The sequence below is a fragment of the Cryptomeria japonica genome, chromosome 8 (genome assembly GCF_030272615.1).
Source record: "Cryptomeria japonica chromosome 8, Sugi_1.0, whole genome shotgun sequence".
In the NCBI taxonomy this organism is placed as follows: domain Eukaryota; kingdom Viridiplantae; phylum Streptophyta; class Pinopsida; order Cupressales; family Cupressaceae; genus Cryptomeria; species Cryptomeria japonica.
Genome location: NC_081412.1, coordinates 563,628,399 through 563,700,487, shown reverse-complemented (window position 1 = coordinate 563,700,487; position 72,089 = coordinate 563,628,399).

Here is a 72,089-nt window from a genome sequence, read left to right as displayed (position 1 = left end):
GTATCAACATTGATCTTATGCAAAAAGTCAATTCTACAAACATTAAGGCTAGAACCATTTTCCACTAATGTTTTACTTATCGTACTATCATTTATGATAATCATAATCATTAAGGGATCATATTATTGTTGAATTTTACCAGAAAACAACTCATCTTGTGTAAACATAATCTGAGCCTTAGGTGATGTAATAGAGTGAATCAAAGAAGCCATATTATTGGATGTCACTGCGAGTGGGAAATTCAATGTTTTCAAGGCATCTTGTAACATTCCATAATGAGTTGAGGAAGTTTAAAGAAAATCCCAAAGAGATATCTTGGTAGGAGTAGGTTTAATTTGTTCAACAAGATCATATTCCTTACGAAGGGTTTGTGAAATACAAGGTGCTTGAGGAAGACTAAGTTGAGGATTAGGTAGAGGAGTTGAAACAAACAGAGGAGGGTTAGCTTTCCTATTGTTTCACGTTTTATAAGTATGGGAAATTGCATTATAACTCTCCTTAGTTATTTTTCTAGCATAGCTATAAGGACTCTTAGTGGGATTCCTTCCTTGAATCGTAATCATAGGTTTGTTTGGAGTGCTAAAGGAATCGTGACCATATCCACCTTGAACCATGAAAAGAGGTTGATTAGGAAGAGGTGAATTTTGAGAAGGTAAAGCACCTTGGACAACAAAAAGTGGTTTTCTATGTTCATTCACATTGATCATATTGATTAACCTTTTAGATGCATTATTCTTGTTTGAAACTTTATGCAAAGACATAAAGTCATCAATGACATCATCCAATAAATCATGATCATAGTGATTGAAAGGATTATCCTTGGACTCAAAAGGAGACATAAAATCATAAAGGGAATCATGGGAATCAACTATGTTTCTATATCTATTGGAGGAGTTAATAAGAATGTACCCATGAGAGGAATCATCCAACTTATCTTTCTCATCACCACAAAATGACATAGTAACAAGGTTGATTATTTTTTGGCAAAATGAGGGTTTAGAAGGCTTAGGGTTCAAAAAATCATCTAGAGACTCATCTAATTCATCTTTACTAAACTCATAATCAACAAAATTTCATACATCATAAAAAGCATGAACATCTTGTAAATAGAAATCTGACATTTTGAAATGAAAATTGGATGAAACTTAAATACACAATGCAAAGAAAATGAAAGAAACCTATCTCTTTTTGTTTTGAAAGAAAATTAAATAAACTAGATCTAAATCTAACAATTCAATGCAATTAAACTGAAATTATATTCACATCAGGTTCACCAAAGATGTGTAGGCGAAAAAGTGAGACTAAGTATGGAAACCCTAATCCCACTATCATACACACTCATAGAATACAAAAGAGCCTAGGGAGGTAATGCACATCAGCTACTTCTTATGAGAAAGAGAGAGTCATGGATTACCTCTTAGATTTTCTATTCCTTTGTTGTAAATGACAGAGAATAATGATGGAAAATAGAATCTAACCTAGAAAGAAAATAAGCAAGTCAATCCTAATCTAAGAATGCAGATCAAAGAGCAACTGATGCACTACTGAAAAGTATAGGTCAGAAGGCAAAACCAGAGGTGTACCTATGTCTGAAATCTGAGTAGAAATGTTTGGGATAAGGATGCCATGTCAGTGTCCCAATTCTGCAATTCTCAAGCTCCAAATGACAAGAGGGATTCTGAGATCTGTAAGGTGTTGTTTTGCCAAGTCCTACTGACAAAGGGAAAGACTATGGTGCTATGCCACTATCCTAGGAAATACCAAGGCACCATGCCCCTGTTCTTAATACATTTTTACACTTCTTAGACTTCTAAGTGGTTTTGATCCTTGTTCCAGATTTGCAATTGCTTTTGGATTCCTGTTTTCGCACTTGCAACTGAAAAGGGAAGGTTTGGGGTGGCTATATAGGGTTTTGCCTTAGTCAAATCCCTATGTTGGTGATTTCCACCTCCACGAATAGCTGATAATATACTGAAAATGTGTGTGCTAGAACCTTGTGTATATGAAAGATCCTATAAATGAAAGTAAACAACCTAGAGCAACCCTGAAGAGGAAACCCTAATTGCTTATAATTGACAAAGCAAATGCTCTAAATCCACAATGCAAAATGATCTAAAGCATGAATGTGAATCAAAATAAATCTTATGCAAAGGCATGAAAACAACATGAAACCATACCCAACCCCAAGGGAGAGGTACAAGCCAATCATCAGTCGGTGATCTCCTATTGTTCTTCTACATCTTCAAAATCCCCCAATTGATAAAATGATGCTTGATGAATGATTTATGGATTAATGTTGCATGTTGTTTAATACTTCAAAGATCTACTCTTTCGCTACAAAGAAGGCTCTAATACTCCAAAAACCTGCCCTTAGATTCTTAGAAGAAGCCCCCTTCAAATGAAGAAAGAGAGCTCTTAAATATGAAACCATAGATATTAATTTCATGTTTAGGCCGACCTACGATTTAAATTTCCGACTAAGATTTTGGGGTTAAGCATTATCATATCATAGGATTGTGCTCTCGAAATTTTAGGAAAAAAGTCATGGACCATGTGCATTTCTACCAGGGTTCGACCAACTTTTCACCAAATTTTTGTGTTGTTAGATATGATGATATTAGAGTGCTTCCCAAAGTTAAAGTTGATTTCAAGATGTCTTGATATGCGAAATTGGGCCCAAACGGTCAAAATAAGACATAATTAGGGTTTATCATTAAATGATTCATTGGAGGAATAAAATGAAAAGGGGCATGCTTAGGGTAAAGGGCCCAACTTTGTAATGTGTAAAGTGATGAGACATAACCATAGATTTAAGTAAGTTAATTAATTAAATGCTTAAAGGGGAATGAGAAATGCAAGATGAAAAACACACTAAGGCAGGTGCTAACCTAAGTGTGAAATTGTACCACCCTACAAGGGTGTACAATTTACGACACTACACCATTGCTTCATTCATGTGTAGAGAAGTGATTAACTAAGACAATCTACTTATTTTATTGATGCAGCTATATGTGAATGCATAAAATACATGCTATGAAAATGGTGAATATGATGTTCTTGAAAATAAACTATATGCAATGTAGTGCTTTTAAGAAAATGAAATGCAAATGCAATCTAATCTAACCATAATCAATGGGTTTTATGAATCCCACATCCCACATTTTCTGTAACTCCAGTTCTTAATGCAATCTATGGATGCATCTTATCGCAATTTTTCATGTATGGATTGATTCCTAGAAACAATGATAGATGATGGAGCACTAATTCTGAATCCCGTTTTGGCATATCTGTAGACACCTAAAATTGTTTTATCTAATTAAATAAATAGTTTTATTTGTTTAATTATTTTATCTTAATTCTTCTATTAATTAAATAAATTGATTCATTAATCCTCTTCTAAGTTTTTCCTCATTTATAAAAATACTTTTATTTATTTAAATTATCCCGCTTCCTCTATTAATTAAATAAATCTTTATTTATTTAATTAAATCACTAGCTTTTTCCTCTATGACACATGTCATTCATCTCTTTACTCTTCTCTTACCTACCCCCTCTATCATTCAATTATTTCCTCTACCTACCCTTTAATCCTAGCCGACCATTTATCGTTTACACCTCTCAATCTTATCCCTCCATTTCCTACAATGTTCTCTATATAAGAGGATGCCCTCTTCCTTTCCTAACCCTAATTAGTGTGTCTAATAAATCTTATGCAATCATGCCTTTTTGTGATCAAGCTATCAACCAAAATCCGTTCTTTGTTGAGCTCTTGTGCACACATAAAATCTGAGAGCAATAATATCAAACAAGATCAATGGAGATAGGAGACAATGGAGATTAAAACCCTACTTGACATGTGAATGGTATATCTTGTTTTTTTATTGTTCATTTGCATGATCTTGGGTATCTTCATTTGTGTATGGTGGATGCTTTTCATTGTTAGGCTAGGGTTTTTGTGGTTGAATATTTGTTAGTGTTTCAATATTATTATTTTCATCATCTATTTTCACCATATAGATTTTGGAACACCCGATGGGACTCTTGTCCCTTTTATTTCATATCTAGAAATCACATCTGGGTTGTTTAATGTCATGTTTTTGATGTATTTTCGTGTCTAGGTTTCGTATTATCTCATTTTTGTTTTGCAGTGTTGTTTTTCTATTTTGTAGTCTAGGATTTTTCATAAATCTCTATTGCGGAGATTTTTGGCTCCTTGTTTAGAAATCATGTCTGTGTAATCTTTTTTTTGTGTCTCCACTTTTTTTTTTGTTTTGAATGTCTAGGTTCCTAAAATCACATCTTGGTTCCATGTTTCTGCATCTACATCATCTTTCTGCATTTAGGTCTGGTATAGCCACGTTTGTGTTTTCAGTTTTCATTTTGCTTCATTTTAGGCTTTTCAGATTTTGGTTTTACCCTAACCTGTTTTGTATGGATTAACAAATTCTATGTGGAAAGGAGAAGACATTTTGTTGAAGACCCTTATTTCACAAACTCATTTGGTATTTCTAAAAATTTACCTAACATGTGTGCTTACAGGAGGGGTATCATTTCAAAACTACTAACATGTTTGGTGTAGGGCCTTTGGCAAAGATTTGATTTTTGAAATTCCTCTCTTTGTCTTCTTTAGTCTAGCATACACTTCAATCGATTCTCTAAAATTAACAAGTGTCTTTTGTGTCTTAAGCAATAGGTTTTCTTTTTAAACCTTTTAGAGGGCCTACCTCCCAAGTAGCCCATAAGGCCAAGTGAGAGGGAGTGACCCAAGTGGTAATGGGCTAAAGCCAAACTCTTCCAAGCCACTATAAATAAAACTTTTTGTGATGAAAGTTGCAAGAAACAGGTGTTACATGCTACTATAACGGTGTTATGACTCCCCGTTAACCCTATAGAGAGAAACCTCTATAGGTTGGGAAGCCTTCCATTTAATAGGGTGTAACACACTACTAATTATAGCCACCAGAATGGATGCCCTTAATAGACACCCTTTTGTGTTTGAAAGTAAAAACCTTCTAGTTGTTTATACAAGAGGTTGGATCTCTGATGTCATCTCACATTCTTATGGTTCTTAGTAGAGATACAAAGTTCGCCATAGGGAGTTTTCAAGGGGACTGGTACTTGGCTAGCCTGGAGAACTAAGTGTCATGGAGGGGAGCCAGTGGGGTCAAGTATCTAAGTATCCACTTTGAATAAGCATAGTTGGGAAACCAAGTGAGATCCAACAACTATTATCTTGGCCAGCCTTAGGATTCATACTTGTTTTCATTATCAAAGAATCAATCAAACATTTTCAAAGAAACATTGTGTCTACCATGTTTTCCAACTATATGAAAAACAAACAAGGACATTTAAAAATCAATATCACACTTGAAATTAAAACTCTTTATCATTTTTGGACAAAAATACCTTCAGACATTGGGTCTTCACTATTTTGCTATTTTTTCTTTCCACTAAAAGTTGAAACATTGAGATTTGATCACATTCAACAACTTCACAATTGGAAAAAATTACAACATTTTTAAAACTACATCTATGTCAGATTAAATCACATCTACGTTGGGAAATCGTGTTTGTGCAGAGCAGAATCACGTCTAGGTATTAGAGAAATATACTGTCACATTTACCATGAAAAATGTAAAATCACATTTGTGTTGTCAGAAACTGCATTTCTGTTGGATTTTCATGTCTATGAATCTCAAGCTAAAATAATTATCATTATCACCAAAAATCGTGTCTTTGTTTACTATAACAGCATCTAGGATCAGAAATCAAGTCTGATTTTAGTAAAACTGCGTCTATGTTCACTGCTGAGAAATTACAGAAAAATTGTCAAGAACAAAAGGGCTTAAGTTTTTACATTCAAAGAGCTTCTAAAGATGCTTCCGATAGGGCTTCATTTTTTAGTCAACTTGTCTTGATCGCACATAGTCAATCATTTTCTTTTACTTGCATTTCCCTCATACATATTTTCCAAATTTGAGTCAAAAGGTTACTTTGCTTGTCCTCATCACACTTTGCAAACATACTACAACACAACACTAGATGATTCCCATATCATGATCTATCATCTTAGGGTCTCATTTGGTCTTCTTGAGTCAAGGTCAACTTACCTCATTAAGAGATCCATCATCTCTTTTGAAGCCATACCTTATTCAAAAAACATACATACTTTGGTCTTACACTCTTGGACATTACAAGTTTACCCTAGATTCATCTACACTTCATACACCTCTTGGTCTTCCATAGTCTTTGTATTTTCATCTTACCTTTTATTTTGGTCAAGGCTTTAGTCCATGGTTGAAACCCATTCAAAAAGGTTTAGAAGGAAAGTCGAATAAGTTCTAAGGTCTTTAAACATGACTACCTATGAGTTTGATTGAGACAAATTTTACAATCTATTTGATAATCGCAGTAATATACCAGACAATGACAATGAGAACAATAATGGAAATGATGATGACAATGACAATGCATCTGTGGATTCTGTAGAGGTTGAGGAAACTATCATGGATCCGGGTGAACTCACAATACTGGTTCCCATTTTTTGACCAACTTTGACACTTAGATGGACATTTTGCAAAAAACCTTCACTTTCCAACACCTATAACTGTTAAATCATTAAGAATTTGGAGATGATGTAAACTAGTGATTTGTAACATCCTTTTTGTAGATTCTAAATATATTTTTTTCAAATTTTTTTGAATAAAATTTTATTTCTTTTTCCATCTCCCTCAAAAGTAGTTTTTTACAGGAAACAACATTATTTAAGAGTGATGTGCATCCCGAAACATATAATTTTTTTTCTATAAATGATAAAAACTTATCTATTTTAAATTTTGGTTTGTAACATCAATACCCAGGGCATGCAGTTGGTTTGATAGTGATATGTTGAATATTTTTTATTTTATTAAGTTTTGAAGTCCGACTAATTATAATTTAGATATAGGTGTACGTTTGAACACATAACTTGCTCTATATATATCAAAATTAGGTTTTATTTTTTTTGTTAGAAATAAGACATCAATACCTAGGGCATAGATATTTTTCATAATTTTTTTGAATTAGTTTTCTATTTTTCCCAATGCATTGAACAAAGAAGTTCATGTTCGGTGAAAAACCTACATTCATAAAAAATAAAATAAAAATATATTAATAAACTGAAATATATTAAAAATTATACTATTTGGAAAGCTTATAATAAGGACTAAATCCTCAAGAAAACAAAACTTCTAAATGAATTCGTTTGACCCCTCAAAAGCTAATGTAAAATTGGTTTTTTATCAACATTTGATAGATGCAAAGGAGACTCCATTGCAAGTATGATTTAGAAGTAGAGAGGTTCTATCCAAGAAATTTTGATCTAAGAGCCTTTGATCTAACTCTCTTCAATTAATTACTTCAAATGGGACCTCTTAAAGCTTAAATAATTATATTTTCCAAAAAATGTATGATTTCAGCAAAAATCAGGATGTACCAAAAAATGGGAACCAACTTTGTGAGTTCACCCATCCCTATTTTAACAAATTGGTTCAAGAGATCATGAAAAGGGATAGACAATACTTCTTCCAAGTCGTGGCACAAAGTAGAACATGATTACCCCAAGTTTTTGATATGTCAAAAATTTTGGAGGATGATCCAAATCAAGAAAATCAAGCTAATACAAGGCTTAGGAGGCCTAGTAGTGGTGGTCATAGAAGGCAATGTCTCGTGCCTCAATCACCTTCCTCCCTATTTCAAAAACCTAAAATTCCAAACACATACACTCATTCTCATGCTAGTTATGATATAACCTCTCATGAACAACCCCGTAATCATACCTGAAGGTCTAACACTAATATGCATACCCAACAATATGCCAATACTCATGATCATGCTAAAGGATACAATTCTACACAAGGACATATTAAAAACATTGACACGAGAAGCTTTTGTGTCAGATTTAGGGACATCACTCAAGATCAATCTTATGAAATCCCCTACACTCATGGACATGATATGCATGACCAAAATAAACACAATACATCCTATCACAATACTTTACCCGATGGTACTTACACGCAGTATCGTTATAAACCCACTTCATATGAGCACATTTACGACCAGTATCACCCTTATATGCAATATATCCCTCCTCCTCCTCTTGGTGGCTTGGGCATGGGACTTAGTCAAAGACATAGATCTCCACCCAAGAATGACTTGCAACAACAAATCAAGGATTTGCAAAAGAAAATGGTAGACATGAATACACCAAAGCAACAGTACATAAGCTGAATTTACAATACTGGTTCCCACTTTTTGACTAACTTTGACACTTAGATGAACATTTTGAAAAAACCCTTCACTTTCTAACACCTATAACTTTTAAACCATTAAGAAATTGAAGATAATGTAAACTAGTGATTTGTAACATCTTGTTTGTAGATTCTAAATATATTTTTTTCAATTTTTTTTAAATAAAATTTTATTGATTTTTCCATCTCCCTCAAAAAGTAGTTTTTTACAACAAACAACTTTTTTAAGAGTGATGTGCATACCGAAACGCATAATTGTTTTCCTATAAATGATTAAAACTTAATTCTTTTGAATTTTGGTTTGTAACATCAATACCCAGGGCATGCAATGTGTTTGATAGTGATATGTTGAATATTTTTCATTTTATTGTTTTCAAGTCCAACTAATTATAATTTAGATATAGGTGTACATTTGAACATATTACTTGTTCTATATGGGTTAGTGTAGGATCATGGGGGGCCAAAAAGTGGCGATGTGAAAAAAATAGCCTTCTCCACTCACCTAAAAATGCGAAAATCCATGTTGACTTTTTGCTTGGCCTGGGTGTCACTACACCTTGGCATGGCAATTACTTAAGCAAATCAGATATTGGATAAAATAAAATATCCGATTTTTATTTGTAATTTTAAAATAAAAAATATATTGTATAATATATAATGTAATATTATATATTATATATTATATAATATATAATATATTATTATATTAAATTATATATTATATAATACATAATATATAATATAATATTAGATTATTAAATATTATATTATATTATATTATATTATATTATATTATATATTATATTATATATTATATTATTATATTATATAATATAATATTATATAATATATATAATGGAATAATATATGATATAATTATATAATATTATATTATAATATAATAATATAATAATATAATATATAATATAAAAATCTAATATTTGGTGTTTTGCCCAAAAATTGCTAAAAAATAGATTGAAGGGTAAGGTTTTTATTGTTTTCAATCATTTTCATTCAATTTTTGTATTTTTTTTTTAATGTTTATTTGATTTTTCATTGAAAATATGGTTTTTTTCACGAAAACTAGGTTTTTTTAAATCAAATATAAAATTGTTTAAATTTGTTAACTAAATTCAATTGTTTACACTCAATTAGGTAAAAAATGGGGGATAACAATGAAAGTATTGATCAATCACAACCAAAACCTCCTTTGCCAAACGCCCCCTCAATTCAGGATTTGATTGCACAAAATTTGAATGACTTGAGGGGGATTGTAGATGTATATCATAGGATCTCTCGTCTAAACCCAATGTTTGATCCTCTCACATCGATCATAAAGAGCATGGAAACCATGACTAAAGAGCACAATGCTGCCCTTTTGTGGCGAGATTCTATGAGGGAGCAATATGCGGATGGCTTGTCATATAAGGAGATCAAGGATCTCGAGATATCGAAAGCCGATATCACCTCATTGTTTGTGAATCTCCGAACTGGTCAACCCGTAGACACCCCAAAAATAAAACTTTCTATTAAATGGTGCACAAATGATGGTATTGTGAAAAACTTTTGGGATCATTTGTGGATGGTTTTTGACAAGCCACCCAACAACAATCTTGATGTCCCCTTCTACTTCATAAAAAATTGTATGTTGAGTTTGTTTTACGCAAACATGTGAACTACTTTGACATCCAACCTTTCCAAGGTGTGGGTTTAGGTATGCCCCAAAATAGACCTGGGTCAATTAGAGTATTCTAGGGCCCATATGTCCCCCCTCCTCCTATTGATCCCCCACCTCCAGTCCAGCATTCAGATATCATTTGTGAGGCTGCTTCACATACCATATCAGCTATTCACTCTTTGAGTAGCCTTTTGGTTTCTCAGGCTGGGTTAGTAGCTCAGCCTACTTTTGATGGTAGCGGTGCATCCAGTTGTGCTGACACATCATCCTCAGCTGCACACATATACATGCCCCATAGTTGTGTCATGTGTGGGCACATATGCTTGGGTCTAGCTGGACAGCCCATTGGTCCTCCTATGGAGAGTGTAGATTATGAGGTGGATGAGATGCATGATGCACCAGATGTTATGACACAATCTGGAGGATACCCTAGGGAGTCCTTGCATGCTAGAGGCGAGGAGGCACTGTCATCATACATTTATGTAGTGGTAAGATTTGTATTTTCATAGTTCATGCTATATTTTAAATAAATATTTATAATCTAGATAATATTAAGTACTAATTTTTATTTACATGGTCTATTTAACTGTTGATGACTAAGGAGGAGTTGAGACAGATTCAGGAGGTCACCTTGTCAGCCATTTCATTTGGCCTTGATAGCTTGACGGTACATATATTATTACACCTAGTCATTTGTATTTTATTGTACATACATGCTCATCATTTATATTGGTATTAATTAGATTATGTAGTAACTTGCATGTATATCTTATTTTACTCTTGTAGGGTACAAGCAACACGAGTGCAGGGCAGTGTGATTAGGATCTGGTAGTGCAGTTAGAGACAAGGGAAAGGTAATTGAATGCAAATATGATTCAATGAATAGTTTAAATAACTTATAGTGATTATACACGTCTCGACATAGATTGATAGTTTCGTATACATGTTGTGTATATGTACAGAGAATTATTGGCTTCACATCCTTGATGACTATGCCTAGTATACCTGAAGATGAAGAAGAAGAAGAAGAAGAAGAAGAGATGCCTCAAGTAGATGTGTGTTTATTTTATTTTGTGTTTAATAGATATAATTTGTTATTATCAGTGACAATTATATGCTAACTTGTATCAATGTCATGTTTCTAAACATATGTAGGTTGTGTATGAAAATATTGAAAACATACCTCCTCTACCAAAGACATACATCAAGAGTCTTGCAAAACCAAAAAGAAAATGTGGAAATGAGATAAACATAAATAGTTCAATTATAGTTCATTTTTATGTTAACTTTTCGAATGTGAATTATATAATATAACTAATATTAATCGTGGTTTGTTTTTCTTGTGCAGGATCCTTCAGAGTCGAGTAGTACGGCAAAGAGGATCAATTTTGATGATCCACCAGTAGCTTAGGATGTTATAGATAGTTTTGGGATGCTTACATGTCTAGTTGGCATGTATATTTTGTATATGGACATACATTCACGTATTTAGACATACATTTTGTTTGAGTTTGCATTTATGCCATATTTGTGTATGGACATACATTTGTAATCATTTGACATTTTTATATATACAGAAGTTGATATTCGATCATATAAATTGTTTCTCATTTATGCATGGTGTTATCATGGAAATATTTAATCTTAATTCCAATAATTAACAATGGTTAATAATGGTTATTTAATGAACAATATAATTCATTTCATTTCAACATAAGTGTTGTTTGTATAATGAACAATACAATTCATTTAATAAACAATATAGTACAATTCGTTTAATGAAAAATACTTGATACAATTCATTATTACCCTATGCATTCTCCTATTTTGTCCCCCCACTCAGTTGAATGCTCAGGGTCATACCCTACCGTTGTCATCCCTTGAGCGCCCTAAGTGCTAAAATTGTAAAACTTTGATGAGCCCTAACTCAGAATCCATGGCACCTGCAAACAATTAGTTTGAACCTATGAGGCCATGAGAGAGGTCCCTACAAAAGCCTCTCTCGGTTTTTCAAGTTTCCCTACGGTTTTATTAGGGCATCAGTCTCATTCATTCGAATGTTGTCTTGTGGCCAATTTCTCATTCTTCTCATCACGATGAAAAATTGTCAGCTCTGACATGTCTAGTTAGGCATTATTACTCTATGCATGCTCCTGTTCCCCCCCCCCCCACTTGGTCGAACGCTCGGGGTCATACCCTACCGGTGTCATCCCTTGAGCGCCCTAAGTGCTAAAAATTGTCAAACTTTGATAGGCCCTAATTTGGAATCTGTGGCACCTGTGAATGATCTATTTGAACCTACGGGGAAACAAGAGGGGTCCCTACAAAAGCCTATCTTGGTTTTTCAAGTTCCCCTATGGTTTTATTAGGGCAGCAATTTTTCAGTTGGCGAAAAAATCGTCAGTCTCATTCATTCAAATGTTGTCTGGTGGCCCAATTTGTCATTTTGCTCATCGCGATGATGAACCATTGGCTCTAACATGTCTAGTTAGGCAATATTACCCTATGCATGCTCCTATTTTTTCCCCCCACTCGGTCGAGCACTTGGGGTCACACCCTACCGGCATCGTCCCGTGAGCGTCCTAAGTGCTAAAAATTATCAAAATTTGATAAGGCCTAACTCAGAATCCATGGCACCTATGAATGATCCGTTTGAACCTATGAGGCCATGAGAGTGGTCCGTACAAAATTCTATCTTGGTTTTTCAATTTTCCCTATGGTTTTATTAGGGCAGCAATTTTCTGGTTGGCGAAAAAATTGTCAGTCTCATTCATTCAAATGTTGTCTCATGGCCAATTTCTTGTTCTGCTCATTGCAATGATGAACCATTAGATTCAACATGTCTAGTTAGGCATTATTACCCTATGCATGCTCCTATTTTACTCGCCCACTCGGTCGAACGCTCAGGGTCATACCCTACCGGCGTCGTCCCTTGAGTGCCCTATGTGCTAAAAATTGTCAAACTTTGATAGGCCCTAACTCAGAATCTGTGGCACTTGCAAATAATCTATTTGAACCTATGAGGCCATGAGAGGGGTCCCTACAAAAGCCTATCTCAGTTTTTCAATTTTCCCTACGGTTTTATTAGGGCACCAATTTTTCAGTTGGCAAAAAAATCGTTAGTCTCATTCATTCAAATGTTGTCTCGTAGCCAATTTTTCATTATGCTCATTGTGATGACAAACCATTGGCTCTGACATGTCTAGTTAGGAATTATTACCCTATCCATGCTCCTATTTTTCCCCCCCACTCGGTCAAACACTTGGGGTCATACCCTACCGACGTCATCCCTTGAGCACCCTAAGTGCTAAAAATTGTCAAAATTTGAAAGGCCCTAACTTGGAATTAGTGGCACCTAAAAACAATCCATTTGAAGCTATAGGACCATGAGAGGGGTCCCTACAAAAGCCTATCTTGTTTTTTCAAGTTTCCCTACGGTTTTATTAGGGTAGTAATTTTTCGGTTGGAAAAAAAATTGTCACTCTCATTCATTCAAATGTTGTCTCATGGCCAATTTCTCATTCTGCTCATCGTGATGACAAACTGTTGGCTGTGACATGTCCAGTTAGGCATTATTACCCTATGCATGCTCCTATTTTTCCCCCCATTTAGTCGAACGCTCGGGGTCATACCCTACCGACATCGTCCCTTGAGCACCCTAAGTGCTACAAATTGTCAAACTTTGACAAGCCCTATCTCGGAATCTGTGGCACCTATGAACGATCCATTTGAACCTACGGGGCCACGAGAGGGTCCCTACAAAATCCTATCTAGGAATCCATGGCCCTATCTTGTTCAATGAAAAATATAGATAAACAAGCATTACACTGTAGACACATAATGATCATCAATATTTCAATGTATTGTATACACATAATTACCATTACACTTGCATGTGACATCCATGAAGGGATATGCAAACATGATTTTTTTTCATTATCAATACAACTACACCAATGTACTCATGTGCAAATACATTGTATATCATCAATATAACAAAACCAATTTTCTCATGGACATTGTATATCATCATAACAATGTTACATCAATTCACATCCATATACAAATACAACATCCCACTTCATCTGCATTAGACATTCTCATGTCCTAAGAGAAAAGCTTACATACAACAATGGCTGCATATAAATGAAGACCAAAATAAATAACCTTTTTATGCGGAATGAATGTGCTACAAGAAATAAATTATAACACTTAATACAAATTAGTTTGTCAAATTATAAATAGATCATTTCAAACATTTTTAAGAAGTACAAGATTGTATAATTACGAAACTTACCAGTTTCTCTACAAAGTATACAAGCATAACTTTCAACAAAGACACATGTTGATTAAATCCCTTCTCACTACATTTCTTTGCATGTTTGAAGATGATGGTAGATATGGTCATTTCTAAATAGCAATATATTCACTTGACTTAATGTTTATGCACAAAATTTAATCTCATTAATGCACAAAGGAATATGTACCATCACCAAGAAAGGGTCTTGTCAACGGTGAATGATCTAGCTTGAACCTGTATTTTTAAGAATTGTTAGTCTACACATAAAATGCATGGATGAACATAAAGGCTTTATGATAATCACTTCAACTGAAATGCATGATAATAAATGAAAAGGTGGGATTATATACCATAAAAAATACATCCCTTCAAATTATATCAACAAAACCCACTATGTTGACACAAAAAGCATAATGTGATATATTGTATATCATCAAGAAAGACCTGCATGAGCATAAAAGTTTTATGATAATTATATCATCAAAAATTGTCAAATAGTGTTCTCTAGTAACAAAAATTGTAAAGCTCATCAAATGCATGATAATAAGTCATGTTGCAAAAATGCGTCCCTTCTGATTATATTATCTACCCGCTATGTGCATGCAAAAACTGTGTTGCTAAAAAAAATCGTTCATTAATAGACCTGCATTTTGAACACATCCTTAATATGCACGTAACAAATGGTCATTGTTTGAAATGAAATGCATGATAAAAAAAATAAGGCACCATTAAAGACCTACTACTCAAGTATTCCTGAAGGGTCATCTCTTTGCTTAAGAGTATCCAGTATTGCTTTATGATCAATAGTAGTCACTGTCCATAGCTCTTTGGTCTTCGGTTTTGCTTGATGCTTCAACAACTTGACATTTGTAGCTATAATAAGGTATAAATACATTATAATGGTTTTGTGTCTCTCATAGTCTTGAAATGCAGGTATGTCATTCTTTCTAATCATGTATGTTTGCAACCAAGTTCCCACAACAACAACTGAACCTGTAGGATATGTGAACCCGTCATCATCTGTCACTAGTCATGTTAGCTTTTGTTTTCCCTGTACACATCATGCCAACCAATATTGTAATCTCTCTTCATTCCCTTGCAGTGCAACAACTACAAAAACATGTCCTAGCTATACAAGATCTGATAGACAGTCATACTCAAGTGAACTTTCCATGTCATCGTTTGACAAGGATATTGTTTGAGATAAAGTAGTTAGATATTTAGGAACCCATGTATCAACCCACTCACTTGAGTCGGACTAATCCTAATCATACTGAACACAACTCTGACAAAAACAAGCTAACGCTCGTGTCGAAATGGTCCATGTACTTGCATCTAAGTTGAGAAATGAATGCATCTTTGAAGAATCTTTAATTGTTTGACAATCCAATCTATCTCCCACTATGCCCTCCTCAACCAACCAAAAGAATTTGGTCACTGCTAAATCAAGAGTACCTCCATGTGACAATGCTAAACTACACCAATTAACAATAGAACGTGCACTAGAGAAATTTGCACTTGAAATCCTCAATTTCTCCTTAACTAGAGGTCTCTTCAAACATGCACTTTCTCCATCATGCTCCCCCTTCCCATTCCTTGCCTAAAAAAAACACCAAATATGACGTATATGCCTCTCTACATGCATTCTACTCAACAAATAAAACATACGGGAATTCTTGAATTGACCCATACAGTTATCTGACCATACGATATATTGATCCATTGCAATATCTTTCTTATGCAAGAACTCAAAAAAAAATTTGAAAGAATGTTGCACATACTTGGAGGAGTGTGATCTATCATCACTCATATAAAATGATACTCCTTGATTATCTTCCTATCCTCTTTTTTACTATCAAGAGCATGTCTATATGTAATGTGAACAAAAATATCAATCTCGATTGAATTGTAGTACTGAGACTGTACCTCATTTTGTGGTTGCAATGTATAGTTCTCTACAAAATCAACCACTGATACAATAGTGCCAATCAGGAAAGAGTTCTTACACATCCTGAACTATTGATCCAACCACTAAGACCTATGGGTGTGCCTTGCATACTTGTAGAAAATATTTTCCTTAAAATCCAAAATAAAATCAGCAATACTCACTTCTCTTGAGACTAATTTGTATCTAGAACCTTCACCTCCACTCTTCAAAGTATATTTCACTATCTCATATCTTTTTTTCTCAACATAATTCTTTCCAAACTCGTGTTCACTGCCCTCATGAAAACATGAAACAAACTTTGACAACCCACCACATTTTGAGCACTTCTCATTCAAACAATCATTTTTATAGAAATAGCAGCCATCATCTCTAGGGCATAAAAATAGATCTTGCAAGTCTCTTGATGATCTCGGAAATAGCATTGTACCACACTCCTACAACATCTCATTAGTATGCATCGTAGAATGAATATGACATAAAAGTTCATGGTACATTGAAAACTCCACATGGTACTTGCAACAACAAGTATTGTGAGTCTTAAGAGGAACACAATAAAATGGTTTCAAAGATTCAAAAGCCCTTTGTGATATTTGGAAAGTTGGATGTACTTCACAAAAAAATTGTAGAATATTGTTTGGCTTGATTCCAAGAAATGTTTGGGATGTGGTGTGCGATCTTGATTGTCGATTCTTAATTTCAAAATGTCCTTTACATTGGGTGACACTCTAGAATTAGATTGCCAAAATTGTTGAATCTCCTCCTTCACATTGTCAGTCAACTTTCTATCAACACGTGGAAGCCTCCCACCAAAATCCCATGTATCTTGTTGAAGTGTATCATCAAGTCTATGTCTTTGTGCAAGTGTTCTATCCAAAGTTTTACGGTTTATGTTAAAATCAACACAAGTTTGTCTCATTTGATGAGCCTTCCTCAATTGATGGCTTACTAAGGAGGTTGTAATCACTCTTTGAGCATCTTTCTTATCTCTTTCTTTGGTATTCTTTACAATAGAATTGAGAGCCTCAAATAGATTTTTGGAAATAATAGCATTTCTCTCCATCTTCTTGTTCATATGAATCTTCAATTTGTTTAGCAATGGTCTCATCTTTATCATCTTTATCATCTTTATCAATTGAACAAAGAATTGGCATTGCTCATTCAATGTCTTATTGCTAAAATTTTGGTCAAAAAATTGTGTAGCCCACAACCGTACGGTTCTTGTTGACCTCTTGCCTTCAAGATTCACAATAATGTTCTCATCGATTTCAAATAACCATTTTGGGGTTCTTGAAGGTCTTGGATTTGGAATTTGTCTTTCATCCATGAGAGGGTCTTCATTTCTAAAGTAATTAGGTGTTACATATAGTTCAATTGTTTGAGCAATTCCACGTTCAATGTCAAATTTTTCCATATTTTCACCTCCTATGTCAAAATTTTCCACATGTTGAGCATTTTCATTATCACTTTCAACATTTTCAACATTTTAAAAATTTTAGTTTCAAAATCTAAATTTTCATTTTCAATAACTTGTGACACATATTCAAATTAAATTTCCTCTTCACTTGAAGTAACATTAGCAATATTTAACATACCTTGTCTTCTCCTCCTATGACCTTCTCTATCTCTTTCTCTATACACTTCAATTTGGTCATTTGAAAGTTTTCTTTTGCATTTAGACTTCTGACGACTACTACTCCCCATTTACATCCACAAAGATTCTCCTAATTGATTGACAATGTAAGATTTGACTTTAAGAATCTCTCAAAAACACAAATTTGTCTCTACCTATCTAAAAACCTATGATCGTCGATAGAAAATAGAATATGCAGACTACGGGTTGTTGGAATCCACAAAATGGCCCACAAGGCTCTTTTTATTTACAAAAATCAGATATCCAAGTTTATCAGATATCCAATTTTAATGTATAAATTTGTGGTCCCAAAATTTTTTCCCTTTGCCACCTTTTTTTAACTATTGCCACATTAATGGTAGTGGTAGAAATTGGATATCCGATAAAATCTGATTTCCAATTTTATTAGTCATATTTATGAAAGAGAGAGAGAGAGAGAGAGAGAGAGATGGGCTCTATTGTGTCGTTATGGGTCATAAGGGGTCCTATAGTGCCCATAGGGGTCATATGGTGTCCTACAACCCCTTAGGACACCATATGACCTCTTAAGGCACCATATTGGGTCGTTATGGGTCCTATGGTGTCCTAAGGGGTCATATTATGTCCTATGACCCCTTTGGACACCATATGACCCCTTAAGACACCAAATTGTGTTGTTATGAGTCATATTATGTCCTAATGGGTCATATTGTGTCATATGACCCTTTTAAGACATCATATGACCCCTTAGGACACAATATGACCCCTTATGACACCATATTGGGTCGTTATGGGTCCTATGGTGTCATGGGACACCATATGACCCATATGACCCATAAGTAGTTATGGGATGCCATATGACCCCTTAAGAGACCAAATTGTGTCGTTATGGGTCATATTGTGTCCTAAGGGGTCATGGGATAACATATGACCCATTAGGACACAATATGACCCCTAATGATACCATATGGTGTCATAAGGGGTCCTATGGTGTCCATAGGGGTCATATGGTGTACCATGGCCCCTTAGGACACCATATGACCCCTATGGACACCATATGACCCCTTATGACACCATATAGTGTCGTTAGGGGTCATATGGTGTCGTAAGAGGTCATGGGACACAATATGACCCCTTAAGACACCGAACTATCTTGTTATGGGTCATATTGTGTCCTAAGGGGTCATGCGACAATGTATGACCCCTTAGGACACCATATGACCCGTACCGATACCATATTATGTCATAAGGAGTCATATGGTGTCCATAGGGGTCATATGGTGTCCTAGGACACCATATGACCCCTTAACACACCAAATTGTGTTGGTATGGGTCATATTATGTCCTAAGGGGTTGTAGGAAACCATATGACCCCTTAGGACGCTATATGATCCCTAACGACACCATATTATGTCGTAAGGGGTCATATGGTGTCCATAAGGGTCATATGGTGTCCTAGGACACCATATTTTGTTGTTAGGGGTCATATGGTGTCCTAAGGGGTCATAAGTGGTCATGGAACACCATAGGACCCCTTAAGACACCAAATTGTGTTGGTGTGGGTCATATTGTGTCCTAAGGGGTCGTAGGACACAATATGACCCCTTAGGATACCATAAGACCCAAACTCACCCAATATGGTATCAGAAGGGGTCATATTATGTCCTAAGGTGTCATATGATGTCTTAAAGGGGTCATATGACAAAATATGACCCATTAGGACACCATAGGAGCCATAATAACCCAATGTGGTCTCTTAAGGGGTCATATGGTGTCCTAAGAGGTGGTAGGACACCATATGAGCCCTATGGATACCATAGGACCCCTTATGACACCATATGGTATCTTTAGGGGTCATATGGTGTCCTAAGCAGTCGTAGCACATAATATGACCCCTTAAGACACCATAGGACCCATAACAACCCAATATGGTGTTATAACAGGTCGTATGGTGTTCTAAGGGGTCTTAAGGGTTCATGGGATACCATATGACCCCTAAGGACAACATACGACCCCTCATGACACCATATAGTGTCATTAGGGGTCATATGGTGTCCATAGGGGGCATACTATGTCATAAGGAGTCCTTTGGTGTCATAAGGGGTCCAATAGTGTCCATAGGGGTCATATGGTGTCCTATAACCCCTCAGGACACCATATGACCCCTTAAGACACAATATTGGGTCATTATGGGTCCTATGGTGTCCTAATGGGTCATATTGTGTGATATGACCCCTTTAAGACATCATATGACCCCTTAGAACACAATATGACCCCTTATGAGACAATATTGGGTCACTTTGAGTCCTATGGTGTCCTAAGGGGTTGTATTGTGTCCTACGACCCCTTAGGACACCATATGACCCATAATGACACAATTGGGTGTCTTAAGGGGTCATATGGTGTCCTAGGACACTATATGACCCCTATGGACACCATATTACCCCTAATGAGACCATATGGAGTCATGAGGGGTTGTATGCTATCCTTAGGTGTCGTATGGTCTCCCATTAACCCTTACGACTCCTTAAGACACCATACAACCTATTATGACACCATATTGGGTTGTTATGGGTCCTATGGTATACTAAGGGGTCATATTGTGTCCTATGACCCCTTAGGACACCATATGACCCCTAACAACACCATATGGTGTCATAAGGGGTCTTATGGTGTCCATAGGGGTCATATGGTGTCCTACAACCCCTTAGAATACCATATGACCCCTTAAGACACCATATTTTGTCATTATGGGTCATATTGTGTCCTAAGGAGTCATATTGTATCATATGACCCCTTTAAGACATCATATGACCCCTTAGGACACAATATGACCCCTTATGACACCATATTGGGTCGCTTTTGTCCTATGACCCCTTAGGACACAATAGGACCAAAAGCGACCCAATATGGTGTCATAAGGGGTAATATTGTGTCCTAAGGGGTCATATGATGTCTTAAAGGGCTCATATGATACAATATGACCCATTAGGATACAATGTGACCCATAACAACCAAATATGGTGTCATAAGCGGTCATATTTTGTCCATAGGGCTCATATCATGTCCTAGGACCCCTTAGGACACCATATGACCCCTTAAGACATGAAATTGGGTCGTTATGGGTCATATTGTGTCCTAGTAGGTCATATTGTGTCATATGATCCTTTAAGACTTCATATGACCCCTTAGGACACAATAGACCCCTTATGACACAATATTGTTTCGCTTTCGATCCTATGGTGTCCTAAGGGGTCATATTGTGTCCTACGACCCCTCAGGACACCATATGGCCCATAACAACACAATTTGGTGTCTTTAGGGGTAATATGGTGTCCTAAGACACCATATGACCCTTATGGACACCATATGATCCCTAACGACCCCATATGTTGTCATAAGGGTTCGTATGTTGTCCTTATGGGTCATATGGTGTCCCATGAACCCTTATGACCCCTTAGCACACCATACGACCTGTCATGACACCATATTGGGTCTTTATGGGTCCTATGGTGTCCTAAGGGGTCATATTATATCCTATGACCCCTTAGGACACCATATGACCCCTAACGACACCATATGCTATCATAAGGGTTCCTATGGTGTCCATAGGGGTCATATGGTGTCCTACAACTCCTTAGGACACCATATGACCCCTTAAGACACCATATTGGGCTGTTATGGGTCCTATGGTGTCCTAAGGGGTCATATTGTGTCCTACGACCCCTTAGGACACCATATGACCCCTTAAGAGACCAAATTGTGTCGTTATGAGTCATATTATGTCCTAGTGGGTCATATTGTATCATATGACCCTTTTAAGACATCATATGACCCCTTAGGACATAATATGACCCCTTATGACACCATACTGGGTCGTTATGGGTCCTATGGTGTCCTAAGGGGTCATATTATGTCCTGCGACCCCTTAGGACACCATATAACCCATAATGATACAATTTGGTGTCTTAATCTCTCTTTCTCTCTCTCTCCCCTATTCTCTCTCTCTGACTCTCTCTCTGCTAATCTCTTTATCTCTCTCTCCCTTCCCCTCTCTCTCTCTCCCTCCCCCCCTAATCTCTCTCTCTCTCTCTCCCCACACTACCCCTCTCCCTCTCCCTCTCCCTAATATCATATCCTAATTTATTTATAAATTAATATATTAATAAACATTAGATTAATTATGTGCAAATTTAGTTAGTGAATTTACTTATTAAAATCGGATATCCGATTTGTGTTGTAAAATTTTCAAATTTCAAATTTCGACTCAGGAATGCTTTGGGATTTGGCTTGGAAGTGACAAGCCTAGAAAGTCAACTGAAAAAATGTGTTTTTCAGTATTCCTTGATTTTCCAGACTTTACATTGGTGGCTGACAACTTTTTTTGTAGCCAAAATTGATAAAATGAAAAGGATTTTTTCAGGACGTTCTCAATTTTCCAACAATATAAGGCTTGTCTTATTTCGACTTAAATAAATAATTATTATTTATTTTCTAATTGAATTCTGAAAAATAGTCCTGATTGATAGACTAATTGAAAAACACTCATAACTTTCAAATGATATAACAATTTTTGAATCCGAAACATGCATCACATCCTATGCTTCATCTAATATAGGGAAATTTTTTTTTTTTTAAAATTTCATAAGGTTTTGACCAAGTTAAGGAGGTCAAACATAGGAGTTTCTGAATTTTTTAAAAGCTATATTAAAAAAATCATAAATAATTATTTACTTTATAAAAAATTATAAACAAATATGTGTCACATCTGGACATGAGTCTATTACTTATATTATAAATATTATAAAAAAATATTATGATTTGATTGTGATTTGGGTGGTCAGACATACATCTACTTCTTATCTTTTTTCCTGAAATTTTAGTACCGCTACATTGAAATTTGAAATTTTCATCAAATAGGATTTTTTTTTCCAAAAAACAAGTAGTAGCTTAGAAAATGCATTAAATTTTCTATAGATTCTCTTTGTACATATTTCAAAAATAATGTTCACAAATTATTCAAATTTTCATGTCAAGTTGCATGACTCTGATTTTCTGAAATTTTATTGCCACTTAAGGGCCTATTTTGGCACACCATGATCCTGCACATACCCATATATATCAAAATTCAATATTTTTTTGGTTTTTTAGAAAGAAGACATCAATACCTAGTGCATTGATATTTTTTTTGAATTTTTTTGAATTAGTTTTCTATTTTTCCCAATGCATTGAGAAAATAAGTTCATGTTTTGTTGAAAACCTACATTCATAAGAAATAAAATAAAAATATATTAATGAAATTAAATATATTAAAAATTATAATATTTGGAAAGCTTATAATAAGGTTTAAATACTTTTAAAAATAAAACTTCAAAATGAATTCATTTGACCCCCCAAAAGCTAATGTAAAACTGTTTTTTTATCAGTATTTGATAGATGCAAAGGAGACTTCATTGCAAGTATGATTTAGAAGTAGAGAGGTTCTATCTAAGAAATTTTGATCTAAGAGCCTTTGATCTAACTCTCTTCAATTAATTACTTCAAATGGGACCTCCTAAAGATTAAATCATTATATTTTCTAAAAAATGTATGATTTTAGTAAAAATCAGGATGTACCAAAAAGTGGGAACCAACATTGTGAGTTCGCCCCATAATGAAAGATATATGTCCTTACCCATTTGATAGAAGCATTCCAATGCCTCCATTTCCTCCACATTTTATGACACCAAAATTTTACAAGTATAGAGGCAAAGGGGATCCTAAGGCACACATAAGAGAATTTTTCACGGCTTGCTTTGAGGTAGCAGGAGAAGAAACATACTTGATGACATTATTCCCACAAAAGCTTAGGTGGAAAAGCTTTGGAATGGGTCTCCCAACTTCCACCTGGAATCAAATCATGCAATTATCTAGTAGAGGCTTTTATACAACACTTTTCATACAACATTGAGACAAATGTGTCACTTTCTACCTTGTGTAACACTAAACAAAAAGATGGGGAGTCTTTTTCAAATTTCCTACAAAGGTGGAGAAACTTAGCTAGTAGATGTTCTTGTGAGATTCCACAGAAACAAATAGTAGAAATTTTCACTCAGAATGTTAATAAAGACATTAGGTATGACTTGATAAAATCTTTTTTGTCCACTTTCAAAGAGGTCATTGAGAAAGGATTAGCGACAGAAAAAGTCCTTATTGAGAAATGCATTATCAAGATTTATAAAAAAAATAAAGATGAATCAAAATGGAAAGACAAACCCCATTTTTGGAACAAGAATAAGAATATAGTGAGTGATGGGGTTGTCGATGCAAACATGATGAAACTAAGAGAACTTTCCCTAGTGCAAGTTCTTCTAAAGAAAACAATCAAGTGAATGCTTAAAGATCGTCAAAGCCTCCAAGAAAGTGCATGTCATTGGGAGAACTGATTGAAACAACATTCAAGAAGTTAGTGGGAAACAATCTTATAAAAATTCCAGATAATCCACCATATGAGCCTGTAGCATCCTAAAATTGCGACACTTGCAATTTCGACTGCATTTTGGTCTTCATGATGGCGATGCAACACGCAACCTGAATGGAGACCCCGAAACCTGATTATGACACTGAAAACTGCATTTTTCAAGCACCCTGGCCTGAACCTCCTTGCACCTTGCTGTCCCGGGAGGTGGGACCAGAGCGCCCAGTGCCCTGGTCCTTCAGGACCAGGGCGCCCAGCGCCCTGGTCCCTGGGCCTATTTTGGGCCCGGTCTCCTAAGGGGTCTCGGGTCTTTTTGTTTGCAAATTGGAAATTACATTCCCTGGTCGGCCTAAGGTCGGGAAAATCAGTCTATTAATCCTAATTGGCAAGTATATAAACTACATTTTTCTCTCTCATTTGGCATGAAGAGGATATGTGTACAAAGCGTGGAAACTATACTCAAGCATTCAAGCATTCAAACATTCAAGCATTCATTCCAAGTCTCCATTCAAGGCTAAGTGTTGCATTCAAGACAAGGATTCAACCATTGAAGAGGAGATCACTTACTACATACTACATACAACATACTACAACAACATACAACATCTATACCTTCGCACATAAGGATACAAACATCCTTAGAACAAGGTATTAGTACTTGTTTTACAGTCATTTACATTTACAGCACTTGCTCATTTCTTGGTTAATTCCAAAACCGGGGTTTGACCTAAAGGCAAACCCCTAATCCCTAACCCCCCAATCGTCTTCGCTTTTCTGTGTGTAGGTTGCAGGTACGCGGCTGAAATTGAAGATCTGGAATCCTTGTGCAGAGACAAACAGATCCCCCTTCGTTTCGGGGATTTTTCGGAGGACCGTGGCGCTCGGGCGCCATCGTCCTGACAACTTTTGCTCAAATTTGTAGGACAGTGCCGTATCGACATTTTACTGCTGATTCCAGGTCCGCAGCTTCATACTGTATCCCTATCTCAGTTTATAAGCGAATCTTTGTCACTTTCTATGCATTCCTAGCTTAATTCTTCTATCAACATTCTTTACAAAAGAGGGTAGCCTTGCTGTCTTAACCCCTTGAAACACATTTAGCATCCAATCTTGCCTTGTGTGGGATTGGATCTTGTGGGTTTCAACCCCTCTTTTGAATGTAAAGTCTCTCCCCTAAGTGAAAACCATCAACCCTAGTGAATCTCCCTTCTCTCTCCTTGGAGTTGGAAGAGGGGAGAGCAACTAGGGTTCGATCACGATTTTCCGCTTTACATTTTGGTCAACCCGACGTGAACATCCTTTCTGATTATTCATAGTTAGATCTGAAAATTGGATTCCTTGATTACATTTCCATGTTTGATCTTTTGCAAAATTTTAGAGGTTAATTGCATAAAAACCCTAAATTTTCTTTTTAGTAATTGAACTTGCGAAATGTCTAAATGTTAATGCTTGTTTTAGATCTGCCCTTCTATTACAAATTATCAATTCATATTTGTGCTTTAATTTTGAAAATTAAGTGGTTAAGTGTTAAAACCCTAATTTTTGAAACCCTCTTGATTCAACCTTTGTTCGACAATTTCACTGATCAAAACATCTCCAAATCAGCTGTAACTTTGGATTCCGCACTAAAATCACAATATCTTTCATCCCTGAAAATTTGGAAAAAAGTTGCGAGGACCGTGTGCACTCCGAGCGCCATCGTCCCCGACATTTTTTTCAAAATTTTGGGAGCGAGATCTTACTGTATTTTCCTACTAAAATCCAAAATTTTGGCTGATTTTATCAAATCTAACACTTTCAAAATTACAGTCAAAGTTGTTCTTGTGATTGCTTGGATTAAGGCTTCTAAACATTCAAAAATCATTGAAACTGAAATTTTGTGTCAAAATTGTGTTCTTACTGTCCTAAATCTAAAAAGTGTGTTTGCATTCATTCAAAATTTTAGTGCTTTATTCAAATTCTTACAATTTGTGACTTTTGAAATTAAGTGCTTAATTACAACAACTTTAATTTCCGCTTTCAAAATTGAATTTTGCGTGAAATTGAGTCAATTTTCAAATTTCAAAATTTGCATTGCTCTTGATATTCCCTCTAAAATCATAACATTCAAAATTTCAGTTTCCCTCTCTTTTTCAAAATTCAAATTTTTGCATTTTTCGACAATCTTGGTAGGGTTCAATTTCGAGATTGCAACTTTAATTTGGCCTATCTACAGATCGTAAAATCACTCAATTTTTTCAGATTGGCTTTAAAATCATCATACCTTTCATCCCTACAAAATTCGAAAAAAGTTGCAAGGAGCGTGTTGCACTCCGAGCGCCACGGTCCCAGACATTTTTTCTGAAATTTCGGGAGACTGTCGTGATTGCATTTAACAGCTTAAATCCAGAAGATTGGCTGATTTTACTGAAAACTACTACCTCTAAATTCAAAATCTTCTCTCTCTTTCTAGTGCATGAGTTTTACAACAATAAGCCCTACTTACACTATTCCCGTTAGACGAAGCCGTAGAATTAAGTCTTTCCGAGGTGTAATTACCGAGGAGATGGAACCTAATTTGAATAGCCTTTTTAACGAGGACATGGGTAATTCCTCTAATCCTCCTAATGATGAAGAAGCTCTCCATGAGGTTTCTGAAGAACAACTTTCAAAATTGGATAACCAATTTGATGATTTTCGACAATGGATGTCTCAAGAATACCCCGATAGTCAAGCTCTTCCTTTAATTGAGGGTCTAAAACGTATGCTTCAAAGTGATAAGAATGGAATTGATATTTTGCATGGTATTGCACACATTGTGGATTCGAATGTGATGCCTATGAAGAGTTGTGCTGAAAATTTGGGTTATACACAACCTCCTACTCAAGTCAATCATTCTATTCCTTTGATGACTTCTATTGCTAGCATACCTACCTTTACATAAAACATAATGGCTACTTCTACACAAGACAATCCTCCTGTGATCACCAGTCATGGGGGCAACCCTTCTTCTTCAATTAACCCTCTTCCTTCATTTAATCCGACTTCTTCATTCATCCCTTCAATGAGTGTTCCTATTACATCTCCACAAATGAACATGACGCAAGGGGGCAATTCATTTAACCATTCCATTCCTCCTTGTAGTGTTCCTCCTGTCCAATCATCTCCTATGACTAATTATCATAGAGTCCCACCACCTTACTCTTTACCTTCTTTCAATAACATAACACCTCCATCTCAATCTAACACATCTAATATGAATTCTTCGACTGAAGCGACCATTAACAATCTTGCACAAACTATCTCTTCTTTACAGCAACAAATTACCTCTATGAATCAATCTAAGTGTAGTGTGCCCACATTTGATGTTGCGAGCCCACTTTCTCTTGTCATTGTTCGAGCCATCCCTCCTAAACATGTTGAAATTCCGCACTTGGAGCTTTATAATGGTAAAGGTGATCCTCTAACACATGTTAAGACTTTTCAAACAATTTGTACTGATTTTGCTTATGACCAAAGGTTGCTTGCAAAACTGTTCACTAGAACATTAAGAGACAAAGCCCTACAATGGTATTGCTCGTTGCCTTCTTATTCTATTACTTCTTTCGAACAACTTGCAAATGCTTTCATTCAACAATTTCAAAACAATATAAGTCCTAAAGTTACTTTGATTGATTTAATGCATTGCAAACAAGGTGTTAAAGAAAAAGTGACTGATTTCATTGGTAGATATAAGCATTTGTATGCTCAAATTTCTTTTCCAGTGCCTGACAATGATATTCAAAGAATCTTTATTTCTAATTTACAAAAAGATATTCGAGACAAACTTCTGTTTTCTGAGTTTACTTCTTTCCAACAGTTGTGTGCAACTCTTCACAATTATCAACTGACTGTGACTCAAATGGAACAATCACATCCTATGGCTCTAAGTGATAAGGGTGATAGCAGTCAACAACCATTTGGGAAGTTTAAACCGAACAGAGATTCCATCAAATTCAATGAAAACATCATCAACAACAATGTGAATGCAGCATCAGGTGTGCCTCCTATTTCTAAGTTTTTCAAGAAAGAAAGAAAGTATACTCCTTTGAATGAATCATTGCATAGTATTATGAATAAGTTATTGGAACAAAATGTGCTTACTCTTCCTCCTATAAGACAAATTGATCCTGCAAAGATTACTTCACCTTATTTTGATAACAAAGCTTTTTGTCAATTTCATCGTCAGCCTGGGCATGATACTGAAAAATGTTTTTCTTTAAAGGGTAAAATTCAAGATTTGATTGATAATAATACTATCTCTGTTTCTGGAGTGAATGATAAAGGCAACACATCTGTAGCTCCTCCTAACCAAAATCTTCAGATTTTTACTGATCCATTACCTTCTCACACCTCTAATGTGATTGAGGCTAATGATTCCTCTCTCTCATCTGCTGGTCTTGTGTCTATGGCTCCAAATGTGATTATCTTTGTAGAGCAGCAAGAAAACCCTAAAGAACCTTCCATCACATTTGATTCCAGTAAAACCATTAGGGCACCTGATGGTCCTTTATACATAGTTGCAAAAGTCAAGAATACACCTTGCCGTGGAGTGCTTATTGATCCTTCGTGCATGATTAATGTTATTACTGAAGAATTTCTTTTTACTTTGCAATTGAATCAAGTGATATATGACAAAACAGATGTGATTGTGAAACTATTTGATGCATTTTCTTCTCCTGCAATTGGTTCTATTACATTGCCTATTGAGGTCCATAACAAATCCCTTGATGTGAACTTTGCTATTATTCCTTCATCCGAACAATTTCGTGTGAAGCTTGGCCATCCTTGGCTATCTTCCATGAAAGCTATTGCTTCTCCTATTCACAAGTGTTTGAAATTTCCCCATAATGGTGAAGTTGTTACTGTCAATCATAGTCTCTTTAAACCAGCTGAAAGAACTTCTAGCGTTCCTATTGATTACTTTTGGCCTAAACAATTCCAATCTCTTCCTCCGTGAAGTGATCATCTTTTCAAATCTTATCAAAAGTGGAAAACGGATATGATCCTATCTCTAAGTGAACCTAGAACAGCTAAACTTGATATTCCTATCATTCTTGAGAAGGAAGTTCTTCCTTTGAAAGATAAAACCAATATCTTTCCTCAAGAAGATTCCCAACCCATCCCTATGGATGTGACTATGTCTATATCTAATAACCTTCCTAAAAGTAGACCTATCCCTCCTCGTCATGATGGACTTGGTCTCCTTCCTAAACCAAATATTCCTCCTTTGTATGGAGCAGTCCCTCCTCCTTCTTTTTATAGAGAGAAGAGACCTTCTTCTTCTCCTATTATCTAGCCTAAGAGACCACAACCTAAACACCCAAGTGATAAGGATGAGAACATTCCTCCTCCTCACTCTTCTCCACTTCCTACTAAGACTAGACGAAATCGTTCTGCACGTGAACGCCGGCAAAAGTATCGTCTTAGAGCTCAAACTTTGCAATCTCCAAAAACACCTTCAACAAGCATTATTCCATTTTCTCCAAAATCTCCAAAACATAAGATGCATGATGGTCTTGATCCTATGCGAATTAAAAACCCTATTTTTATAAATCTTGATGATGCTATAGATGAAAATGTTATTCATGATGAAAATGTTACTCCTCTTGCTTCTGATAGTGAATATGAACTTGTTGATATTGATAACCATTTATCTAATGAATTTTCTAAAGCACTTATCCTAACTCCTAGACAAGAACAACGTGGCTTGGAACATAAACATAGCCCTTGTTTGGATCTTGTGATAGCTCCATCTGCTATGTTGGATGTTTCTCCTCTAGCGTGTTCCCTGCCTTCTCGAAACATTGATCAGCAAGATCGGGGGGTAGATGACATGCTAGACTAGTTACATTAGCATAGCAGATTCTCTCCTCCTCTCTTGTGTTACTTCTTCTATACGTTATTCTCATTCTTCTATTTGTTGTCCTTGGTGTTGTCTACTTGAGGATGATGCAAAGCATTGAGACCTCTCGATCTCTCTCATGTTGACTCAAAAGACACATGTGTTCCCTTCTTCTAGGTGACCTTCCTTGATTGGGGAATTAAGAACAATTATGCATACATACATATGATATATATACATGAATTATCATACAGCATACTGACCCCGAGGAAAGCGAAGTCACCTCGTGCTTTGTGTTTGTGTCTATTATCCTTGGGTTTATCTCACACTTGGGGGCTAAATCTTTGTGATAACGTGCTCCTTTCCTTTCTCATGTCTTATGTGTATCACTACGTTAAAACAATCACCCCCGTTGAGGCGTGTGCGATCGCTTTAACGTAGGGGGGCATACACCCTGTCTATCCCTTCACGATACTTGAAAATTTCTTGGTGAACATAACTTTGCCTTGAAAATTTTCAGTATTTCTCTTGCATGACTCATAGTGAGGGAACCTTACTACTGACAGTCATGGTTCTCCCTCGTGATCTTCCCTTTTACTTTGTCAATCGAAGTCGTAAGATCCTTAGTCCACTGGGGGCTTGGTGTGTCTTGCCTCCTTGACGTGGTGAAAGTCTTTCAATGTTGTTCCTTGTACTTTACCAGAAGTATGAGCATACATACTCCCGCTAAAGTGGGGGCTAAATGTAGCGTCCTAAAATTGCAACACTTGCAATTTTGATTGCATTTCGGTCTTCACGATGGTGACGCAACACGCAACCTGAATGGAGACCCCGAAACCTGATTATGACACTGAAAACTGCATTTTTCAAGCACCCTGGCGTGAACCTCCTTGCACCCTACTATCCCAGGAGGTGGGACCAGAGCGCCCAGTGCCCTGGTCCTTCAAGACCAGGGCGCCCAGCGCCCTAGTCCCCCAGGACCATGGCGCCCAGTGCCCTGGTCCCTGGGCCTATTTTGGGGCCGGTCTCCTAAGGGGTCTCGGGTCTTTTTGTTTGCAAATTGGAAATTACATTCCCTGGTCGGCCTAAGGTCAGGAAAATCAGTCTATTAACCCTAATTGGCAAGTATATAAACTACATTTTTCTCTCTCATTTGGCATGAAGAGGATATGTGTACAAAGCATGGAAACTATACTCAAGCATTCAAGCATTTAAACATTCAAGCATTCATTCCAAGTCTCCATTCAAGGCTAAGTGTTTCATTCAAGACAAGGATTCAACCATTGAAGAGGAGATCACTTACTACATACTACATACAACATACTACAACAACATACAACATCTATACCTTCGCACATAAGGATACAAACATCCTTAGAACAAGGTATTAGTACTTGTTTTACAGTCATTTACATTTACAGCACTTGCTCATTTCTTGGTTAATTCCAAAACCGGGGTTTGACCTAAAGGCAAACCCCTAATCCCTAACCCCCCAATCGTCTTCGCTTTTCTGTGTGTAGGTTGCAGGTACGCGGCTGAAATTGAAGATCTGGAATCCTTGTGCAGAGATGAATAGATCCCCCTTCATTTCGCGGATTTTTCGGAGGACCGTGGCGCTCGGGCGCCATCGTCCCGACAACTTTTGCTCAAATTTGCAGGACAGCACCGTAGCGACATTTTACTGCTAATTCCAGGTCCGCAGCTTCATACTCTATCCCTATCTTAGTTTATAAGCGAATCTTTGTCACTTTCTATGCATTCCTAGCTTAATTCTTCTATCAACATTCTTTACAAAAGAGGGTAGCCTTGCTGTCTTAACCCCTTGAAACACATTTAGCATCCAATCTTACCTTGTGTGGGATTGGATCTTGTGGGTTTCAACCCCTCTTTTGAATGTAAAGTCTCTCCCCTAAGTGAATACCATCAACCCTAGTGAATCTCCCTTCTCTCTCCTTGGAGTTGGAAGAGGGGAGAGCAACTAGGGTTCGATCATGATTTTCCACTTTACAGAGCCTAAAGTAAAACCAAATTGGTGAAATTATGATTAATATTGTGAATATTATAAAAGAAAAGGGCATTTAACTAGCAATTGTCACAGATTGAAGAATATCATATAGGGTCTCATTGATAGAGGTGACATAGAGGTTGATGGTCACACCTCCAATGATGAGCATGTGATGTTCAAGGAGCCATTCCCTAAACATGACAAGGGAAAAGCTAAAATTATAGATAATCAAGCTCATTATACCAAGATGTCCTATGACTATGATTCTACTATTTTAATCACATTTCAATGGATAATCATGTTTCAACCATCATCATAAAGGAAAAATGTCCTGAGGGTTCTACCTGGAAGAGTAAAGTTGTTTCAAAAGGTGTTGGACCTTCATCCTCTTTGTCAACCCCTGAATTCAATGTCACGACTTGTCAAGGCAAAGTCACCTTGCAAGGTGCTCCATCTAAAACCACACCCTCTTCATCATTTGTCAAAATGTATATTACCTTGTAGACCAACTAGGGAAAACACCCATACTCATCTCAATTCTTGAGCTATAATGCATATCCCCTTCACACAAATCTATTATTGACAAAATTTTGAGAGAGACAACCATACCCACTGATTTGAACATGGACTAGTTTCAATCCATGGTGGGATACCTTTCTATTCCGCATTTCCTTACATTCACAGAAGCCAATAATGCATCCATAAGCCAGCCTCATAATTCACCTCTACATATTGAAGCCTTTCTCCATAAAAATTGAATAAAATGTTGATAGATGGAGGAGCAGGTCTGAACATTTATACATTGAACACTATTAAGAAATTGGGATATTATGAAGAGGCTATGAATTCTACACATGCAATCACCATTAAGGCATATGATGCCGAAGAGTGCACATCCAAGGGCACAGTCACCTTACCTCTTAGAGTTGGGCTTGTTATGAAGGATGTGGTATTTAAAGTCCTTGATCTAGATCTCACATACAACATAATTTTGGGACATCCATGGATACATGAAATGAGAGTATTACCATCAACATATCATCAATCTATCAAATTTCCTTACAATAGAGTTGAAGTAAAAATAAAAGGTGATCCAAATCAGTTCATATATTGCAATAACCTATGACCAAGATCAGAGATAATAATTCCAATTAATAGAGAAGCAACTCCATCATCAGCATATGTGGATCCAAAATCCTTGAAAGCTTCTACATCAAAGCAAGTAGATCTCAAATAAAAATTCAAGGTTAAAGACATGGGATGTGGTGAGTATATCTTTCATGTGGATCAACTCCCACTATCTCCTAAGACATTTAGTTGACAAGAGCATCCTACAAACAATTTACAATATCAAGCAATTGGGTATGAACCACCTTGTTTTGTGGCTACTAAGTCTGAATGCAAATCTTCTCTAGTGGTGTGAGAAGCTCTTGATATCAATAGTCCTAAGAGTGGTGCCAATAAGGAATCTATTGAATATATTGCCATCCCTCTTGAGAACTCATATATCCTTACCATTTCATCCACTCATTCCATTTCCACTCCTCTTTTAGACTTGGATAAATAAGAATAACAAAATCCCTTACTTATTGGGGATAAAAAATCAAGCTTTAAAAAGAAAAATATAAAAGTAAAAAATAAAGAGAATTCCTTCAGTCCAAATCAAAATCAAAAGCTATTAGACTCTGTAAAAATCAAAGTCAAGGATAAAAATCCTATGAAGAAAAAAGAACAAGAGTTGATCTCCCCTAATATCAAAATAATTGGGGGCAAAATTTATAAAATTTCAAGTCAAAAAGAATACTTGTTGATCCTGAGTCTCCATCATGCCATCCTACTTTCATTTTTTTTCACAATCATAAGCATTCATCACTCATCCACTTGTTCCACACATCCATTCCCTTTTGGTGATATATCACATCAATGGACCTTTAATTGAACCTCCTCAAAGGACTTTGTTGTTAGGGATGCCCAAACTTCTTTAAGTGACACGCATATGGGCCAACGTAGTTCACACTTTAGTAATTCTAACTTAGTTCCTTCATCAAGGAAGACAATTAATGGAGAAACACATCATTCAGTCAAGGAACATCGAAGCTACAATCATAAGCTAAATACTTGGATATTTGAGGTGGGTGACTTATTTCTCAAAGAAAATCTTAAGAATCAACAAGATAGAGAGAAAAAGGGAAAGTTTGAACCAAATTGGATTGGTCCTTACGTCATCACAATAGTCTATGGATCAGGTGCATATCAACTCTCAACACTAGATGGAGAACCTTTGGAGGATCACATCAATAGCATGCACCTTCGTAGGTTTTACACATAGTTTTTCAGAATATCCCATTGTCAAAAATACAAAAAAATAAAAAATATACAAAAAAAGATACAAAAAAATTGTAAAAATAAAAAAAATTGTTACTTGGTGAAAATTTGTCAAATAGGCACCTTGTGACACAAAAAAATAAAAAAAATAAAAAAAGGTAAAGAGAGATAAATTCATCCAAAGATGAAAACCACTTTTATGGTGGCTTGCGAAAATACCATGGTGAAAACCGGGTTACCGACACCATGTGTAGAGACATTGCTCCTCCCTTCTACAAGATTCAATCTCATCCTTTCACCTTGCACACACTCACATCCTACTACTCTCATCATGGCTGGTTATTGATCTACCTAAGATTGGTTCCCTTTCATACACCTTCCCCTTCCTTTCCATTCCTCTTCTTCCATAATAGATCAAGTCCTATCTATAACTAGGGCAAATCCTAAGTCTAGTGATGGGTGTGGAACCTTAAGCATCGCATGTTTTGAGGAGCATCACCTTTTTCATCTTCCTTTTTCTTTTCACAAATAGTCCACAATAAAAGAGCATTTTCATCACCAATCCACAATAAATTTCCATTCTTCTTTGCAATAATGTATAAATTTCATGGATTCGGTCAGTTTTAGATGAGAAGCGATCAGCAATGGGCTTTCAACAAATCAAATCTTTCAGCAGACTTTGGCAACAATATGGTTTTCAGTACTATCTGTCCTCTATTACGATGACAACATTGTGACTAAATCAAACATGTTAATATATGTGGCAAGAAACACTAATAACTTGAGGATTACAGTTTAAGTTGGTGTCAAGTATTGGTTTTATTTTGATTTTATCTTGTATGGTAACATGTCTTTTAGCTTTTCTAGGATGTCTCTGACTAGAGGTTCTATCTCCTGGATGTCTTTGACTAGAAAGGTGAAGAAGGGGCATGTTCACCTATTTTTTTGTTTGTGGATTGTCTCTTAGTAATGTTATGGCTTGTCCAAGGATATGAGGGCACTGCGAGTCTAGTGTGAACTGGAGCATTCCTTGTTTGTGATTGTTTGATCTCCATGCAAATGGGTAGAATGATTTTCTAGGTTGAATACATATCTGGATTGTCATAACCTATTTTCCATAATGCATCTCAATGATGATAATAACACAGGAAGTTATTTTCACTTCCATATCTTCTACCTTTCATCCCCTTCTTCCACTATCCCTTCTTGAGTCCGTGTAACCTGCTATCATATGACTAAGTAAATGACACATCCAAAATTTCTTCTTATCATAAAGTTTTGTGTTGCATCATTACGTGTTAGCACATAATACACATGCATTTAGAAATCATGATAGCATCACATCCTGTGTTAGGTCCCAGAGACAATTGAGAGGTGGGGGGGGGGGTGAATCAGTTGTCAAATAAATTCAAACCAAAGCCAACTTAACCAACCTTAATGCTTAATACCGGTAAACCAAAATTTATACCGATAGAGAGTTTATCGGTTAATATCAGTACCAATAAAGATTAATGCATGAAACAGAAAGAAAATAACATCCACAACACATAACACCAATATTTGTATGTGGAAACCCTATAAGAGGAAAAACCACGGTGGGAAACCTTACCCAGAATTAGATGATACTACTATAGATAGTATGTGTATACAGATGGGGTCTACACATGCAGAAAGGCCAAGTGCCTAGAGCTCACTACTCAAACACAAATAGGAGTCATGCTGACTACAATTGGATGGTTAAATCCAATAATAATGTACTGCTCAAAATAACATCTTTCTATGCTAGATTCAGTACCGGTTTAGTTCTGATATGCCTTCACAAAAACCTTGCTTCACCTTAAATGATATCTACGTGTATAGCTCTACTCATTCTCACATATACCTTCTTATAATTCTTTTTTTCTTTATCACCTATTGCTCTTACAAATAAGATCTTACATATATACCATAACCTAAGACCAATTTTAGTAGGTCGGCTCTAAGAGATATTACAATAAAATCAATAACCAATGCAATATCCGATTCAACATGTTGGCTTAATGCATTTACGACAACAATAAATCATTTCCAACATGTCGTGCTGATCTGGAAAAGATAAGCCTATCGGTGCATAACCTGGACCTATTTGTCGGTAATAGCAAATATGCAAACATGAATATACCAATGAACAAATCTCCAAGACAAAGTGTCCAAATGATGTCTTCGACATAACTAGGTGTTTTCCATATCATTCCAAGTGCAGATGATAATTATATCCTATCGGTGTACCAGATACTAGTGACTGTGCATAAGTCGCTTGCCGGTGAACATTGCCAATCCTTCAAAGTGCCAAAGTTGATAAGTGTTGATAGGTACTGACATCAATGACAAAACCATACCAAAATACTAACAATCTCCCCCTTTGGCATTGATGGCAACACAAGATGGAAAAATCATCAAAGTGCCAAAATAGAAATGCCAAAAACCAAACACCAACAATCTCTCAAAAGAGATCATAACCAAAAATCAAAATTCAGATACAGAGAGTAATCAATCATCTCAAAGTAACAATCCCTCCCCCAATGAATAATCTCTCTCCAAAAGATAATGTGTTTTTCCATAGATATCTCTCCCCCTTTGACATCAAATGCCAAAGCAATACAACACCAAGTTTAAATATTAAATACCAACAAATTCAGTATACCAACTACTCCCCTTGAGAAGTAGCTCTCCTCATCAAAGCTAGAATAAAAGATGTATCTATTAGTTCTACTGGTTGATGACAAACATCAACTTTCTAAGTCTCTATCGGTGGGGGTATGACCCCAAGCTGGTGTCTGAGATATTCAAAGGTTTCCTTAGGCAAAGGCATAGTGAAAATATCTGCAATCTGCTCTTTAGTATTCACATAAACCAGTTTTACTTCTTTTGCTTTAACATTCCCTTTCAGAAAGTTTAATTTGATAGAAACATGTTTAGTTTTAGAATGTAGTACCGGATTCTTAGATATATCAATTTCCGCAGTGTTATCACACTAGATAGTTATAGGTTCCTTGCATTTTACCTTTATGTCCTTCAACATTTGCTTAAGCCATAATACCTATGTATAGTTAGTTGCTACTGCAACATATTCTAATTCTGTTGTTGATAAAGATGTACAACTTTGCTGCTTACTCAACCAAGAAATTAATCTACTTCCAAGAAAAAATGCTCTGCCAATGGTGCTTTTTCTATCATCCACATCTCTTGCGCAATTTGCATCTATGTATGCACATAATTCAAAGTTTTCATCTCTAGGATACCATAAACCAAGATTTGTAGTGCCTTGTAAGTACCAGAAAATCCTTTTTACTGTTGATTCATGATTTTCTCTAGGATTACTCTGAAATCTTGAAACAATGAATACTGCATTCATAATATCAAGTCTTGTTTGTGTCAAATACAATAGGCCTCCTATCATAGATTTTTACCTAGTTGGATTAACAGGTCTAGATTCATCCCTTTGTGATAATTTGTCATTTGTAGTCATAGGTGTGCTTACTAGTTTAAAGTTCTCCATCCCAAATTTCTTTAGTAACTCCTTCAAGTACTTAGATTGACTCAAGAATATACCTTTATCAGTCTGTGAAATCTCCAATCCTAAAAAGAATTTTATTTCTCCAATCATAGACATTTCAAATTCTTGTTGCATTTCAATAGAAAAGTCTTTACATAATCCATCTTCTCCTCCAAAGATTATATCATCAACAAAAACTTCTATAACCAAGATGTTATCATCAATCACTTTATAGTATAAGTTGTTGTTAGCATTGCCTTTAGAAAAAATAATCTTCAAAAGATATTTATCCAATCTTGCATACCAAGCTCTTGGAGCTTGCTTCAACCCATACAAAGCTTTCCTTAGCCTACAAACCATATCTTTGTTATCTGTCAAAGAAAATCCATCAGGTTTCTCAATGTAGACTTCTTCTTCAAGATCTCTATTTAAAAATGCACATTTAATATCCATTTGATATACTTTGTAATTCTTGTGTGCTGCAAAAGCCAAAAATAATCTGACTACCTCAATTCTAGATACTGGTGCAAAGGTTTCATTATAATAATTTCCTTCTTTCTGAGAATATCCCTTACACACTAGTCTTTCTTTATTTCTGATTACCTTACCATCTTCATTAAGTTTGTTTCTGAATACCCATTTTGTTCCAACCACATTTTTGTCTCTAGGTCTGGGAACTAATGTCCATGTGTTATTCTTCTCAATTTGTTCTAATTCTTCTTCCATAGCTTTAATCTAGTGTTTATCTTCACATGCCTCATTAATTGATGATGGTTCAATTTGAGAAATAAGACATACCTCTTCATTTTCTAGTCTTCCTCTTGTCATAACTCCTTTATACTTGTTTCCAATTATCTGATCTTCAGAGTGTTTCAGTCTTACATACCGGGGTGTCTTTGTTTGTTGTTGTTCCTTAGTTTTAGTGGAATTTTCAGATGATACCGGTGTAACTGGATCTTCATTCTGTACCAGTGGATTCAATGTAGGTTCATTTGTCAGTATCTCTGTTTCCAGTTCAGAGTCTATATACCTTGAAGTTCCTCTAAATTGTTCATCAATCTTCACATTTGTGCTTTCAACAATTTTCTACAATCTTTTGTTAAAATATCTATATGCCTTGCTCTTCGATGAATAACCAAGAAATATTCCTTCATCACTTCTAGGATCAAATTTGCCAATATAGTCATCTCTTCTAATATAGCATTTACTTCCAAATATTCAGAAATATTTAAGAGTAGGAGTAATACCAAACCATAGTTCATGAGGGGTCTTACCAGTTTTACCTTTGATGTGAACTTTGTTAAATGTATAGATTATTGTGCTTACTACCTCTCTCCAATATACATTTGGTAGATTTGCTTCAGATAACATACTTCTAGCTGCATCTAAGATAGTTCTGTTTTTCCTTTCTACAACTCCATTTTGTTGTGGTGTTCGGGGTGCTGATAACTGTCTTCTGATTCCATTCACTTCATAGAATACATTAAATTCCTTAGATGTAAATTCAACTCCTTGATCTGATCTTAGACATTTGATTTTCTTAACAATTTCATTCTCTACCATTGCTTTGAATAGTTTGAACTTCCCAAGTGCTTCTGATTTTTCTCTGAGAAAAGTAACCCAACACATTCTAGAATAGTCATCAATGATTAGCATGAAATATCTATCACCTTGTAAACTTTTAGTTCTATCTAGACCACATAAATCGGTATGAATTAAGTAAAGAGAATTATTGGATTTTTCTGGAATACTTTTAAAAGATGCTCTAACTTTTTTTCCAAATTGGCATTCCTTACATACTAGATTATGAGGCTTAACAATCTTAGGTAAATCTCTAACTGCCTTAGTAGTACTGATTTTTACCATGCAATCAAAATTTACATGATAGAGTCTCTTATGCCATAGCCAACTTTAATCAATATGTGCGATCAAGCATGTCTTTTCACTATTATTTAAATGAAAGATGTTTCCCCTAGTTTGATTACCAGTTGCAATTTCCAAACCAGTTCTGTTCATAATTTTGCATTTTTGATTCTTGAATTGTAACTGAAATCCTTTCTCAATTAAACTCAAAAGATTATGTTTTAAACCTTCTATATAGTAAACATTTTCAGTATTATGCTTACCTTCAAGAGATATAGTGCCTTTTCCTTTGATCAAACAAGCTTTATCATCTCCAAATCTTACCAAACCTCCATTATATTCCTAAAAGTTCAAGAATTTACCTTTATCACTAGTCATATGATGTGAACATCCTGAATCAATGATCCATTCATCTTTAAGAGTCTAGCTTCTTCTCTTAGTCTAGCATGTCTATCAGGGCATCTCAAAGCCATATGACCAATCTTATTATAGTTAAAACATTTAAAGGGTTCTTTACATTCATACTTGTTGGCATTATAACAAACAAAGGGATATTGTTGGCACTCCAATTACAATGAGAGATTGTTGGCATTTCAATAAGGATATTGAGAAGGTTGTTGATGATTATGGATATAACTGATTAAGGATGTTTACTGTCTTAATATTATTATTTTGTCATTGATGTCAAGAAATTGATTTTCTAATTCAGTATGATGTTGCCATATCTTAAAAAGTATGTTTTAAAGAGAATTAAGATGTCGGTAAAAGACACAGAAAGAATATGATGAATAAGGGGCTGAATAAGTTATTCAATGGGCAACTATTACCGAGTTAGACAATGATGAGATCATCATGTTTAGATTGTTTTGATATCTTACATATGTTGTTAATTGCAATGTTAATACTATTCTATGTTACCGAGCAAGGAACCTAGTCGGTAAACCCTAAGGAACCTAGTCGGTAAACCCTAAGGTTATCGCTATCAGTTAATGAAGGCAGAATGTCTATTGATTAAAGTTTAGTATTCACCGAGTTGCAACTGAGTAATAATAGAATGCATTAAATGATTACATGGATTATTTAATGAAGGATGAGCTGCCTATGATTAAATGATTGATACAACATAAATAAAGTTTGTTAAATAATTTGTGGCAATGAAAAATTGGCAGGAAGATTTACATCTCAGATTGAACCACAATACCCTAGCACAAGTTCCAATAAATGTATGCAAGTTCCAAGGAAAGGTAAAACATTTTTAGATTGAAGGATACATTGAACCTAGTCAAAGTTTGAAGATCTGATGGCTATGATTGATCATGGGAAATGTGATCAAGGAGATTAAGCGGTTAGCTATTGTTTATAAATAGGGAACTGTTGATAAACAATGTATGCAGGCAAGTGTATGCACAGAGATGCTACATAGTGATTACCAAGCACAAAAGCTTGAAGATCTATTTTGAATAACAGAGTATAGAGCCCAATAGATGGACAAGATTTGTTCTATGTCTATATTGTATTGATCAAATAAGAATCTCCTTTAGCATTTTAGATGTGAAGATGTAGATAGATTTTTATTAATGTTATTTTGTGAAGTAATAGAAAATCTCTTAACCGAGTGGACTTAACAGTCTTATTTGTAAAATCCTCTAGAAAGGTGACATTCTGAGTAAGTGTTTGAAATCCTTTAACAAGGTCACTTCTAACAAAGTGAAGATCCTAACAGATCTAGGGGAAATCCCTTAACTGGGTCACATCTAGCAATGTGTTTGTAATCTTTAATAGGATTTACTTTTAACTGAGCATACTCTAGAAGAGTATATTTCTTAGTGGGTCTAAAATCCTACAATGGTTTTTCCCTATTTGGGTTTCCACGTTAAATTTGGTGTTATGAGTGTTATGATGTTTATATGCTTTTGAGTTTGCATTTTTAATAGTTTTGGTTATATTACTGAAGTATATGTTACCAAGGTTGAATCTGTTGTTTTGAAGGATGATTAAGTTTGTATGATTCACCCCCCCCTCTCATCTTGTTAGCTTGGCATCTGTACTAAACACTTAGTATCAGAACTATCAATTGGTATCAGAGCTTTGGACTCTAGGAAGAAAAAGTTTAAAGGCACTTGAGGCAAAGATCCAAAGATGTATAAGAGGGATACACCGAAGCTGAACAAGTCAGGTTTCTCTACATGGTAGAAAAGGATGAAGCTGCACCTATCAAGAGTTGGAGAATATGTTGTATATTATCTGGAGAATGATTTCATCACATCGAGCACGTATCCATTGACTATGGAAGAGATAAAGGAAAAGCAAGAACATATCCAAGCAATGATTGAAATTACATCTGCATTGACCGACTCAGAGTTTAATGATCTAGAAGGCTTTAATGATGCAAAGGCAATGTGGGACAAGCTCATATCTGTGTATGGTGGTGATGAACATGTTCAAAGAGAAAAAGTGGATAGTCTAAGAGGACAACTTGAATCTATGAGGATGAATGAAGGTGAGAACATAACCTAATACAGTACAAGACTAAAGGAGATTGTTAATCAAATCAAAGGAGCAGGTGGAACTATTGAAGAAAAGGATATAACAAGTAAGTTGTTAAGAACTCTTCTACCAGCTTATGCAATTCGAGTATCTCCAATCAATGAATTGAGGTCTGTACCCAATATGCCAATTTCTTTAGATGCTACTATCGGTAAGCTACATGCATTTGAGTCAAGTAATTTTGATAACAGTGGGTCTTCGGTAAATAAAGTTGAATCTGCTTTCAGCTCTTTTCATATTGATGAATCTAATGATAGAATGGGTAAGTACTCTGAAGGGAATCATAGTGGACCAAGTGAAATATTTCATAAGAACATGGAAAAAGTGCACAAACTATATGAGGAAATCAGAAAGCAAGAAGAGTTTGAAGCATTGTTAGCTAGAAGGTTATCGAGAGGAAAAGGTAAGTATAAAGGAAAACTACCTCTGAAATGTTTTAATTGTGATAGAATTGGAGATATGGCTTCTAACTATCCTGACAAAGAATCTAGTGAAAAGGGAGATTACCAAGATAACAAACAGAAAGATAATCATTATAGAGGACACCAAGACTTCAGGAGAAGAGATAAAAGGGTATGTCTAATAGCTGATGAGGAATCAAATGATGATAAATTAGATGATACTAATACAAAGGAAGTTGTTTATGTGGCTATTAAAGATGGATCAGATGAAAAAAGGTATGAAGAAAAAGCTTTAGTATCTCATATAAATAATAATGAGTCTTGGATCATAGATAGTGGATGCTCACATCACATGATAGGTGATAAACATAAGTTTGTTATATTAGAAGATTATGATGGAGGCTATGTAAGATTTGGTAATGATGCACCATGTCCGGTAAGAGGTAATGGATCCATAACAGTTCTTGACAATGCTAAATGCAATGATGTTTATTGGGTTGAAGGTTTGAAATATAATTTGTTGAGTGTAGCATAGCTAAACAACATAGGATACCAAATAGAGTTTCAGAATGGAATTGTCAAAGTTCATGACAAGCATGGGAAGTTAGCTGCTACTGGGACACAAACAAAAGGTAACACATTTCACCTTGACTCAAATTGGAATAATTGCTTGTATGCAAAGATAGATGATACCTGGTTATGGCATAAAAGGTTTTGTCATGTAAATTTTGATAATCTGATCAAAATAAGTAGGAAGCACTAAGTAAGAGGTCTACCTAGTCTTGAGAAACCTGATAATGCTATGTGCCGAGGATGCTAGATGGGTAAGATGACAAGATCAAGCTTTACAAGTAAGTCCTACACTTCTAAGGGAATTTTAGATCTTGTGCATACTGATCTTTGTGGTCCTGTGAAAGTTCAAAGTTATTATGGTGATAAATATTTCATATGATTTGTGGATGATTATTCAAGGGTTATGTCAGTTATGTTTTTAAAAGATAAATTAGAAGCGTTTCAAATGTTTAAATCATACAAGGAAAGAGTTGAAAATGAAACAGGAAGACAACTGAAATGTCTTAGATTAGATAGAGGACGAGAGTTCACATCTGATGAGTTTAACTTATACTGAAATGTTCATGGTATTAAAAGACAAGTCTTTGCACTAAGAAATCCACAACAAAATGGAATAGCTGAGAGAAGAGACAAATCTTTTGTGGATTGTGCTAGAACCTTGATGATAGAAAAGAAGGTACCACAAAAATTTTGGAGAGAAGCAATAAGCACAATAGTTTACACCCTGAACCGAGTACAACTGAAGAAAGGAACTTTGAAGACACCTTATGAAATCTGGTATGATAAGAAACCTAATGTAAGTTATTTTAAAATCTTTGGAAGTAGATGCTATGTTCACAAAGATGACAGAAATGGTAAGTTTGATCAGAAAAGTGAAGGAGGAACATTTCTAGGTTATTCTTCTAGAAGCAAAGCATTTAAATGTCTGATCAAATCATCTAACAAAATAGTAGAAAGTGCAAATGTGAAAATTGATAAATTTGTAGAAAGAAATGATGAAGGAAATTCCAAGGAACCAGAATATTATGAAGGATTTGTATATGTTCAATCGAGAAGTTCTACCGAGAAGACTGTAGAAGGAAATGAAGAGGATATCCAGTTACCAAGTGATGAAGAAGATCATACAGAGCCTGTATTAGCCAAGTATGTTAGAAGACATCATGCATCAAGTCAGATTATAGGAGATAAGGATGATCCAGTGATGACAAGGAATAAACTGAGACAGAACACATATCTGATATCTGAATTTGAACCGAGAATTGTGAAAGAAGCATTCAACAGTGAAGATTGGATAAATGCTATGACAAAAGAAATTGATCAAATCAAGAAGAATGACACATGGACACTGGTCCCAAGACCAAAATACAAAAATGTAATCAGTACAAAGTGGATTTTCAGAAACAAGTTGAATAAAAAAGGTGAGGTCATTCGAAATAAAGCAAGACTACTTTGCAAAGGTTATGCTCAAGAAGAAGGAATTGATTATGGTGAGACTTTTGCAATTGTGGCAAGACTTGAAGGATTAAGAACATTGTTGGCTTATGCTGCTTACAAGAATTTCAAGGTATATCAAATGGATGTCAAATCTGCATTTCTGAATGGTATATTAGAAGAAGAAGTTTTTATTGAACAACCTAAAGGATTTGTTGAAGACAAGAATAAGGATCAGGTATGTAGATTGAACAAAGCATTATATGGTTTGAAACAAGCACCTAGAGCATGGTATGAAAGATTACACTCTTATTTGATCAAGATTGGTTTTATAAGAACAAGTGAAAACAGTAATATGTACATGAAGAATGATGACAATGGAATACTGATCTCAGCCATATTTGTTGATGACATTGTATTTTGTGGAAATGATTCTTTATGCAAGAATTTTGGAAATGAAATGAGAAAAGAATTTGGGATGTCACTAATCGGTGAGATAAAGTATTTTATAGGTTTATAGATACTACAAATGAAAGATGAGATCTTCATTACTCAATCCAAGTACTTAAAGGAAATCTTGAAGAAATTTGGAATGGAGGTTTCAAAACTTGTAAGCACTCCTATGACTACCAACTGTAAACTATCAAAGAATGTTGAATCTGCATCTGTTGATGAAACACTTTACTGATCTATGATTGCAAAGTTGCAATATGTTGTTCACAGCAGGCCAGATATAGCACATGCAGTAGGTATAGTTGCAAGATTTTCTGCAGATCCTAAGGAAACACATATGACAACAATAAAAAGAATTTTCAGATACCTGAGAGGCACTGAGGATTATGGCTTAGTATATCACAAGAGAAATGATTTTGATTTAAAATTGTTTACTGATGTTGATTGGTAGGCAACATTGATGACAGGAAAAGCACAAGTGGAGGAGCTTTCTTTTTAGGAGAAAGACTAGTGAGTTGGCTTAGTAAGAAACAAGGATGTGTTTCACAGTCAACAGTAGAAGCTGAATACGTTGCTACAGAATTGAATTGCACTAATACAACATGGATCAAACAACTGTTGGAAGGTATAAATGAGAAAGTTACCAAGCCAATAACTATATTCTATGACAATACTAGTGCTATTAACATTTCAAAGAATCCTATTATGCACTCTAAGACAAAGCACATCTCTATCAAATATCATTATCTTAGAGAAGAAGTTCAAGACAAGAAAGTGGTGTTAGAGTATGTTAGCACAAAGGAACAAATAGCAAATATATTCACCGAGCCACTGCCTGAGAATACTTTTGATTATCTCAGAAGCAAGTTAGGGGTCCTACCCCTATCTTCCATTCACTGAACGAGTTCGGTGAAAGCATCAATTCGATGACTCTATAGAATATCTTTTGGGAGTTGATGGTGATTTACACACTTTAGGAGGTTTTCTAAAGGTGTGCAGGAAACAATACAGGGAACAATATCAGGGAATAGGAATTGAGGACAAAATGCTTTGATTGAGACTGAGTTGAATACATAACAGCAAGGAATTCACTTCTCAGCGAAAGAAATTATGTTTTTTAGTTCTTTACTTTTTGGCATTGTTGTCAAAGGGGGAGAAGACTACTTTATGGGGAGAAGACTAATGTATGGGGGAGAGCATTTCAGCATTTCATAGCAATATGAATTCGAATCAAATAGGTCAAATCAATTGGTTTTGCCATCAATGCCAAAGGGGGAGATTGTTGCAATTATAACAGACAAAGGGATATTGTTGGCACTCCAATTACAATGAGAGATTGTTGGCATTTCAATAAGCATATTGAGAAAGTTGTTGATGATTATGGATATAACTGATTAAGGATGCTTACTGTCTTAATATTATTATTTTTTCATTGATGTCAAGAAATTGATTTTCTAATTCAGTATGATGTTGCCATATCTTAAAAAGTATGTTTTAAAGAGAATTAAGATGTTGGTAAAAGACACAGAAAGAATATGATGAATAAGGGGATGAATAAGTTATTCAATGGGAAACTATTAGCGAGTTAGATAATGATGAGATCATGATGTTTAGATTGTTTTGATATCCTACATATGTTGTTAATTGCAAGGTTAATACTATTTTATGTTACTGAGCAAGGAACCTAGTCGGTAAACCCTAAGGTTATCGCTATCAGTTAATGAAGGCAGAATGTCTACCGAGTGAAGTTTAGTATTCACCGAGTTGCAACCGAGTAATAACAGAATGCATTAAATGATTACATGCATTATTTAATGAAGGAAGCTAATGAGATGGCTATGATTAAATGATTAATACAACGTAAATAAAGTTTGTTAAATAATCTATGGAAATGAAAAATTGACAAGAAGATCTATAGCTCAGATTGAACCACAATACCCTAGCACAAGTTCCAAGAAATGTATGCAAGTTCCAAGGCAAGGTAAAACATTTTTAGATTGAAAGATACATTTAACCTAGTCAAAGTTTGAAGATTTGATGGCTATGATTGATCGTGGGAAATGTGATCAAGGAGATTAAGCAGTTAGCTATTGTTTATAAATAGGGAACTGTTGATAAACAATGTATGCGGGAAAGTGTATGCACATAGATGCTACATAGTTATTACTAAGCACGGAAGCTTGAAGATCTATTTTGAATAATAGAGTATAGAGCCCAGCAGGTGGACAAGATTTTTTCTATGTCTATATTGTATGGAGCAAATAAGAATTTGCTTTAGCATTTTAGATGTGAAGTTGCAGATAGATTTTTATTACTTTTATTTTGTGAAGTAACAGAAAATCTCTTAACCGAGTGGACTTAACAGTCTTATTTGTAAAATCCTCTAGCAAGGTGACATTCTGAGTGAGTGTTTGAAATTCTTTAACAAGGTCACTTCTAACAAAGTGAAGATCCTAACAGATCTAAGGGAAATCCCTTAACTGGGTCACATATAGCAATGTGTTTGTAATCTTTAACAGGATTTACTTTTAATCAAGCATACTCTAGAAGAGTATATTTCTTAGTGGGTCTGAAATCCCACAGTGGTTTTTCCCTATTTGGGTTTCCAAATTAAATTTGGTGTTATGAGTGTTATGATGTTTATATGCTTTTGAGTTTGCATGTTTAGCAGTTTTGGTTATATTACTAAAGTATATATTACCAAGGTTGAATCTATTGTTTTGAAGGATGATTAAGTTTGTATGATTCACCCCCCCCCCCCCCTCTCATCTTGTTAGCTTGGCATCTGTACTAAACACTTAGTATCTCAACTATCAATACTTACTTCCAAATGGACCTTTAGGCATTTTCCTTGCGAATAGTGCTTCAAGTTCTTCATTTTCTCTCCTGCTTTCTTCAAGTTCTCTTGCATAAAAGGATTTCCAATCAGATTTGTCAAAAGATGGTGCAGATGATGTTGATGCCTTAAAATCTAAGTCTATCTTTATAGTAGCAACAGGACCAAATTCCTCAATTTCAAAAGCTGAAAGTTTTCCAATCAATGTATCCCTAGTCACTGATGTATTAGGCATTGTTCTCAACTCATTTATAGAAGTAAGTTTCATTTTATATGCTGGTGGCAATCCTCTTAAAACTTTTCAAACAATTTCATCTTCACTTAAGGTTCCTCCACAACATTTAATACCCAAAACAATTTCATTCACTCTTTCCATAAAAGCAGAAATCCTTTCATCTTCTTCTATTTTTAGATTTTAATACCTGACCCGGAAGCTTTCAAGATTTGGAATTTTGACTATGGAATCTCCTTCATTTAATGTTTCCAAATGATCCCAAATAGATTTAGCAGTAGACCTATCGAATAATCCCATGATTTAATGATCTGATAATGCACTCAAAAGTGCTTCTCTTGCTTTGCAATCATTTTCCTCATCTTTAGCCAAGTTTGGTGGATTAGGCTGACTTTGAGTAGGAGTCGTGTATCCATTCTTTGTAACATCCCAGATGTCCTTTCCAATATAATTCAGATGTGTCTCCATCCTGATCTTCCATATGCCATAGTTGGTTCCATCAAGTTTAGGACTGTCCTTCATGAAATAGTTAGAAGACATTGGATCTCCTCAAGTTGTTAAACTTCTACAAAAAAGAGAACTAGGATTTGATACCAGTTGTTAGGTCCTAGAGAAAATTGAGAGGGGGGGTGGGGGATAAATTAGTTGTCAAATAAATTCAAACCAAAAACAACTTAACAAACATTAATGCTTAATACCGATAAACCATACTTTATGCCGACAGACAGTTTATCAGTTAATATCGGTACTGGTAAAGATTAGTGCATGAAATAGAAAGACAATAGCATCCACAACACATTAAACCAATATTTGTACGTGGAAACCCTATAAGGGTAAAAACCATGGTGGGAAACATTACCAACAATCAGATGATACTACTGCAGATAGTATGTGTATACAAATGGGGTCCGCACATGCAGAAAGGCCAAGCGCCTAGAGCTCACTGCTTAAACACAAATAGGAGTCACACTGACTACAATTGGATGGTTAAATCCAATAATAATGTACTTCTTGAAATAGCATCTTTCTATGTTGGATTCAATACCGGTTCAGTTCTGATATGCCTTCACAAAAACCTTGCTTCACCTTAAATGATGTCTGCATGTATAGCTCTGCTTATTCTCACATATACCTTCTTATAATTCTTTTTTTCCTTATCACCTATTGATCTTACAAATAAGATCTTACATATATACCATAACCTAAGACCAATTTTAGTAGGTTGGCTCTTAGAGATATTACAATAAAATCAATTTACAAGTAAATCAATAGCCGATACAATATCCGATTCAACATGTTAGCTTAATGCATTTACAACAACAATAAATCATTTCCAAAGTGTGTCATGCTGATCTGGAAAAGATAAGCCTGCCGGTGCATAACATGGACCTATTTGCTGGTAACACCAAATATGCAAACACGAATATACCAATGATCAAATCTCCAAGACAAAGTGTCCAAATGATGTCTTTGACATAACCAGGTGTTTTCTATATCATTACAAGTGCCGATGATCATTATATCCTATCGGTGTACCAGATACTAGTGAGTGTGCATAAGTCACTTGCTTGCCGGTGAACATTACCAATCCTTCAAAGTGCTAGAGTTTATAAGTGTTGATAGGTGTTGACATCAATGACAAAACCATACCAAAATACCAACATCCTACATACACTATTGATTAGTATCTAATAATAAGCATTTTCATTCTCATAAAAAGATAAAAAAACAAAAATATGAACATCATTCATCTAATCATAATCATATACTCATCTTCATTTAGTACATATAAACCCAAAAAAAGAACAAAAATATATTGCATTTTATCATGTACATATTTGCATCATTATATAAGATCATAAGCATCATATCACATCATAATAAATCATATACAACATCACATAGGAACACATGCATATAGCTTCCACAAGGATGGATCATCTCACATACATAAATACATAGAAACTATGGGGATTAGGCTAAGCACATATGAACCACACAACTCATGGGTTGGGACTCAGTAGGGTGACAAAAAAGAAAACAACACATAGGTGGTATGGTATTCCCATATCCATATGAAAAACCTAACCTCCGGGGATGTTTGCATACTTCACCAACCCATGATCACACAAAGAAAGTGTTGGCTTAATCATAACACCCGACAAAGGCATTGGTATTGGATACTCACATTTATAGTAAGTACTTTTCCAATAAAAATATAATTTTCTTAAAGAGAGAAATCTCATTATTTTTCAAATAAATAAACAAAATTAATATTACTTACTCCCAACATCCATGATAATTTTCTTTCCAAAATAACATTTCTTACAATTCACTTCGTTTCACATGATATAAAGCTAAATACCCAAGACATAATTGTTAACATTTCATTTTTATTTTAATGTAGAATCACACTAATTCATAACATATCTCATCTCTTTTCAACACATAGCATTAATATTCAACAACATCCTAAATTCAGCAGCTTATAAGGAAGTCCATCAATTAATCACATGTTATACCATCATTCATTTTACTAAAATTCATTAAAAAAGAACACCTTTCCAAGGTCCAATTATGAGAAGGTAATAACATCATTGCTTACATATTTACTTGACCAAAAACAAAATTCATATATCATCAAAATCATATATCTCTCTTACAAAGTTAAAGGCATTCATCTTTCCAAATCTAACAAGGACATGAAAGGATGGTTTCCACTTTCATAAACATAACTTTTAACATGCAATGCATCATCCTAATCATACATTCAAAACTTTTACTATAACATGATATACTCATATAACCTTTCATGATATATTATAATATAATCCATGCAAAAGACATCTCTTATAATTTAGTTGATAATATAGGATCATAAATAAAATTGGGAACTTAGGGCCTCAACCAAAGATTTGCTTAAATAAAAAATTCCTTTTATACACACTAGATCATATTCATAACTAAGAACTCAAAGATTATAAATGATGAAAACTACACCACCAAGTAGTATCCTTATTAACAATTTATCAAGATAGGGAGAAGAGGTAGACATAGAGTTTCCAATCAAGCAGTATATATATAATAATTCAAGCTCATCCTATAATCATCACGATACACACCAAACAAAATTCATGCATGTTCCTTAGCATGCAAGAACTTCATTTCATTAGTCATAGAAAAAGAATTAATCATTTCAACATAATAAAGATAATAAGCATGATCATCTCACAACACATCATCTTATACATACATAGAATCATCAATTAAGGAGTATATAAAATTCCATTCTAATCTAGAAATATGATCATCCATATGCCCAATGATATCTTTTACATCTAAGTAAAGACTAGAAATCATAGGTGCAACTCAAGGCCACACAGAATTAAATCAGAAATTACTTATAATAAGAGAATACACAAGGGATAGATTCATATGATCTCAATAAAAAATCAAAATACAAGAAGAGAATGCACCAATTGGCATAGCCTAACTAACTCCAAGGTCCATGGCATTTCCCTAAACTTGCATCCAAGAGAACAAGAACATAGATAAGATGCACTATGAATAACTTTCCACAACAACATATCATACATGGCCAAGGGAAATAACATTAACCAAATATCCCAATATTTTCAATGTGGGCTTTGATAGCTCTCAGTCCAATTACTTAGTCAAAGCCATAAGAGCATTCTAGGTCATTGACCTTGCCAAAAAATTGGATATTAAAACTCTATCGATTGAGGGGGACTTTGAAAACATAATTGAATTCCTTTTAGGTAAGTTCCCCCCCCCCCCCCGCCACCTCATGGGCCATCAAAAATTGGATCAACGAAGCTATATCGCTCGTTAGGAACTTTGATAATGTAAGAATCTCACATGTGTTTAGGGAAGAAAATGTGGTCGCTGACTATTTTGGCAACAAAGGAGTCAAGATCTCTAGCCGATGGACATGGCAATCCTACAATTATCTAGAAGAGGGGGTGAAAACCTTAATTGGATATGATTTTATAAATGGAAAAGTTATCATTTTGAGAAATGATTAAGAGAATCAGAGAAAGGTACTATTTCACTCTTTACAATGTCAGCGCCATTATTAAACCTTCAATCCACATGAAGTGGCATGTTTTGTGGGTGCCGAGGCATTGTTGTAGATTTACAACCAAGATAATCTGCTCTGTGAGTGAGAAGAGAGAAACTTGTAAAAAAATGGGGGGTAATAGGAAAATAGTGGAGTCAAAAAGCTGTGAAAAGCACTAGAAGAACCAGAAGGTTTAGAAATAGGTTGATAAAGGAGGGATAAAAAAATTTCCTAGAAAGACTTCATGGTGCTTACCTTGACATTGTGAGGTATTTCATCAAAAATTAGAGGGAGGACGGCATTATTTTGTCTAGAAGAAAAGTGATAATCAACGAGGGTCTAATTGGGGAAGTTACGAGCCTCCTACTGAAGGTAAGAAATTCTTCCATGACATGAAGATATCTGATGAAGTGGTTGTTAAATTCCCCAAAATAGAGGAGGAGAGGGAAGCTCTAGTAAAGGTTTCAAATAGCTACTTCGAGGCCAGCACCATAAAGAAGCTCTGGAGGGAGGTACTTAGAGTGGTGATAGAAAACATAACTGTGCACAAGAGATTCACAAGGGTGTATGGCTACCACTATGTCCTCCTCAACCAGTTCAAGTATTAGGTCAAGGTTTTCTTCCCCCATTATTTGTTGTGTTAAATTAAACACTATATTCTGGAACACCATAAAAATCCTAGGAATGCCCCTATTTTGCATATTGGTCTTATCCAGCTCATTCATGATAACTTTGCTAATCTTCCTGTACTGTCTAATCCCATTTTTCCCCTAGACTTAGAAAGGTACGACACTGAAACTAGCATGTGTGAGGGTAATTCTAATGGAGATTCAGACTGGGAAGAGGAAATTTCTCCCCCCTAAAAGGAAGCCTAAAAAATCCCCTTTGAGCAAGCCTTGAGGGAAACTTGAAACCTTTGTGGAAACCCTATCCATGGGCAAAAAGAAAATGAAATCCACTCTGAAGAATAAGTTGGTGTCTTACTCTAAGGACCTGTCGAGTGACCCTTCTGATACTTCTAGCTCCCCTAAAGATTCTCATTCCTCCCATCCAACCACTGATAGAGAGAACAAGCCAAGATTTCCAACAGACCTCAAATCGGATGAGCATTACTTTAAATTGGACATGGAATCTCTAGATGATGTGTTGGCTATTTACAGGAACAGTGCAGTGGACCTTTTTAGGGTTTTTAAATGGGATTTTCATGAAATTAAAGACCTAACCTAAAGAATGGAGAAGCTGCTAGTAAACTGGAGGAGTTGGTTGAAAAAGTCTAGCCTTAGAAGGTCAAAGGTGCAATCTAGAAAGAGGAAGAAAAGCTATCCATGGCAGAGTGTCTACAAAGAATAGTGGAACTTATTGTAAAAATAAAAAAAGAAAATGAGAAGAAAACCTTGTAGCTCTAGGGGGAAGTTAGAAAAATTAGGGATACTTTTAATTCCATAAGGAAACAAAGTCATAAGATTATCAAGAATTATGGGGCCACGATGAACATGATGGTTGAAAAACTAGAAATATCCTAGTAGGGTGCCCTGATTGGGGACCTTGATGCTGACAAAGAAAAAGGCTAGAAAGAGGAGTCTTATCCATCCAAGAGAACTAGAGTCAATCTGAAGAGAAAGGTGGAGTCCTCTAATCAGGAGCTTCAGGACCTGAAAAAAGTCAGCCCAAAAGATGAATACTATGGATAATCAGATAGCTGACACTATAAAGTCTTTAGGTTAATGTTTATATGGTTTTAGCTTCTGATGTCTTTGTGTCTGTTTGACATTTTTTCTATGTTGGCGAACTTAGACTATTTATTTTATTTTTTGTCTATAACTTTGTGGTTTCGGGTCCCTATAAAACCTATTTTTTCCCTAATAAAAAACATGGGCTCTGATATCAAATGTAACGCCCCACTAAGGAACCCTAGAAGAACTAACAATTAATATACAAAATAACATAACAATAATTTTATTTTTAAATCGTAATAATTAACATTAAATCTAACAAATCATAATTGTAACAACTAATATGCACAAGTGGAAGATAAACATACATCTCTAAGAAATGCCCTCTATGGGTTCCCAACATTGCTACTTTTCAATTCATCCAACCATGAACTAGAATGCTTGAAAACAATAATGAAATAACTATAAAATTTATAAAACTTCTAACATATATATTTAGGTCCATTTTAAGCACCAAAGCCAAATGTTCCTATGATAAAATTTTGACATGAAATAGGATAAGACATACAATCATATATTGGTAGTCGGTACTAGCACCGATCCACCTGAAACTATTCTATCATTACAATGAATATTAATTACATCAGTCAAAATTACCTCAACCTCTTTATGGAGTGTTCAAGAATTAATAATAATATAGTTACAATTATTTTAAAAGAAATATAACATATTACATTTATATTTTCTAAATAACTTGCGACTAAATGATAAAGGTACTGGAATGAAGAAGACAATGATCTTTCCCAGCACACATGAACAATACCATTGGTCCCTAATGGTGGTTGGAAACAACCACTCAACCATGTGGAACTCTTAGGTTCAGCCCATCATGCATAGGAGATAGACACAAGGCCCCAAACACACTAGAAAACAAGGAAGGAAAACAAGATCTACTCTCAAGAACAAGAAAAACATCAAAAGGGAATATAAGTTATACATAAGAATGAAGCACATACAGAGACAAATATAAAACATGACCAAGATCCACTAGAGGCTTCTACTCATAAACCCATAGGATATGATACCAGGGTACAAGAAGGAAAGAGTGTCATCACATAACGTTAACATGAGTTATGTTGGTAGCCTCTCTAGGCCCTAGCCTCCATTTGACAACTCATGCAGAACTAAAACAGTTCTTTCATGAAGACAAGAAGGTCATACTATGTGAGATCAATGCCCCTCGGATGGCTAGGCCTTCCTAATCCCATATTTAGTCTGTAAAAGAGCTCAAGACCATGGAAGGGGCACCATATTATCTTATTAATGTGTTTTACCCCACTTCATTTATTAGGTTATCATTTGATTAAGAAAATATCCAATGAGTTATCCAAGAATGCAACCACTTTAGGGTCCCAAACATCATTGAGATCCACTCTCCCTAATTAAATCTAGACAACCATACCCAACACTACATAGTTTAATCCTGAAGCTACACAGCTGCATAGGACCCTACACATTTGCATAGGGGTGACTTTGGGCACTCAATCGGGTAACCAAATGACTCTAGAAAGAAAATTAGGAAAAAAACCATTTGAGATAGGCCTAATTACCTTATATAAACTTAACTTAACCTACCACAACACCCATACACAAAAAAAAAGAGACAAAAAACCCTTAAACAACCCCCAATTTGAACAATGAAAACAAGTGCATTTCGAAACAAAAACTATCAATTTCAAACCAGAAATGGAAGCAACTTTCAGATTGATAGAAATGATATTAAATACACCACATTTCCATTTCAAAGCAAAAATTCAAAAAAAATACAAGAAGGAAGAAGAAGCCTACCTTGAAATTCGAAAATCTAGCCAAAACCCTCTCCCTAGGTAGTAGTAAACTCAATCAATTTCCAAAAATCCCTCTCACAATCCAAGACTAAAGTGAATCCAAGAAATCATGAACCAAAATCTCCACAAAATCCAACCCCAAATTGCAAGAGTTTCACCCAAACTTCACACCAAAACCCTCCTCCAAAATTTCAAACAAAAAGTTACAACAAAAAACTCTCCCCTAAAGCTAGAATAAAAAATAAATGAATTTCCCTCACAAAACTTGTATGGGAATACACCCATCCCAACCAATACCATAAATTAAAAACAAATAACAAAAACATAAATCATAAATATTAAATAATTATATAAAATACAACAATCTCCCATCAAAAATACTTTTATTTATTTAATAATTATTTACCCCCACCAATCATAAAATATACTTGCACTATAATTATTCTCACATAAATACACATAAAAATATTATTGCTCATAAAATAAAAACCACACAATCAAATATTGCTAGATAGTTGATCAGTCCGAAAGACACTAAGAAGGGGGGGTGAATCAATGTCTAATTGGTATATGAAATATTTAACCTTGTTTGCAACTTTACAACCCAAATTAATGTACCGGTAAACAAGCAATAAAGAAATAAAGAGAAATAAGAGAGACAACATCAATGAACACTATAACACAAGATATTTTGGCGAGGAAACCCGGTACGGGAAAAACCTCCGTGGGATTTGTGACCCACGATATTTACTCACTGGCCAATATGAATAAATATTACTGATACAATAGGAGCCTGCACATGTAGGAAGGCCAATAGCCTAGAGCTCACTACTCAATCACAAAAAGGAGTCACACTGACTACAAAATTGGATGATTAAATCCAATGATAATGTACTACTCAAAATAGCATCTACAATGCTTGATTCAGTACTGGTTTAAGCTCTGTGAAGTACCTCTACCATAAACATTTCCTCACTCTACTCTACTTTTATTCGATCATCAAAATTATTGCATCAAAATGCATATATAGATATTTACTCTCATAATCTACTTGCATTAATCACCTATACATATTTCGTATACCTAACACACTTTTCACATACCTATGTCACTTTAAAATGACCTATAAGATCTCATACATATATGAGTCTTTACAATACATAATGTCATCTATACAATATAATTACAATACAAAAATAATATAATTTCCATGTTGGCTAGGGTGCCAGTGTGAATAATCTTGTTGTGCCTACCGGTGCCGGTAGATGATGTTTGTTGTTAGTGTATGCTATGAATCATATTACCAGTTGGTTTCCATCAATGAATACATCAACTATTCTTGTCTGAGTGTAGAATTCCAACAATCTCCCCCTTTGGAATTGATGGCAACACTCATGAAAAAAATCCAAAAACTAATATCCAAAAAAGAAGCCCAAAACTTGATCAAAAAAAGAGTTCTCCCCCTAAGCAAATGATCTCATCTGTACATTTTTCTCCATACTACTACTCCTCCTTTGACATCAATGAGAAAGGATGTAAAAAAGAATCAAAGAATTCAAAAGTCTACCTCATAGACTATATCTGGTTATGTACAATTTGAAAAAAATCCGCCAAAATCAGATTAAGACTCTACATGAATTTGGTGTTGCTAGAGATAATGGTTTCAGTCTCCTAGATCATATCGGTCAGATAATACATCTGTTGCTCCGGTGATTTTTCTCCTTGAATTGTTGCTTTGGACAACTCAACTTGCTAAGTTATAAGGTTGTCCAATCTAGGACCAAGTTTTTTTTTCAACTCACATTCCTTCAATCGTATCCTTGCTTTTTCTTTTTCCAATTTCTCAATCTTTTCCTCAAAAACTACCATTTCTTAATAAAAAACTGATGTAAGTTCCGAAGAACCTATCATATTGTCCTCTATATCATCAATCTCTTTTTGTGTCTTCTTTATCTCTTCCTCAATGTCTTCTATCAATTTGTGAAGCTTGCATCCTTCCCTATACAATTCTTTATATTCTAGAATGGTGGAATTAAGTACTGATAATAAGGAATCAATGTGCTTAGTACAATCCTTGATAGTTTTATTAAAGAATTAATTTTTCTCCTTATTCACCCTTTCCTTAATAGTCTCCTCATTAATCTTATCTACAGTTAACATATTTGAAGCAATAAATTTGGACAATGTGTCCAATCTACCTAAAGATCCATCAATGTGATCTATCTTACAATTCAGTGCAATCATCTTCAATATAGGTAATGTGTCATCAATGGCCTTGAATGCTAAGGCATTGAAATTTGTGATCCTCTTAATTGAATCCAAAAGTCCATCAGTCACATTTTTAGGCCTGAAATTCATGGTGGAAGTGCTAGGAGTAGTACCCCTTATCGATTAGACTTATTAGACTAATATTTTGGTTGCAGTTTACTTTTCAATTGATACATTACAGCTAAACATTATTCAGACGTATTGGATATTATTTCATGTTTATCTAGATATGAGATGTTTGAGTTATTTTTAGTATTTCAGTACTTGTGATTGTAGCATTTATGGATTATTGCATTAAAGTGACACTTTACTTTAATTATGTGATGTGTCATATATATGTTGTGTGTATGCGATTATATTGGATGCAAGGGGACTATTTTCCTTCACTCACTTCGGTGAGATAGGGAACGTCACGATTCCCCTTCATCGGTGTATGTGCCATGTATTCTATATTTATATACATGCATGTGTGATTCGATGATGTAGGATATTGTAGGTACAAGTACTGGGTAGGTACGGGGTATCGTCTCCACCTGGCTTCACAGGTCTAAGCGTGCCTTATATGTCTGATGGGAGTGGAGGAGATAGCTATTGACCGTAATTCTTACCCTCAGTCTACCTTTGTGAGTGTCGTCAATTGGTCTTTCATTCCTTTTGTCTGACCTTCGAGTCTTCTTGTATTTTTCTTGGTTTACGTGCCATAGTGGGTTCTATTATTTATTTAAGTTTAAGTCATCATTTCATTGTTGGTATAAGCAATTTATAAATTATTATGCCTTTATGTCTTGAACTTAGCTTATTTGGTTAATTTATTAGATTTAAATCTATAGTTGTTTTATTTTGGAAAAGTAACCATGCTTAAATCAAATGGAAAAAGTAAAATAAATAAAGCTAATTCTATTGCTTTTAGATTTTAAAAAAAAAAAAAAAAATAGAGTTAAATTATTGATTTTCACTTTTGTTGAAAAGTTAATTAAATTTCATTATGGGAGAAATGTATTTTTTTCAAAATAAGGAAATTTCCATTTACTTTGGAAGGAAAATAGAAAAAGTCAATTTGTTTATTAAATTTTTTTCATGAGAAAAATATTTCCACCTATAAGTTTAGGTTAAAGTATTTTTCCTATTTATCCCTGTAAATATTTTTGGAAGAGGATGCTTGTTTTGGGGAGGAGGAAAATTCTAGAAAAATTGTTTTGGAAGGAAGATTTTGGTTTTGGCCTGTGAATTTGTTGAAGGATAGAAGCTCACAAATTTCTTCCAGGAAGCTCCACAGGTTGGATGGTTTCTACTTTGTTGTTTTAAAAATATATCCTTATTTCCCTTCTTCTGGGTGTTGTTAAAAATTTGATTAAATGAGTGTTGTGTTATGGATTTAGTTGGCTATGAGGCTTATTGAAAAATCCCAGTCAATTTTGTTATTAAAATGCAAGTTCAAACTTTTCCAAATCAATTTCATTAAAAGTTTTGGTTTAAAAATCCATTCTTCACTTTGATTATGCAAAGGAATTTCATTTCTTGGTGATTGTAGTTTTTATTTTTGTGATTTTGGGTAGAGTCATGCTAGAAAAATTTTGCCAAGAAATTCCCCTTATATCTTCAATTGTAAAAAAAAAATTCTTCTTGGTAATTTCCAAAATTGGGGAAAAATTCTGAGTTAAATTCTTCTTGTCCCATTCTTGTTTTGGCAAAAAAATTTCAATTCGCGGATAGCAATCAATTTATTTCCCAGCCAATTTGAATTTGGGAATGAATTTGTTTGTTTTGGGAAATAATTTCTTATCTCTCTTTTGTCTCAGAGATTTTCCTTGCTGGTAAAATTTCATTACCACTTATAAAATTTGATTTATCAATTTTGTTCTTTTTAAAAAAATTTTTTTATTAAATTAATTCGAAGTTGTTTTATTATACTCTATTGTCTCAGAGTGGGTTTTTTAAGAGAGATTTTTATCTTTGTCAATTCATGGAACATGAATTGAGTTTGAAAAAAAAAAGAAATTTAATTTAAATTAGAGAAGAAAAAAAATTTAATAAAAAAATTTGGTTGAGGGCGGTGGCGGGGAGCTTGGCTCAACCCAACCACACACCCCTTTGGCAGCTTGCTGCTCCCCCATTCATGGGGTAGTAGAATGAAAAACAAGCAAGGAGCGGTGGGGCCCATGGCCCATTGCTGTAGCAGCAGCTGCTACCACGTGTATGTGGTAGCAGGTGCTGCTACCCCATACACACGGTAGCAGTGCTACCTCATACAGCCAGTGCTGCTACCGTGTGTATGGGGTAGTGGCACCTGCTACCACATACACGCGGTAGCAGGCTGCTACTGCAGCAGTGGGCCATGGGCCCCACAGCTCCTTGCTTGTTTTTCATTTTTTTTAAGAAAGTTTAAAAAAAAAAAAAAAATGTTAATTAATATAAATATTAATTAATAATAATTATTATATATATATATATATTATTTTTAGTGTTTGGTTTTTATTTGTATATTTTAAAATAAAATAAACAGGGTTTGGCAAAAAAACATTTTTGGATACAAATGTGATTTTTTTAAATTAGATATTATATTTTAATATAATATAGTCATATAATATTATATTCATTAAATATATATTATATTGAGATTATTTTATATTATTATAGATATGTAAAATTGGAATTAAATATAGATTATGGCTTTAGTTAGTTTGGGTAAATTATAATTTAGTTATAATCAAATGATTGGAGAATTAAACTTTAAATGTTGGTTTATTTAACCTTATTGCTATCAAGTTTAAATGTCGTTGCAATTTTGGTGAGTTGTCTTTATGTCGTATGAAGTTTACTCCCTTAGTTAGGTGTCGTTGTTCTAACCCGATGGATGTGTGCCATTGTGTGTCATGTTTCCAAATGGTCAATCCTGGGTTAGTAATTGTGAACCCTTCACCTATGTTATGTCAGGATTATTTATGGTTGTCAGTTTCGCCATAGAGTTCTCATAGAGAGGTATCTTTCTTGTTAGTGTCCTAGAAGAGAGAGTGGCTTTCAAGTGGGCGTTGCACCCGAAGTGGATGGAGAGATGACCCCTCAGAAGTCAGATAATAAGTGATAACCTAACAATTGATTAGGGGGTGGGTAGTTATTAAATTAATTAAGATATTGTACCCCGCACATGGTTGAGTGCTTGTATAGGCTCAAGGTGTGTGGGAAGGCCTAGAATGGTAAACCTACCACCTTGTCTTCATGAAAGGTTGGTAGGGTCCACGTGATGTTTAGATGGAGCTGGGAGTTCGGGAAAGGTTACCAGGATAACCCAGTATGGGGGCTGGGACCTATGGAGACCTACCTAGGGTAACCATCTTAAGCCATGTGATGACACTCTCTCTTTAGGGTCACTAGTGTTTTGTGAGTTGACTCACTTGAGTTCTGCAAAGTCATGTGTACTATTGTACTTGTCGTATTGCTTGCTTGAGGGTCTTCTTCTATCTCCTATCATAGTGGGGTGGTTCCATTATGGAATCACATGGTCGGGTGGTAGTGCTACTTCCCATTGGATATCTTGGTTCTTACCTTCTTGCGAGGATTGGCTTCATTGGTGGTTCTTGGTTCATGATTTTAGTGTCAGCTCATGTTCTTGATACTATACCTTTGAGACCTGTGAGGTCATTGTATCAATAACTTTGTAACCTATGTACTTTTATTATTCTATTGAAGCCCTGTAATTTATGGAATGTTGTAATTTAAAGTTCAGCAGGATGTATGTTATTTCAATTATCCTTCATCTTATGTATAAATGAATCATTGGAAGTATAAATATTGTAACTCTTTAAACCTATCTATTTGGAATCAGTTTTTGAGATTGAGTTAGTTAATCGTAATTGAATTTCCCTAATTTAGATGGATAATTGGATTAACATTATGATGTAGTTTTAATTTGAAGTAATCTTCATTGGTAACCCTTTAGGATGTCATTGTTAGACTTCCGCTTGTGTTATTATATGTGCAATGTTATAATGTTTGTACTTAATCTTTTAAAAAAAAATTGTTGCACCCTTTTGTTTCCTTGTCTTGTGGTTTTCCTTTAGGGTTTCAGGCGGGGAATTACATTTGGTATTAGAGCCCATGTTTCAACACTAGGTACTCTGGGATGTAGTGAGCCCATTCAGCTTGGCCTTTTGTGTAGATCTTGGTGTTTGAATTTCCCTTGCTTTATCCTTGTCATAGATCTGAATTGTTTTCTCTTTTGCAGTATTTGTCATGGTTAGGAAAGATAAGGGAGTTGGTTGTGTTGGTGGCCGCAATAGAGGAAGAGGTGGGGGATGGGGTCGAGGTTCAGACCACCATAGTCCTTCACCACCACTTGCTCATGTGAGTGTGGAGCAGGAACAGTCAGTTCATCAGGATTCACTGCATGCTGAAGAGAAGGTTCCCAAAAGGGAAGAGTTGAGACAGATGTTTTAGGAGGTTGTAGCTAGGCTAGGCCCTAGGCTTGAGGGTGAGCGGACCATCCATGCTCAAGTTGGGGAGTCGCATCAACATGTTCTAGAGGAGAGAGAGAGAGAGAGGTCTCCTAGAAGGAGGGAGGTCCTAGTTGGCCATGACCTAGCTCCCTTGAGTCACATTAAGGACTTGATGAGAACCAATCCTCCCTTCTTCAATGGTCGAGGCATAGGTCTCGAGGCAGAGACTTGGCTGATTAGTTTGGATAGGTGTTTCAATATGTTTCCATACAGTAGCAACACTAGAGCGAGATGTGCCATCATGCATCTCAATGATTTTTCTTTGATCTTGTGGAGGTTAGAGGAGGAGATCGGTTTGAGTATCAACACCATTTCTTGGGAGATATTCTTAGAGAGATTCAGGGCATGGTTTCTCTCACCGCAATGGAGGTAGACTTAGGTAGACAAGTTCTACACTTTGCGGTAGTTTGGTATGTCAGTTGACCAGTTCGAGCATATATTTTATGAGCTGAAATAGTATGTTAGGATTGGTAATAATGAGGCTATGCTCGTGCAACATTTCTTGAGAGGTCTTAATGATCGTATCAGTAGAGGGGTTAGAGTTTTCAAGCCAGCTTCAGTTGAAGTAGTCATGGTGAAAACTGGGTTGGTTGAGCAAAACCTCAGCCGTGCACATGGTGGACAATCGGGGGTATAGATAGGGAGTGTTCCTTTTAGTGGGAATAGAGCTCATGGGAATCAGTCTTAGTCAGCTACACCATTTAGGACTCCTCAGGCACCCATTAAGGGTGGACAGCAGTAGCTGTAGTAGCAGCAACAGTAGCCGTAGAGACCAAAATAGTCCCAAGGCTAGTAGAGTGGCAACCCTCATCATAGAAGGAACAGGAACTGGCAGAGGAGCAGACAGGGTTTTCCAGGATAGTCTTCTTAGAGTGCATCTCAGGCCCCTAGCAGGGGAAGCTTTCAACAATCCAGTGGGCCGACTGGAGGTAGAGGACTAGGTAGAGGAGACTGCTACCCCTGTGGGCAGTTCGGCCATATTGCCGCACAGTGCCCTCAGCGTTCCCACTAGATGGGAAGTCAGAGGCTAGGTGCATCAAAACCTATAGTAGGGGACTGTTATTGAGACTGCCAAGTTGAGCATTAGGGGACTCTTATTGAGACCGTAGGTGTGTTGTGTGATATCCCTATCTCAGTGCTTTTTGACTCTGGTGCTTTGGATTCCTTTATTTCTTCATCCCTTGTGGAGTGGTGTGGACTTGTGTCTACTAAGCAGGCTGATAGGTGGCAAGTAGAGTTGGCTATAAGGGTGTGCGTGTTCGTAGATGCCTTTGTTCCTAGTTGTGAGTTGGATCTAGGACTCTTTGTGACTTTTGTTGACCTTCGGGTCATTCCTTTGGGATCTTATGGAGTTGTGTTGGGGATGGATTGGTTATCATCTCATAGTGCTCATGTGGACTATCGTCAGAAGATAGTAGAGTGTTTAGATGACCATGGTAGGAAAGTGGGGATTGTTGGAGTTCAGAGATTGACATCCTTACATATGATTTTTGCTATGCAACTTAAGTGGTGTATGTGTAGAGGATGTCATGTTTTTGTAGTAATTCTTGAGGATATGGATGAGGGAGAGAGTCGAGAAATTGCTCTTGATGGTCACCCTATTCTTTGAGAGTATGCCGATGTGTTTCCATTGGAGATTCTTGGTATGCCTTCGAAGTGAGACATAGACTTTTGCATTGACCTAGTTCCTGGTACAGAACCTATTTCGAGAGCTCCATATCAAATGACTACTTAGGAGCTGAGTGAGTTGAAGTTGCAGATGGAGGAATTGTTGACCAAGGGATTCATTCATCCTGGTGTCTCTCCTTGGGGTGCACCTTTTATCATCGTTAAGATGAAGGATGGTTCTCTTTGGTTATGCATTGATTATCGATAGCTGAATAAGGTAACCATCCGAAATCGATATTCATTGCCTTGTATAGATTATCTTTTCGATCAGGTGAAGGGAGCCAAAGTGTTCTCTAAGATTGAGCTGAAATCTGGGTATCATCAGTTGCACATTCATGATACAGACATTCATAAGACGATGTTTCGTACTTGTTATGGTCACTATGAGTTCATAGTGGTGCCATTCGGGTTGACAAACACGCCTTCAGTTTTCATGTACCTCATGAATGGGGTTTTTTGCACCTACCTTGATCATTTTGTCCTTGTGTTCTTGGATGATATATTGCTTTATTCTAGATCTATGGAAGAGCATGAGGGTCACTTACGATAGGTATTGCAGTGCTTGAGGGAGAACAAGCTTTATGCCAATTTGGTGAGGTGTGATTTCTTCTAGACTGAGGTGAACTATCTTGGTCATGTGGTATCAGGAGAGGGTGTATCTATGGATCCTTCAAAGATCCAAGCCATAGTGGATTGGCTAGTGTCGACCAATGTTTCAGAGGTTCGGAGTTTTATGGGTTTGGCCAGATACTACCGTCACTTTGTTCAGGGTTTTTCTTAGATAGGTCACTTGATTACTTCTCTTCAAAGGAAAGGGAAAATTTTTGTTTGTTAATAGTAGTGTGAGTCAGTGTTTCAGGCCTTGAAGGAACTCCCTATCAATGCTCCAATTTTGGCAGTCCTCGATCCATCCAGAGATTTAATGGTATGCATAGATGCCTCTTTAGAAGGTATAGGTGCAGTGCTTATGCAGGATGGACATGTGGTTGCTTATGAGTCTTGAAAACTCAAGGACCACAAGCTAAACTATCCAGTTCATGATTTGGAGTTGGCAGCTATAGTGCATGCATTGGTTAGATGGTGTCACTTTCTGTTAGGGCGTCGATTTGAGCTGCATAGTGATCATCGTAGTTTGTAGTATATCTTCACATAATCAAACTTGAATGCTCGACAGTGAAGGTGGATGGAATTCCTCTGCGAGTATGATTTTGAGGTTTGATATATTTAGGGGAAGGAGAATGTAGTGGCTAATGCTTTGAGTCGTAAGTGGCATGAAGTTTCAGTAGTGTCCCTTGGAGTGGACTTGAGACAGAGAATTCTTGGAGTTCTTCCTCAGGATTCTTGGTACCAGGATGTTTGAGCCATGTTGGAGTCCGGAAGGCCTTTAGAGGGTAGATTCTCTAGTTATAGTCTTGAGGTAGATGGTCTTCTTCATCATCTTGGCCAAATCTATATACCTCCTTTGGAGGGTCTTCGCACTTTGATCATGACTGAGGCCTATCGTGCACTTTATTCAGCACATCCAGCTGTCAAGAAGATGCACGCATATCTTAGACAAACTTATCACTGGGCTGGCATGAAATGTGACATTGCTTATTTTGTGTCGAAGTGTTTGGAATGTCAGCGAGTGAAGGCAGAGCATCAGCACCTGGCAGGGCTTTTACAACCTAATATAGTACCAGATTGTAAATGGGACATCATTTCCATGGATTTCATTGTTGGGTTTCTTGTTTCTTCACGTCGTCATGATGCCATCATGTTCATTGTTGACAGGTTGATGAAGGTTGCTCATTTTGTTCCTATTCAAGCTTCCTATATGGCAGAAATGGTGGCTTGTGTGTTCTTGGAAGATGTAGTGAGATTGCATCGAATTCCAAGGTAGATCATTTTTGATAGAGATATTGTCTTTACCTTAGCATTGTGGACCTCACTTTAGCATGCTTTGGGAACTTAGTTGAACTTTAGTTGAACTTATCATCCAGAGACAGATGGTTAGACTGAGCATGTGAATCAGGTTTTAGAGGACATGCTTTGTATGTATGTTATGGACTAGCAATTGCATTGGGAGGATTATGTTTATCTAGTGGAGTTTGCTTATAACAATGGATATCATAGCTCCATAGGTATGTCTCCTTTTTAGGCATTTTATGGTCATCCTTTTCATACTCCTTTGAGTTGGGATCAGTTAGAGGATCGGGTGCTTATAGGACTGGATATTCTTTGAGAGATGGAGCGGTAGGTAGAGTGGATTCGTGAGCATTTGGTAGCTGCACAGGATAGGCAGAAGAAGTATGTAGATGCTCATAGGGTAGATTGTCAGCTTTTTGTTGGTGACCATGTGTTCTTGAGAGTGCATCCGCAGAGGAGTTTGATCCGTTATGGAAAGGGTTCTAAGTTGGCACCTCATTTTGTTGGTCCTTTTGAGATCCTTGAGAGGATAGGACCTCTTTCCTACCATCTTGCCTTACCACCGAGTCTATCCCGCATCCACGGTGTCTTTCATGTTTTAGTTCTTCGACCTTATCACCCTAATGTGACACATGTTCTTGATTGGAGTTCCTTGCAGGTCGAGGACGGTCAACTTTCCATGGAGCCTGTGCGAATTCTTCAGCGTCAAGATTTGACCCTCAGAGGTCGCACCATTGACCAGGTAAGGGTCCTATGGGACCCAAATGATGAGACCTCGACGACTTGGGAGGATGCAGTGAAGATGAGAGAGCTCTATTCTTATCTATTTTAGGCTTCCAAGAGTAAGCCTAGCTTTGGGGGGTAGAATGTAGTACCCCTTCTCAATCGGACTTATTAGACTGATATTTTGGTTGCAGTTTACTTTTCAGTTGATACATTACTGCTAAACATTATTCAGACGTATTGGATATTATTTCATGTCTATCTAGATATGAGATGTATGAGTTATTTTCAGTATTTCAGTACTTGTGATTGTAGCATTTATAGATTATTGCATTGTACTGACACTTTACTTTATCTATGAGATGTATCATATATATGTTGTGTGTTTGTGATTGTATTGGATGCAAGGAGACGATTTTCCTTCACTCACTTCATTGAGACAAGCAACGTCATGATTCCCCTTCATCGATGTATGTGTCATCTATTCTATATTTATATACATGCATGTGTGATTCGATGATATAGGATATTGCAGGTACAAGTACCGGATAGGTATAGGGTATCATCTCCACCTGGCTTCATAGGTCTGAGAGTGCCTTATATGTCCGATGGGAGTGGAGGAGATAGCTGTTGACCCTAATTCTTACCCTCAGTCTACCCTTGTGAGTGTCGTCAGTCGGTCGTCTGTTCCTTTTGTCCGGCCTTTGAGTCTTCTTGTATTTTCTTTGGTTTGTGTGCCATAGTGGGTTCTATTATTTATTTAAGTTTAAGTCATCATTTTATTGTTGGTATAAGCAATTTATACATTATTATGCCTTTATGTCTTGAACTTAGCTTATTTGGTTAATTTATTAGATTTAAATCTATAGTTGTTTTATTTTGGAAAGGTAACCATGCTTAAATCAAATGGAAAAAGTAAACTAAATAAAGTTAATTTTATTGCTTTTAGATTTAAAAAAAATAAAAATAAAAATAGAGTTAAATTATTGATTTTCACTTTTGTTGAAAAGTTAATTAAATTTCATTATGGGAGAAATGTATTATTTTCAAAATAAGAAAATTTCCATTTACTTTGGAAGGAAAATAGAAAAAGTCAATTTTTTAAAAAATGTTTTTCATGAGAAAAATATTTCAACCTAAAAGTTTAGGTTAAAGTATTTTTCCTATTTATCCCTGTAAATATTTTTGGAAGATGATGCTTGTTTTTGGGAGGAGGAAAATTTTGGAAAAAATGTTTTGGAAGGAAGATTTTGGTTTTGGCCTATTAATTTGTTGAAGGATAGAAGCTCACAAATTTCTTCCAAGAAGCTCCACAGGTTGGATGGTTTCTACTTTTTTGTTTTAAAAATATATGCTTCTTTCCCTTCTTCTGGGTGTTGTTAAAAGTTTGATTAAATGAGTGTTGTGTTATGGATTTTGTTGGCTATGAGGTTTATTGAAAAATCCTAATCAATTTTGTTATTAAAATGCAACTTCAAACTCTCCCAAATCAATTTCATGAAAAGTTTTGGTTTAAAAATCCATTCTTCACTTTGATTATGCAAAGGAATTTCATTTCCTAGTGATTGTAGTTTTTATTTTTGTGATTTTGGGTAGAGTCATGCTGGTAAAATTTTGCCAAGAAATTCCCCTTATGTCTTCAATTGTAAAAAAATAAATTCTTCCTGGTAATTTTCAAAATTGGGGAAAAATTCCGAGTTAAATTCTTCTTGTCCCATTCTTATTGTGGCAAAAAAATTCCAATTGGGGGATGGCAATCAATTTATTTCCCAGCCAATTTGAATTTGGGAATGAATTTGTTTGTTTTGGGAAACTAATTCTTATCTCTATTTTGTCTCAGAGATTTTTCTTGCTGGTAAAACTTCATTACCAGTTATAAAATTTCATTTATCAATTTTGTTCTTTTTTAAAAAAAAATTATTAAATTAAATTGAAGTTGTTTTATTATACTCTATTGTCTCAGAGTGGGTTTTTTAAGAGAGATTTTTATCTTTGTCAATTCATGGAACATGAATTGAGTTTTAAAAAATAAAGAAATTTAATTTAAATTGGAGAAGAAAAAAAGAATTAATAAAAAAAATTGGTTGAGGGCGGTGGCGGGGAGCTAGGCTCAACCCATCCACACACCCCTTTGGCAGCTCGCTGCTCCCCCATTCATGGGTTAGGAGTAGTGCTTCTACTTCATACATGGAGTAGCAGTTGCTACTACCGTTCGTATGGGGTAGCAGTAGCTGCTACTGTAGTGGGCCATGGGCCCCACCACTCCCTGCTTGTTTTTTTTTTTTATTATTATTATTTTTTTTAGAAAGTTTTAAAAATATATATAAATGTTAATTAATAATAATTATAATATATATATATATATATATATATATGTATATATTATTTTTAGTTTTTTATTTTATTTTTATATTTGAAAGAAAAATTAAAATGGTTTGGCAAAAAGTTTTTTTTGGATACAAATGCGATTTTTTTAAATTAGATATTATATTTTAATATAATATAGTCATATAATATTATATTCATTAAATATATATTATATTGAGATTATTTTATATTATTATATATATGTAAAATTGGAATTAAATGTAGATTATGGCTTTAGTCAGTTTGGGTAAACTATAATTTAGTCATAATCAAATGATTGGAGAATTAAACTTTAAATGTAGGTTTATTTAACCTTATTAGACATGTGACTTATTTTTTTTCCCTCATATTAATATAGATGTAATTTCTTTATTTCTAGAAAATCTTTATTGCAAGTATTTTATGCTTTTTGGACTGCTTTAAGAAAATATTGCCTGTTTAGGATCTGGTGTTAATAATAATTGTAGTCAAGTTTACATGTTGCAATTTTGGTGAGTTGTCTTTATGTCGTATGAAGTTTACTCCCTTAGTAAGGTGTCGTTGTTTTAACTTGGTGGATGTGTGCCATTGTGTGTCATGTTTCGAAATGGTCAATCCTAGTTTAGTGATTGTGAACCCTTCACCTGTGTTATGTCAGGATTATTTATGGCTGTCAATTTCACCATAGAGTTCTCATAGAGAGGTAGCTTTCCTGTTAGTGTCCTAGAAGAGAGAGTGGCTTTCGAGTGGGGGCCGCACCTGAAGTGGATGGTAGGATAACCACTCGGAAGTCAAATAATAAGTGATAACTAAATAATTGATTAGGGGGTGGGTAGTTATTAAATTAATTAAGATATTGTACCCCGCACACGGTTGAGTGCTTGTATAGGCTCAAGGTGTGTGGGAAGGCATGGAATGAAAAACCTACCACCTTGTCTTCACGAAAGGTTGGTAAGGTCCACATGATGCTTAGATGGAGCTGGGGGTTTGGGAAAGGTTAGTAGGATAACCCAGGATGGGGGCCAGGACCTATGGAGACCTACCTAGGGTAACCATCTTAAGCCATGTGATGACACTCTCTCTTTAGGGTCACTAGTGTTTTGTGAGTTGAGTCACTTGAGTTCTACGGAGTCATGTGTACTGTTGTACTTGTCATATTGCTTGCTTGAGGGTCTTCTGCTATCTCCTAGCAAGGTGGGGTGGTTCCATTATGGGATCACATGGTCGAGTGCTAGTGCCACTTCCCATCGGATAGCTTGGTTCTTACCTTCTTGTGAGGATTGGCTTTGTTGGTGGTTCTTGGTTTGTGATTCTAGTATCAGCTCACATTCTTGATATTGTACCTTTGAGATCCATGAGGTCATTGTATCAATAACTTTGTAACCTATGTACTTTTATTGTTCTATTGAAGCACTGTAATTTATGTAATGTTATAATTTAAAGTTCAGTGGGATGTATGTTATTTCAATTATCCTTCATCTTATGTATAAATGAATCATTAAAAGTATAAATATTGTAACTCTCTAAACCTATCTATTTGGAATCAGTTTTTGAGATTGAGTTAGTTAATCGTAATTGAATTTCCCTAATTTAGATGGATAATTGGATTAACATTGTGATGTAGTTTTAATTTGAAGTAATCTTCGTTGGTAAACCTTTAGGATGTCATTGTTGGACTTCCACTTGTGTTATTATATGTGCAATGTTATAATGTTTGTACTTACTATTTTTAAAAAAAAATTGGTGCACCCTTTAGTTTCCTTGTAGTGTGGTTTTCCTTTAGAGTTTCTGGTAGGGCATTACACTAGGCTTGGCTATAACTTTCTTTTCTTCAGACACTTTTCCAATTGCCTTAACCACTTCTTCCTTATTTCCATCATTGACCTCTTCTTTATTCACTATTTATACTTTTTGCTCATTTTGTATTTCAATTTTGCTTTCAATCTTACTGTCTTCCTTATTCTCTGTCTTGGTGACTATCGGTTCAGCTATGGTGTGTTCAGGTTCTTTCTCTGTCAGTTTCTCTACCTTCTGCTAATTGTCGACATTTTTAGGTTAAGTTTGTGTTTCTACCTCTTCTTCTGCTTTTGCTTCTGCCAGTTTCTCAATGTTATGCTGAGTAGCATCTGGGATGGTATCACGTTTCTCGACTTGTGCTGGTATCTCAATATTCAGAGAATCAATAGTGTTGACTGATGACTCAGAGATTTCAATATTTGTAGCATCAATTTGTTTTACCTCTACAGTCTCTTTGTCCATGACAATGTTGAAGTCTTGTGTGTCCAGATTCATGGTAAAAAGAACTTTAGATTCCAGATTGGTGTCATCTCTTGTTATTTCCTCTAACTTCTCTTCCGATTGACTGTCAGTTTGTACCGGTGTCTCTGCACTTATTGGTGGGGTGTCCTGTATCGATGGAGGAAGGTTATCCTTGACCTTTATATTAGGTACACTACCAATTTTACCTTTACCTTTATCCTTTTGATATACCTTTATAAAAGACTTAACCATTTTCTGTCTATCCTTTTCTTCTTTCTTTTCTCTTTCCACAAAGAATATGTCCCACTTGTCTACTGTTTCATCTGCAATTTCCTTAAGTTGGCCTACCATAAGGCTAACCTGCCAGTGACCACTTACAAAAACTGACTAGTTGGCTTCTGCAAGTAATTCATCAATCTCCTATTTGGAGTTAATAGGGCGAACCGCCAGCAATGCTTCAACTTTTAATTTCTTAT